This window comes from Triticum aestivum, chromosome 6A (genome assembly GCF_018294505.1).
Source record: "Triticum aestivum cultivar Chinese Spring chromosome 6A, IWGSC CS RefSeq v2.1, whole genome shotgun sequence".
Lineage (NCBI taxonomy): Eukaryota > Viridiplantae > Streptophyta > Magnoliopsida > Poales > Poaceae > Triticum > Triticum aestivum.
The window spans coordinates 481,425,486-481,497,574 of NC_057809.1; the positions used below are offsets into that span (position 1 = coordinate 481,425,486).

Sequence of the window (72,089 nt, forward strand, 5' to 3'; positions counted from 1 at the left end):
GTCCCCGCCTCTGCACCGCCGTTCTCCATGGCCACTTCCGGCCAAGCTCAGAGGACCGCCGCTCCACCTCGTCGCCATGGCTGCGGCCTGTTTGTCGCCCATGGGCCCTGACGTCGGCGACCGGCGCCGTCCCATCCGCTCCTCCTCCTCCTTCATCCGCCTCGGCAAGCCGCCGCTGCGCCAAGTTCCCGCATCTCCGGCCGCTTCCCTGCAGTTCCTCCTCCACCTCACGTCCCCGTCGCCAAGTTCATGGTCACCAGAGCGCCAACTTGCCTCCTCCTCCGTGTTCTGCACATCCTGGACCTCCCCTACAAGCTCTCGCCGCCGCGTCGAGTCCCTGCTGCTGCCGCTGCTTTGCTTCTACACGAGGACGAGCCGTGCTTTTGCCTCCCGCTGAGTTCAGGTGGTCCCTGTTCAAGCCGCCTATGACCCGTGCTCCTCCGTGGCTTCGTATTGGACTGTCAAGACCGTCAAGAACACATGCGCCCGAACGACTACAAAGTTTTGCGCCAAGTACCTCTACCGCCTTCTTCGAAATCCTAAGAACACCAAGTACCTCGACACCCGACGCCTGAAACAACTACCGACGTCGAAGACCCATGTACAAAAACCGTCAAGTTTGACTACCGTCGACCCCAAGTGACTCGGATTCGTCAAGTCCGTCTATGAAAACGTGTACCATTACCGACTCCAAAGAACCGTGTAACGGAACCATCAAGTTCGACTACAACTCGTGTACGACCACGCGGATTCGCCAAGTACCACGACATCCGGAGCCCCTTGGAAAACGTTAAGTTCGACTACTGTAGCGCCGAAGACCTTGGATGTTGAACGAGTACCGAACGAAACGCCAAGTACCACTATCGCCGAGTACGACTACTTCCACGATGATACGGGAACAACTACCGTCGACCCTCAAAGCCTCCATGGACGTCAAGTCTCTCGTCATGATTCCGAACATCTACGGAAAATTGTGCTTCTAAGAACATGAACGACTACCGCTGCCAAGATCACGAGTACCTCTATCGTCGCCATGTACCCCTACTTCCACTACGAACGTCTCGAGAACGACTACTTCCTCTACTTGGCACCGAACAAGAACCGTCCCGTTTGCACACTTCGAAGGTATAACCCCGAGACGACCGTCCGAGAACGTTTGCATGTGTTGTATGAGATGCACCCGTTGTCTGCACCGTGTTCGAGTTTTCCCTTGCTCGGTCCTCCTCTTTTGCCGCTAACCCATGGGGACCCGGTATCTGGGAGCACCCCACCATCTTTTGCATGCATCCGCATACTTCTCCTTTGTATCGGTACCTCAATTGAGTTACCGGAACCGGAACGTTGCCGTGGCACCGTTACCGTTATCGTTGTCGTGACACCCCTTTTCGTTTCCGCCACGATGACAAAATGCTTCATAGTGCTCTCGTCAACTTTAATAAAAATTGCATAAACTTGTTCATGTCATCTGCATCATGACAACAACAATTAAAATGTTTAAATTGTTGTTGCAATATATTACTAATGCATATGGGGATTTACCGGATTCGTTATTTGTTATACCCGGGCCCATTTAAATTGTTTCGATGGTGTAGTTTTGTTATGCCTCACCTCTTGCCATGTTAACCAACATTTAATGTTGTTGAGTACCTAACCAAGATCGAACTAAATAATTGATGCGGTGTTCCGTCAATATGCAACTCGTTGCATATTGAGCTCCACTTAATTTGTAGGATTGTTTGTGCACTTTGCCATGCCATGCTTCTTTAAACCGGACATGCATCATACTGGTTGTGCATCATGTCATGGTCATGTGTTGGTTGTTTACTATGTTGTTTGCTCCTTTCCGGTGTTGCTTCTTCGGGTTGGTTCCGATAACGTTGCGTTTGTGAGGATTCGTTCGTCTAGGTCCGTTTGTCTTCTTCATGGAATCGTTCTTCTTCCTTGCGGGATTTCAGGCAAGATGACCATACCCTCGAAATCACTTCTATATTTGCTTGCTAGTTGCTCGCTCTTTTGCTATGCCTATGCTGCGATACCTACCACTTGCTTATCATGCCTCCCATATTGTTGAACCAAGCCTCTAACCCATCTTGTCCTAGCAAACCGTTGTTTGGCTATGTTACCGCTTTGCTCAGCCCCTCTTATAGCGTTGTTAGTTGCAGGTGAAGATTGAAGTTTGTTCCTTGTTGGAACATGGAGATGTTGTTCCTTGTTGGAACATGTTTACTTGTTGGGATATCACAATATCTCTTATTTAATTAATGCATCTATATACTTGGTAAAGGGTGGAAGGCTCGGCCTTATGCCTGGTGTTTTGTTCCACTCTAGCCGCCCTAGTTTCCGTCATATCAGTGTTATGTTCCCGAATTTTGCGTTCCTTAAGCGGTTGGGTTATAATGGGAACCCCTTGACAGTTCGCCTTGAATAAAACTCCTCCAGCAAGGCCCAACATTGGTTTTACCATTCGCCACCTAGCCTTTTCTTTCCCTTGGGTTCTCCAGACTCAATGGTCATCTTATTTTAACCCCCCCGGGCCAATGCTCCTCTGAGTGTTGGTCAAACTGAGCGATGTCCGAGGCTACCAGGGGAAACTCTGGGCTAGCTTACCCGACGTCTTGCTCATCCGGTGTGCCCTGAGAACGAGATATGTGCAGCTCCTATCGGGATTTGTCGGCACATCTGGGTGGCTTTGCTGGTCTTGTTTTACCATTGTTGAAATGTCTTGTAACCGGGATTCCGAGTCTGATCGGGTCTTCCCGCTAGAAGGAATATCCTTCGTTGACCGTGAGAGCTTGTGATGGGCTAAGTTGGGACACCACTGCAGGGATTTGAACTTTCGAAAGCCGTGCCCGCGGTTATGGGCAGATGGGAATTTGTTAATGTCTGGTTGTAGAAAACCTAAAGTTGACCTTAATTAAAATACATCAACCGCGTGTGTAACCGTGATGGTCTCTTCTCGGCGGGGTCCGGGAAGTGAACACGGTGTTGGAGTTATGCTTGACGTAGGTTGTTCTAGGATCACTTCTTGATCATAGTTTCTCGATCGTGCTTTGCCTTCTCTTCTCGCTCTCATTTGCGTATGTTAGCCACCATATATGCTAGTCGCTTGCTGCAGCTCCACCTCATACCTTTACCTTACCCATAAGCTTAAATAGTCTTGATTGCGAGGGTGCGAGATTGCTGAGTCCCCGTGGCTGACAGATACTTCCAAAACCAGCTTGCAGGTGCCGATGAGACCATGCAGATGACGCAACCAAGCTCAGGAGGAGCTCGATGAAGATCTTGTCCTTTGTGTTGTTTCGTTATAGTTGATCAGTAGTGGAGCCCAGTTGGGGTCGATCGGGGATCTGTGTAGCATTGGGGTAGTCTTCTTTTATTTTGGTTCCGTAGTCGGACCTTGATTGTATCTGGTTGATGTAATGTTTTATTCATGTAATTGTGTGAAGTGGCGATTGTAAGCCAACTACGTATCTCTTTCCCTTATGTATTACATGGGTTGTGTGAAGATTACCTCACTTGCGACATTGCTTTTAATGCGGTTATGCCTCTAAGTCGTGCTTCGACACGTGGGAGATATAGCCGCATCGAGGGCGTTACAATATCGAATACTCTGACACAATCGGAGGCTCTGCCACCGAAATAACACCTTCAACCGACGTGATAATGGCCGTCATCGCCCCGTGGACAGAACCATTCCTGGCCTACCTAACTAGACAAGAATTACCTGAGGACCAAAATGAGGCTCGCCGCATAGTGCGGCGATCTAAAGCCTACAAGGTCCATGAGGGAGAGCTTTATAAGAAAAGCACAACCGGAGTCCTTCAAAGGTGCATCTCCGAAGAGGAAGGGCGGAAGCTTTTGGCAGAAATCCATGCCGGACTCGGCGGCCAGCACGCAGCAGCCTGGGCCCTTGTAAGTAAGGCCTTCTGTACATGTTTTTATTGGCCGACGGCCCGGGCAGATGCACAACATCTGGTTCAACATTGTGTTGGTTGCCAGCTTTTGCAAACCAAAGCCACATGCCACCTACCGCCCTCCAAACAATCCCCATTACTTGGACCTTCGCGGTCTAGGGGCTCGATATGGTCGGACCCCTCAAAGGGGGAACCCATAAGAGAAAATACTTACTGGTCATGGTGGACAAATTCACCAAATGGATAGAAGCCAAACCTGTCAAAACGGCTGAATCCGTACCGGTAATAGACTTCATATCCGGGGTTGTACACCGTTATGGCGTCCCCCACAGCATCCTCACTGACAACGGCACGAACTTTACAGCCGACGAGGTGAAACTTTGGTGCAACAACATGGGCATCTGATACGTCTCCGTCATATCTATAATTTTTTATTGTTCCATGCCAATATTCTACAACCTTCATATACTTTTGGCAACTTTTTATACTATTTTTGGGACTAACATATTGATCCAGTGCCCAGTGCCAGTTCCTGTTTGTTGCATGTTTTTTGTTTTGAAGAAATCCCATACCAAACGGAGTCCAAACGGAATAAAAACTGACGGAGATTTATTTTGGAATATTTATGAATTTTGGGAAGTGGAATCATCGCGAGACGGTGCCCGAGGGGGGCACGAGGTAGGGGGCGCGCCCCTGACCCTCATGGCCACCCCGTAAGGTGGTTGATGCCCTTCTTTCGCCGCAAGAAAGCTAATTTCCGGATAGAGATCGTGTCAAAATTCCAGCCCAATCGGAGTTACGGATCTCCGGGAATATAAGAAACGGTGAAAGGGAAGAATCTGAGAACGCAGAAACAGAGAGAGACAGAGAGACAGATCCAATCTCGGAGGGGCTCTCGCCCCTCCCGTGCCATGGAGGCCATGGACTCGAGGGGAAACCCTTCTCCCATCTAGGGAGGAGGTCAAGGAAGAAGAAGAAGGAGGGGGGGCTCTCTCCCCCTCGCTTCCGATGGCACCGGAGTGCCACCGGGGGCCATCATCATCATTGCGATCTACACCAACACCACCGCCATCTTCACCAACATCTCCATCACCTTCCCCCCTCTATCTACAGCGGTCCACTCTCCCGCAACCCGCTGTACCCTCTACTTGAACATGGTGCTTTATGCTTCATATTATTATCCAATGATGTGTTGTCATCCTATGATGTCTGAGTAGATTTTAGTTGTCCTATCGATGGTTGATGAATTGCTATGATTGATTTAATTTGCTTGTAGTTATGTTGCTGTCCTTTGGTGCCCATCATATGAAAGCGCGCGTGGATCACACCATAGGGTTAGTTGTATGTTGATAGGACTATGTATTGGAGGGCAAGAGTGACAGAAGCTTCAACCTAGCATAGAAATTGATGCATACGGGATTGAAGGGGGACCAATATATCTTAATGCTATGGTTGGGTTTTACCTTAATGAACATTAGTAGTTGCGGATGCTTGCTAATAGTTCCAATCATAAGTGCATAGAATTCCATGTAAGGGATGACATGCTAGCAGTGGCCTCTCCCACATAATACTTGCTATCGGTCTAGTAAAGTTGTCAATTGCTTAAGGGACAATTTCGCAACTCCTACCACCACTTTTCCACACTCGCTATATTTACTTTAGTTGCTTCTTTACCTTAACAACCCCTAGTTTTATTTTCGTAATATTTATTATCTTGCAAACCTATCCAACAACACCTGCAAAGTACTTCTAGTTTCATACTTGTTCTAGGTAAAGCGAACGTCAAGCGTGCGTAGAGTTGTATCAGTGGTCGATAGAACTGGAGGGAATATTTGTTCTACCTTTAGCTCCTGGTTGGGTTCGACACTCTTACTTATCGAAAACTGTTGCGATCCCCTAAACTTGTGGGTTATCAAGACCTTTTTCTGGTGCCGTTGCTGGGGAGCAATAGCGTGGGGTGAATATTCTCGTGTGTGCTTGTTTGCTTTATCACTAAGTAATTTTTATTTGTTGTTCTTAGTTGTTTTCTATCTTTAGTTATGGGTAGGAAACACAAAATACCAAAAAAATTAGTTGTACCTACTGAACCAATGGTTGAAGAACCAATCAAAATCTATCACACTTCTGAAGCTTATTACTTGGATCATCTTCGGTCCCTATGTGCTCGTGCTAAAACCCCAACTAGCTTAGTTGAGGGCAAATCTTTAGATGAGCATGCTTGTTATGTGCGACACCGTATATCTGAAAAAGGGAAATTATTATGGAGTCAAATTCAACGTTTGCAATGCTATGCTTGGAATTTATGTGAATTATATGATTTTACTTGTTGTTCTGAAAACCCTAAGAAACACCTTCCCTACCAATGTGAGTTTATTGATAATGGAATCTTATCTTCTTATGCTAAAGGTGTTTATAGTTACTATGATGTTCAACAAATTAAAGAATTTGTTGCTTTCGAGGGTGCTTATGAAATTGCTTCTTTGATTGAAAAGTATGGTGCTACTTTTCACAAATCTGAAAATTTTGCTATACTTAAATATTGCTATGATAATTATTCTTCTAATACCTATGTTAAAAAATATATTGAGGAATACTCCGCTGTCCAAGAAGAGACTAATATTTTGCAGGAGTCTATGGAAGAAGAAATTGATGACACTGTGAGCTCATTGGATGAAAAAGATGAGGAGGAGAGCGAAGAACAAAAGGAGGAAGAGCGGATTGATCACCCGTGCCCACCTTCTAATGATAGTAACTCTTCAACTCATACATTGTTTAATTCCTCTTCGTGCTTACCGAAGGATGATTGCTATGATGACTGTTATGATCCCATTAATTCTCTTGAAATATCCCTTTTTGATGATGCTTGCTATGCTTGTGGCCAAGATGCCAATATGAATTATGCTTATGGAGATGAACTTGCTATAGTTCCTTATGTTAAACATGAAATTGTTGCTATTGCACCCACGCATGATAGTCCTATTATCTTTTTGAATTCTCCCGATTATACTATATCGGAGAAGTTTGCACTTATTAAGGATTATATTGATGGGTTGCCTTTTACCGTTGCACATGATGATTTCGATAAATATAATATGCATGTGCTTGCTGCTCCTACTTGCAATTATTATGAGAGAGGAACTATATCTCCACCTCTCTATGTTTCCAACATGATAAAATTGCAAGAAATTGTTTATACTATGCATTGGCCTTTACTAGGTCTGCATGAATTGTTCTTTTATGACATGCCGATGCATAGGAAGAGAGTTAGACTTCTCCATTGCTTGATATATGTTTCTTTGTGCTCAATACTAAATTACAAATCATTGTTAATTAAAATTGGCTTTGATATACCTTGGGATCCGGGTGGATTCACTACTTGAGCACTATATGCCTAGTTTAATGGCTTTAAAGAAAGCGCTGCCAGGGAGACAACCCGGAAGTTTTAGAGAGTCATTTATTTCTGTTGAGTGCTTTCATATAGTTTAAAAACAACAAAAATAAATAGGGGAACCCAAAACTTTTCAAAAAGGAAAGTGAAAGTGAGAAAGACAAGCACTGTTGAAGTGGGAGAGCTCCTTGAACTTTGTTCATGCTCACGGCAACTTTGTGAATCTTGATTACAGAAACTTTTCAAAAAAAAATTATCCCCTTGTACAATTCCATTGTATTATAAAAATAATGTGCCAAGGTTTGCCTTTAGGATGTTTACATTTGCTTGATGGTTTGTACGGTGCAGGACAGAAACTTTGGCTGTAGTGCGCGCTTTTACATTTTTAGCTGGAACGTCGAATGGTTCTGATTCTTTTTGCACTGTCTTCATATACAAATTTTTTATTTTTCCTAATTTTGGTAGAATTTTTCAAGTATCAGAAGTATGGTGAATGTTCAGATTTCTACAGACTGTTCTGTTTTAGACAGATTCTGTTTTTGATGCATAGTTTGCTTGTTTTGATGAAACTATCAACTTATATCAGTGGATTAAGCCATGGAAAATTTATATTACAGTAGACACAATGCAAAAACAAAATATGAATTGGTTTGAAACAGTACTTAGAGTAGTGATTTGCTTTATTATACTAACGGATCTTACCGAGTTTTTCTGTTGAAGTTTTGTGTGGATGAAGTGTTCGATGATTGAGAAGGTCTCGATGTGAGAAGAAGGAAGAGAGGCAAGAGCTCAAGCTTGGGGATACCCGAGGCACCCCAAGTAAATATTCAAGGAGACTCAGGCGTCTAAGCTTGGGGATGCTGGGAAGGCATCCCCTCTTTCTTCAACAAATATCGGTATGTTTTCAGATTCGTTTCGTTCATGCGATATGTGCAAGTCTTGGAGCGTCTTTTGCATTTAGGTTTTTATTTTTCTTTTTATGCACCATGCTGGTATGAGATAGTCCTTGATTGATTTATAGAATGCTCTTTGCACTTCACTTATATCTTTTGAGTATGGCTTTATAGAATGCTTCATGTGCTTCACTTATATCATTTGAAGTTTGGATTGCCTGTTTCTCTTTACATAGAAAACCGCCATTTGTAGAATGCTCTTTTGGAATCATGGAAACACTAGCACCCAAATCACATAAAGCATAGCATTCATGATCTTTAATTTTAAATTTAATAGTTGTTTCCCACTCATCATAAAGTTTTCTAGGGATAGAAACTTCCAATTCAAGTTTTTCTTCATAAGATTGCATCAAGGCATCAACGATATGTTTAGTAAATGATTTATTTTGACTATAAGCGTGAGGAGAATTTAGCACGGATTGCAACAAAGAAATACAATCAATCAAAGAGCAATTTTCATAGTTAAATTCCTTGAAATCCATAATAGTGGGTTTAGCAACATCTAGGGTTTTAATTTCTTCAATCCCACTTTTATCAATTTTAGCATCAAGATCAACAAATTCCGAATTCTTGGAACGCCTTCTAGGTAAAGGTGGATCATATTCAGTCCCATCATTATCAAGATTCATATTGCAAAACAAAGATTTAATAGGGGATACATCAATAAAGTTTAGATCTTCATCTTTATTTTCATAGGAACTAGAAGAACACGCTCTTATAAAGGCATCTTTCTTAGCACGCATCCTAGCGGTTCTTTCTTTGCACTCATCAATGGAAATTATCATGGCTTTGAGAGACTCATTGATATCATGCTTAGGTGAAATAGATCTAAGTTTCAAAGAATCAACATCAAGAGAAATTATATCAACGTTCCTAGCCAAGTCATCAATCTTAAGCAATTTTTCTTCAATCAAAGCATTAAAATTCTTTTGTGAAGTAATAAATTCTTTAATATTAGATTCAAAATTAGAGGGCATATTATTATAATTTCCATAAGAATTGTATTAGGAATTACCATAATTATTAGAGGAATTACTAGGATAAGGCCTAGGGTTGAAATTTCCTCTATACGCGTTGTTACCAAAATTGTTCCTACCAACAAAATTCACATCCATAGATTCATTATTATTCTCAATCAAAGTAGACAAGGGCATATCATTAGGATCAGAAAAAAAACACTCTTATTAGCAAATAATTTCATAAGTTCATCCATCTTTCCACTCAAAACATTAATTTCTTCTATCGCATGCACCTTTTTATTAGTAGATCTTTCAGTATGCCATTGAGAATAATTAACCATAATATTATCTAGGAGTTTAATAGCTTCTCCTAAAGTGATTTCCATAAAAGTGCCTCCCGCGGCCGAATCTAAAAGATTTCTAGAAGCAAAATTCAATCCGACATAAAATTTTTGTATAATCATCCACAAATTTAAACCATGAGTAGGGCAATTACGTATCATTAATTTCATTATCTCCCAAGCTTGTGCAACATGTTCATGATCAAGTTGCTTAAAATTCATAATATCATTTCTAAGAGAGATGATCTTAGCGGGAGGAAAATACTTAGAGATAAAAGCATCTTTGCACTTGTTCCATGAATCAATACTATTTTTAGGCAAAGACGAAAACCAAGCTTTAACACGATCTCTAAGCGAAAAAGGAAATAACTTAATTTAACAATATCATTATCCACATCTTTCTTCTTTTGCATGTCACACAAATCAACTAAGCTATTTAGATGGGTAGCGGCATCTTCACTAGGAAGGCCGGAAAACGGATCTTTCATGACAAGATTCAGCAAAGCAGTATTAATTTCGCAAGATTCAACATCGGTAAGAGGAGCAATCGGAATGCTAATAAGCACATTATTGTTGGTATTGGTGAAGTCACACAATTTAGTATTATCTTGAGCCATCGTGACAAGCATGCAAACTAACACACAAGCAAACAAAAAGCAAGTGGGCAAAAAGAGGCAAATAGAGAAAGAGAGGGAGGATAGAGAGAGAGGGAGAATAAAACGGCAAGGGTGAAGTGGGGGAGAGGAAAACAAGAGGCAAATGGCAAATAATGTAATGCGGAAGATAAGGGTATGTGATGGGTACTTGGTATGTTGACTTTTGCGTAGACCTCCCCGGCAACGGCGCCAGAAATCCTTCTTGCTACCTCTTGAGCACTGCGTTGGTTTTCCCTGAAGAGGAAGGGATGATGCAGCAAAGTAGCGTAAGTATTTCCCTCAGTTTTTGAGAACCAAGGTATCAATCCAGTAGGAGGCTACGCGCGAGTCCCTCGTACCTGCACAAAACAAATAAATCCTCGCAACCAACGCAAATAGGGGTTGTCAATCCCTATAAGGCCACTTACGAGAGTGAGATCTGATAGATATGATAAGATAATATTTTTGGTATTTTTATGATAAAGATGCAAAGTAAAATAAAGGCAAAGTAAATAGCAAAGGAAATAACTAAGTAGTAGGAGATTAATATGATGAAGATAGACCCGGGGGCCATAGGTTTCACTAGTGGCTTCTCTCGAGAGCATAAGTATTCTACGGTGGGTGAACAAATTACTGTTGAGAAATTGACAGAATTGAGCATAGTTATGAGAATATCTAGGTATGATCATGTATATAGGCATCACGTCCGAGACAAGTACACCGACTCCTGCCTGCATCTACTACTATTACTCGACTCATCGACCGCTATCCAGCATGCATCTAGAGTATTAAGTTAAAAATAGAGTAACACCTTAAGCAAGATGACATGATGTAGAGGGATAGACTCATGCAATATGAAGAAAACCCCATCTTGTTATCCTCGATGGCAACAATACAATACGTGCCTTGCTGCCCCTACTGTGATTGGGAAAGGACACCGCAAGATTGAACCCAAAGCTAAGCACTTCTCCCATTGCAAGAAAGATCAATCTAGTAGGCCAAACCAAACTAATAATTCGAAGAGACTTGCAAAGATAACCAATCATAAATAAAAGAATTCAGAGAAGATTCAAATATTATTCATAGATAGACTTGATCATAAACCCACAATTCATCGGTCTCAACAAACACACCGCAAAAAGAAGATTACATCGAATAGTTCTCCACAAGAGAGGGGGAGAACATTGTATTGAGATCCAAAAAGAGAGAAGAAGCCATCTAGCTACTAACTATGGACCTGTAGGTCTGAAGTAAACTACTCACACTTCATCGGAGGGGCTATGGTGTTGACGTAGAAGCCCTCCGTGATTGATGCCCCCTTCGGCGGAGCTTCGGAACAGGCCCCAAGATGGGATCTCGTGGATACAGAAAGTTGCGGCGGTGGAATCAGGTTTTTGTCTCCGTAGCTGATTGTTTGGGGTACGTAGGTATATATAGGAGGAAGGAGTACGTCGATGGAGCAACAGGGGGCCCATGAGGGTGGAGGGTGCACCTGGGGGGAGGGGGGGTAGGTGCGCCCCCTACCTCGTGGCCTCCTCTTTTCTTTCTTGACGTAGGGTCCAAGTCTCCCGGATCATAATCTTCCTAAAAATCACGTTCCTGAAGGTTTCATTCCGTTTGGACTCCGTTTGATATTCCTTTTCTTCGAAACCCTAAAACAGGCAAAAAACATCAATTCTGGGTTGGGCCTCCGGTTAATAGATTAGTCCCAAAAATAATATAAAAGTGGATAATAAAGCCCAATAATGTCCAAAACAGTAGATAATATAGCATGGAGCAATCAAAAATTATAGATACGTTGGAGACGTATCACTTGCCCCCTTAGCACTAAAGAGGAAACAAGGACGCTGCGCGCGCTGGCGCCCACCTGGTCTCGACCGTCATGGCTTATGTCATGAGAACCTCGCGAGGTTTGCCTGGCCTTGAACTCTCCGCCCCTCACGAGCCAGCCTAGTGAGGCCGCTCTTGAGGAGGCCTTGCGTCATCCGCCTCGCGAGGCTTGGCCCCTCGCGAGGGTCTTGATTCCTTGTTGATGAAGATGGGTCGTATAGGACTGCCAGCAAAGCCATGCCGTGGGCCGCGGGCAGGCAAGTCTGGGGACCCCCATTCCCAGAATGCCGACAGTAGCCCCCGGGCCCAAGGCGTGGTCGGGCTTGGCTTCAAGGCGAAGCCAAGGGTCAAGTGCGGAGCGCCGCGGGCCCCCATAGCCTACGGCCTCGGTCAACACGTGGCGGTTGATTGGACGTGGGTGTCTCCGCTTCCCCACGCTGCCTTGATACCCGCCTGGCTAAACGTCCACCGCGGTCTACATGGTTATTCTTCCATCGCTTGCACCATTCTCCTCCAATTCCTCTGCTTCCCCCCAGACTCTGCTCCTCTTTCCCATCTGATCTTAGCTCTGCTCGCCCCATCGCCATGGCGCCGATGCAAGCGGATAAGGGTAAGAAGCCTTTGTCTTCGCCTAGTGCGCCCCCGGCCGCCGAGCCCGCAGTAGGCCGATCGTGGGTGCTCAACGATGAGGCCATGGGCAAGGTGCGTCGCATTCTCGCATCCAGCTTCAACGTGTGGGGAGAGACGGTGGCTTGGCCTGCTTACCATGCTCGCATCGACCGGACGACCACTGAGGTCCCCTTCTTCATCGACGCCCTCTGGGCCGGCTTGGTCCCTCCTTTCTCCGCTTTCCTCAATGCAGTGTTTTCCCATTATCAGATCCACATGCTGCACCTTGATCCCCAATCAGTGACCCTTCTTGCCGTCTTCGCCTTCGTTTGCGAGGCCATGGTAGGCATTACTCCCTCCGTGGCTCTTCTTCGCCACTTCTTCTCACTGCACCTGATTGATCCTCGGCAGAGCTCCGGATGCCTGAGCTTTCAGGCCGTGGCGGTGACGGCCGGTGACGGGATTGACTTCAAGCTTCCACCATCCACGAGCGGGTTCCGGACACGGTGGGTGTTTGTTGATGCCAGAGTGCTCAGCCCCCTGCTCTCCTCTCCGTTTGGGCCCACCATTCCTAACTCCGGTTGGTGCCACTGGAGGCTCGCTGATCCGCGCCTTGTCCCCTTCTGGCTCAGACTGAGATGGCTCAAAGACCTTGGCGTGACTGCACCCATGGTGGTGAGGGAGTTCATCCGGCGCCGAATTTCTCCGCTTCAGCGCCACTCCCGACCGATGTGGGCCTTGCTCAGCAGCCAGGACCACATGAGACTTCAGGAGTCTAAGTTCCCCCATGAGGCGTGGCAAACGGTGCTTGATGTCTTGACGGGCGTCCAGTTGCCGGACGACTTGCTGAGGAAGAGTTGTGTTTTGTACCACTGCTCGAGCAAGATGACCTTCGCAGAGCGGATGCCCTCCTTCGACGAGTGGGGGCTGCACCCAGCTGGCCTCGTGGGGCCCCGCGAGAACCCCATCGTCGTGGTTCCTTTCCTCTACGCTAGCGCCGAGCTCGCCCCAAGTGTTGGCGCAGGGGGGGGCGTACACCGCTGGGGTCCGATAGTGAAGGTGCCGAGATGCCAATGCCGCCCAGGGCTTCTGAAGCGTCGACCTCAGGGTCCCATGACTCTTGCCCTGGGGCGGCGGTTGAAGTGGCGACGCAGCCCGTGTCTCCCGCGGCCGGGGCTCTTGAGGCCTCGGCAAGTCACTGCGAGGCAGAGCCAGCCAGCTCTCCTCAGCCTGGCGCTTCTAAGGCTGCCCCTCCGAGCACTTCCCCAGCCGCGCCTCGTGTCGGCCTCCATGTCCAGTGCTTCGGTCGGTTGTGCGTGGACTTCGCAGAACTCCGCAAGAGAAAGGGGTCCCCGAGCTGCGGCAGCGGCACCTTCGGGTCATTGAAATGGAGGAAGTATATCGCCGTGGACGAGTAAGTACCTTATCTTGGTGATCTTCTGTGTGCCGCTTTCCTTCCTAACGATTGGCCTCTCAGGACCCCTTCTGCCAAGGCCGCGAAGTCTCCTGAGAAGCAGCTCCCTCTCGCCCTGTTGCACCCACCAAGCTCGAGCGCTGCAGGCTCGTGCGCTGCCCATGGCGTGGGGTCAACCGTGGGAGTTGGTTCGTCATCAAGGCGCCTTGAGCTTGCACCTTCGTCGTCCTTTCTTCGCGGCCTCGCTCAGAGCGCAGCAGGCGTCCCAAGGGCTCCTCCGCTGGTCACGGTCGGTAGCTGGCTGGCTTCAATCCTGGGGTCTTCTTCAAGCAGCGGGCCCCGTTCAGTTCAGTCCCCTCGCGAGGGCAGGCTGGCGCCTGGGGCTGCGCCAGCCCCCAGCCCCCTGCTCCCTGCTGAGAGGGGGCGCACCGCATCAGGGGTCACCCACAGCCCCCGTAGCGGAGGGCGAGATGGGCCGTGCGCTCGAGTTCGAGCACGGGCGGAGCGTTGTTCGCCATGATCTCTTCCAGGAGGTGATGGGCACGATGAACCGACTCGGTGAAGAACTCGTGGGTGCCGATGTGCGCCTTGAGGCCGAGGGTCTTCGGTTGGCGGAGGAGTGGCACAAGCTGAAAGTGGCCATCAACCTCGAGCACCACCAACGTGAGCTGGATAACATGAAGGTGAGGCTTCCCTTGCAGCCTCTCGTGAGGCCTGCTCCCAAGCTCTGGATGAGGCTCGTGAAGCTGACCGCCGTCGCAAGGCCGCGGAGAAACGCGCGTGGGGGCTCCAAGCCTGGAGCGCTGTCTTGGATCAACAGGTGGAGGCGCGCAGGGCTGCCCTTGCGTTGTTGAGGGGGTCGCCCGCCAAGGAGGAAGAGATCCAGAAGCACGAGGACGTACTGGCGCTGGAAGCCGTGGAGCGTAGCCTTGAACTTGAACGACTGGAGATGAGGGAGCGCCAGGTTGCTCAGGCAGAGGACGACGTTGGTGCACGCGAGGCCAGGGCCCAGGATGAGGTCTACCGCCGGGTGGCCGAGGCTCACGCGGATCTTGAGGGCAAGCACAACCTGAAGCTGAAGCTCGTGGAAGCCGGGGCCGCTGGTTGGATTGCTGCCCTCAAGTCCAGGTTGGTCGAGGTGGAGCGGCGCGAGGAGGCCACCGCATCCGCCCTAGCCTCAGCGCAGGCTGAGCTGGCTTCCGCCCGCGCCGAGCTGCTCTTTCTTCGGCAATGGATCGCCGATGCTGAGTCCATCACGCGGCAGAACAAGGAAGAAGTGCTCGAGCGGCGGACATTGGAGTGCGTGCATGCCCCATGCTCGAGGACCTCAGGAATAGGGCCAACACCGCCCTGGGCCACATCTGCGACGAGAATGCTCATCATCCCCATGCAAACGACTACGCCAGCCACCTCTGCTTCTTTGGCGATGTGGTGACGCGCCTTCAGAACCGTTCCGAGAGGGCTCGCCAGCTTGTTGAAGAGAGGAGTCACAGTCTGCTTGGGCGCGAGTTCTCCCGCATCTTCAGCCACCTCCGGAACATCAATCCCAACTTCAATTTTGACGCCGCCATTGCTCCCGTACCGGAAGCCATCCGGGGCGACTTGGCGTGATGGGTTGAAGACAACGTTGATGCGTTGGTCAGGGCCTTCGCTTCTAATGACGACGGGGTAGTGGTTGCGGCGGACGAAGGCGACGTGGTTGATGACGGTGACGCCGGCGTCGGTGAAGGTGGAGGCCACGCCAATGATGGCGACAGTGACGCCAGCAGTGCGTCTAAAGATGACACGGGGGATGCGATGAGCGACATATCCGGCTGCTCCCTTGTTTCCTTGCTGTTTACCCTGTAAAAACTTGAGCGTGGCCCCGGAAGATTGTAAGAGAATTTTTGAGAGGGGGAGCCCCTCATGTAAACAAGTCGCAGCTTTGATCCTTCCGTGTCAAATTGAGTACGCGTCTTCGCGAGCTTACGTATGCTGGGGCAAGGTTGTTGTTGCGGTTTACCTTAGCCTGGACGAGCCCAGAACTGGCTCAAGAGATTGTAGGTTTCTGAGAAGCTCTGGAGGAATTCGTCGACACGCCCGAGAGGGCCGCATGATAAGCGAGCGCCAGCCACGTCTTGACACGTGCATGGCTCGTGTGCTTCATGCCCGAACCGGCTCACGAGGAGCCCGTGAGGGGGGAGCGATTGGCGTGAACTCCGAAATAAGGCAAGAACTAGACTGCGAGAAAAATCTCGAATGAGAAAAGGCATCCCCCACGCACATCAAATGAAAATTTAACTTCAACTTAAATCCAAATCCAGAAGGCAGGGTTACAGAAAAGAGATCCAAATCAAACGACCGCATCTATCGCCTAGTCTAGTCTTCGACGTCTTCTCACCAGCGCGGAGCTAAGTGCTGCCACTGGGCGTGGGAGGGAGCCCCCGAGGCCCGAGGGCAGCTCTCCTGAGGCTCCGGGGCATGTATAACCCCACTCATTATTACGCGAGAGTGTCACGGGCGGCGATCTTCATACGCGTGAGCCTTACTTCATATTGCCTGATGGGGGTCCCGCCTTGCGCCACCCCTTACCACTGTTGGGACGACCGGAAACCAGGCCGGCCCAACGAGGGCAGAGGGGACGCCAGCGGCGCCCCCGGCGACCACGGGTCCTCTGCCGGGGGAAGGGTCGCGGACGCCACCCCGGTAGAGGGCCTACCTCCGGGCGTTGCCTTGCTCCGCGCGACGCGGGAATGGGCCTTGCTCCTGGCCCCTTCCACACAGCCCCCAGTGGGTCTCTCCTATCGGGGCGGGCATCGCCGTGCCAGAACCATCGTTCGGCGCCATGACCTGGTTCATCTGTGACTCATGGTTAGTATAAGATTGCCCCTGAGGGATTAATGGTACCCTGTATCTATCGTCGACGGCGCGGCCGACAGGGCTCTCTGGCGGCTCCTCGAAGGCTTCAGCTCCTAACGCCTCCTCCTCCCATCCTGGCCCGAGGAACGAGCCGGGGCCGTCCTCTGGCGTGTACTCATGATCCATCATGCGGGGCACGTAGGACTCCGAGGCCGCTGCCCCGAAGACCTCGCCGAAGTGCCCCACACTCCACATCGCTCGGCCTGTCACGCTGTCCTAAGGATGGTGGGGCAGTGCTCCGCTGGGGCCGTGCGCGATGACGCTCGTGTCCGCGCCCATCCGAGGTGGCTCGGATGCAAGGGGGCGCCCTCCACCATGGACCGTGCTGATGTCGACGAAGCCCTTGGGTGCACTTGGGGGTACGCGAGCGCGGCGAGGCCCGCCATGGGGTCCTGCCGCTGCCTGGGGCGTGAGCTGGTAGCAAAAAGGCGGCGCTCTCGTGGCCGCCGTGTCCAGGAGCTCGGTGACACATTCCAGCAGTGCATCCCGGCCGCTCTCCATCAATCGGCACCGCAGTAGCTCCCGTGTCACTGTGAGCACGGCCCGCATGTTCGCCTGCTCCCTCCTGGTGTGTGGCGCCATCGCTGCGGTGTGGCTTGCGGCCCTTGCAGCGGCTCGCGTCTGTCGGGGGGTAAGATCAGAGGGTGAGTGGTCGTGCCGCCCACGCCCCATGGTGTTTGGTGCGCGCGCCACTTGAGACGCAGGGTTGAGGTCTTCCTGGGCAGGCGGCGCCGCCCGGGCGGGCCAGGCTGCCCATCGGTCGTCGTCAGCCCTCGGGTCACCGGACATCAGAACCTTAGAGCGTCGGCGGATCGTCTAGTGGGGAAGAAGCTCCAGAGCACCCCTACCTGGCGCGCCAAATGTCGGATCTCAGGTTCTGGCAAAACCCTTAAGGTTAGAACACCGGGGTGCGCGCCCGAAGATCTCCCCCCTATCGATCCACGTCCTAACTTAGCCTAGATCTCACGAACTAACTCGACGAACTCGCAACACAAAGGACACAAGATTTATACTGGTTCGGGACACCGTTGTGGTGTAATACCCTACTCCAGTGTGGCGGTGGTGGATTGCCTCTTGGGCTGAAGACGAAGAGTACAAGGGGAAGAACAGCCTCCTGAGGTTGAGGTGTTCTTGTGCTTGGTGAACTTGTGGGGCTGAGGATGATCTTGATGATCCGTCCTTGCCTATGGTGGTGGCTAGTCCTATTTATAGAGGCCCTGGTCCTCTCCCAAAATATTGAGCGGGAAGGAAGCCAACAACGACCAATTTTGAAAGGGGACAACCAGTACAAGCTATCCTAACAAAAGGTGGTCTTCGCCTGCCAAAGGTTCTGGCGGTGACGCCGTCCTGGGCTCCATGGTGACCTCCGTCTTGCCGTCCTTCTGGTCTTGGTCTCATTGCACAAATATGGAAACCTTTGCTTGATGCCTCGGTACTCCACGCCTGCGCTTGCCCCCTTAGCACTAAAGAGGAAACAAGGACGCTGCGCGCGCTGGCGCCCGCCTGGTCTCGATCGTCATGGCTTACGTCACGAGAACCTCGCGAGGTTTGCTCGGCCTTGAACTCTTCGCCCCTCATGAGCCATCTTGGTGAGGCGAGGAGGCCTTGCGTCATCCGCCTTGCAAGGATTGGCCCCTCGCGAGGGTCTTGATTCCTTGTTGATGAAGATGGGCCGTACAGGCCTGCCAGCAAAGCCACGCCATGGGCCGCAGGCAGGCAAGTCTGGGGACCCCCGTTCCCAGAACACCGACAGCCGAAGGTTGTTCGGAGTCCCGGATGAGATCCCAAACATGACGAGGAACTCCAGAATAGTCCGGAGGTGAAGATTGATATATAGGATGAAGGGATTCAGATTCTGGAAGTGTTCCGGGAGGTACTGGGTTTCGTCGGAGAACCGAAAAGGGTTTCGGGGGGTGGGGTAGTGTTGGGGGCCTCATGGGCCAAGGGAGAGGGGCACACCAGCCCACAAGGGGCTGGGTGCCGCCCCAAAGCCTAGCCCACTCGGCCATGAGGGTGCGCCCCCCTTGCTTGGGAGGCAAGGCTCCTAGGGGGCGCCACCCAAACCCTAGGGCGCCTCCCCTTGGTGGCCGTCGCCCCACCTAGGGGGAAACCCTAGGGTGCCCCTTCCCCTCCCTTCCCATATATATAGAGGTGGAGAGGGAGGGCAGCCGCAGCCATTCATGCCACGGCGCTGCCCTTCCTCTCCCTCGTAGTTCCTCTCTCTCTCTCTCGGATTGCTTAGCGAAGCTCTGCTGAGATTGGTCCACCACCTCCGTCACCACGTTGTCATGCTGCCGGGAACTCGAGCTACTACCTCACCATCGCTCATTGGATTGAGGAGGCGAAGGCATCATCAAGCCATACGTGTGTTGAAGGCGGAGGTGCCGTCCGTTCGACACTTGATCGGGAGTTCGTGGACGGATCATGATTAGACCGCGAAGATGTTCGACTACATCAACCACATTTCTTAATGCTTCCTCTTAGCGATCTACAAGGGTATGTAGATCCAATCTTTCCTCTCGTAGATGTGCATCTCCTAGATTGATCTTGGTGAGCGTAGGAATTTTTTCCCATTCAACGTTCCCCAATAGTATGATGCTGATAACACATGCAAAAGCATAACTCTATAATCATATCACTACTTCTACTTTTATATGATCTCACATGGGCAGAGCCAATAAAGTACGCATCCCCACTCAGGTTACTGCATACACTCGTGCAACCACCACGTGTCCCCACTCGGGTTACCGCAATGATAAGTGTTTCCTCGTGGACAGGACATAAAGGTCTGGGGTTCTCCACCACTCTCTATTGCAATGATCAGGGACGAAGGGGGTTAGGCCCTGTCATTACCTACCTCCTCAACCATCTGTCATAACAATATTAATTACCTCATGTCCACAAGGTGCCCATGTTGTGTGGGTGCCCTTCACAACACCATGAGAAAATCAACGCAATACATATAACGAGAATGATCGTATCGCTTATCATTAAGTGCTAATCATGCAAGGGTTAAGCCAAATTCTCAAGAACTAATGCAGCAACTCAAACAAAATAGAGGGAAGAGGGAAATTACAAGCCAGCGTGGAGCCAATGTCGGAGAGGAGCATGGCACCGATGATGGAGATGGCGATGGTGGCGGCACCAGTAATGGAGACGACACCGGCATGTGCCTCCCCTTCCTCCTCTTAGCTTGGCCCTTCTTCTCTCTGTGGAGATGGTCTTGGCGCAATAGTGGAGATGGATGATGGCAGCTTGTTGATGGATGATGGAGAGAGATGGACGCGCCTAGGGTTGGAGGTGCATATATAGAGGTCTCTCGGTTTATTCCTGCATTGATGTGATCATCCAAGGGCTCAAGATGAACCTTATCCTCTCCTAAACACTTTCTTATTATCTAAGGACCACGTGGGAACAAGTAGGGACGAAATTGGTGAAAAATCACGTCTAAAAGGGCAACTTTCGGAGCTGTTTGAACTTGGTACGACCGCGTGTGATCATACGAGACGACGTATTGCGTTCTTTACGCCTTGGATATTTTGGTCATCATTTCTTCATACGGACTATGATTTGGACGTTCTTGGGCTAGTTGGATTCGGGAGAGCGACACCGACGCGCTGGTGGTGTTAGATTTTGATTTGGAGCACTTTGGGAAATCAAATTTTCCACTCTTCGAAATGCATAAGTCTGGTACTAGAAGTCCTCCTTACTGAACCCATCCTTGGTCCTTTCATCGTGCTTGGTCCTAAGTTGCTCCAAAACACATGTAGACACAACAAAACAAAGAAAACTAATCAAAGCTAAATAAAACCAGGATATTCAATGCTCATAGTGAAAATTGTAAAAAGTGGTAATCATGCATAATGGACAACTATTTGGTTCAATATGACAAGATATATGTAGAGAACATGCAAGAAATAAGCTCTAAACATGCGTAAAATATAGAGCCATCACTTCCCCTTTGGCACCCCTGCCTTACCGAATTTGGCCCCCGTCAACCCTCGTGTGGCCTCCATACACGAGCTGCGGGAAGACTAGGAGGCCTACGAGAACCTCGAGGCAGAGCGCGCTGACGAAGGGTACATGGCAGAGTTCCACCACCTGTACCAAGAGCGCGTCAAGGAGGAACCCTGATAGTACGAGCACAACAAGTTGTGGACGATGATGGTCATCGATCTTTGCTCCAGCAACGACAACGGCTCGGGTCTGCCGGGGATAGAGTGAACAATGGTGGTGAGGATGGAGCGGGCGAGTGGCAACGACCTCGTCAACGATGAGGAATGGGAGGGGAACATGGCCAAGTCACCGATGGCGACTAGTTTGTTTAGTTCTAGTGCAACCTTAGTTTAGATTTTGTTTAAAGTTATGTGAATATTGTTTACAATAGTGGTTGAATCAAGTTCGGACTGAGTTTGACAGACTAGTTTGAATGAAATTTGTAGCGAATTTGTGTTCAATTTTTTTAAGGATTTAAGTTTAAGGGATCGGCTAGAAACCGCTAATTTTGAGAGAAGAAGATTTGAGTACTTAAAGGATACGAGTCCGTATACCTCTCTAAACTATAAGTGATCGGCCAGAGATACTCTTATCTCTTCCTACCTAAAAAGGACCTACCGTCCTCGTCCATCTCAACATTTTTCAAACCCTCTCCCCGCGTCTTTCTCCCCCGCCCCCACGCAGTGCTCCCCTATCTCTGACACTTGGTCTTCCTATTTGAAAACCGCTCGGCCTCCCACACTTAACCGCATACGCCCATGTAATAGCCAGACTAAAAACAGTTCGACCGCACCAATAGTCCTTGTCCTAGACCCCATGAATGATCCTATGCTCCATTATTGCATGGTGGCTGTTGCACGGGACCTCAGCCTCCGCCACAATCCACCCATCCCGACCACGGCGCCTCACGATCTTGCCCTGAACGCTCGTCCACTGCGTCACATGTACACCACGGTCCTACCCATCGATCTATTGGATCGGCATCTCTCCTACCTATGAATCTTCTCCACCACGATCCTCCCATCCCGTCCATGATGCCACACAATCTTTCCCTCAACCCATGTCTGCCGTGCTGCCCGTATATCACGATCCTCCCGATTGATCGATTAGATCAGCACCCAATGACAGGCGAGGCAAACCACGTCACTCACGTTGCAGGCAGATCGAGGTGTATTGAGCCCTAACAAGTGACGCCCAGAAGCAGAGCTACGCATCGTTGGTTGAAAAATCAAAACTGAATCTGGTAATCTAACTAGAGTTTGGAAGGGCTTGATTAGTGGGCTGATCCCATTCAACATGTAGCTCCCCCAACTATTCGACATATGCACTGATCAGGATTGTACTGTAGACAGGTTCAATGCAGTTGATGCACCTTCTTGTTTCGGACTGGATAATGGTGAGAGATGTGTGAACATATCTCTGGTATTCGTCTCACGACTGATAATGATGTGGTTTATTGGGGTCCAAATAAAAATGATAAGTTCTCGACAAAATCTATGTACAAATGGCTAGAGAAGCCTTTGAGTGGTTGCAGTTATAAATGGATTAGGAAGGCTAAACTTCCTCTCAAAATCCAAATTTTCATGTGGCAGTTGGCCCAGAATGTTGTCCTTACTCGTCAAGTTCTAAAAAGTAGGAAATGACATGGTAATCCATCATGCTCTTTTCGCAACGAACCCGAGACTGCCACACACCTATTTTTCATTTGTCCGGTGGCACAAGTGATCTGGCGATTGGTTAGGTTTGTGTAAAGGACTGAGTTATGCCCTAATAACTATTGGCAATATTATATTTGGAGCTGCAAGTTTCTCCCTGGTGGACTTAAGTTTCTTATGGTTGGCTTAGCCGCCGTGACCTGGGCCATATGGCTAGCCCACAACAGAGCTACCTTTGAGAAAAAGATGACTAAGATGCCTTTTGAAATTGTTTTCTCTGCATGTTCCTTTCTTTTATATGGGGCAGGTCTGCAACATGAGGGAGATGCAAAGGTGCTACGCTCTGGCACCGAGATGATCAGGTCGAGTACCATGAACTTGATGAGGCTTTGTGCTGTTTCAGGCAACCAATTAAGGGAGCATAGGCTTGTCCTCATGCGGGTGTTCCTGGAGCTGTCTTAGGGCACCCAGGAAGTTGATCTTCCTGGCTTTGTTCTTTTGTTATTGTTGTTGTTGTTGTTGTTTGCCTGCCGTAGTACTTGTTGTTAATTTTCTCCCTGTTATGCTGGTGATAGGCCCCTTCTCTGTGGGCATGTATCAAGACTTGTTTATTTTGGTGTTGTTAGGTTCTCATCCCATAGCATGCGTTTCGATGGATAGCGAATGTAGTGGGTTTCCTGGCGCACTCACTACATCTCTTTCCCCTCCTCCTGAATGTTCCTAAAACCGATGTATTTCCATTCAATGCAATGGAAAGAGGTTAGCTTGGTTAAGAAAAATGATGCCCAGAAGGCCGTGACCAGCGTGGCCAGTAGCACGGGGTAAGGGCATCTCCAAGGCAGACCCGTAAACCTCCTGCAATCGTCCAAACTGCGCTATCCGAACCGCGAAAGCCATCCAACGCGGTCCTATATCAGTCCGCGGGGCTGTTCGGATGCGATTTCTCCCGCAAAATGGAGACAAGAGTGGGGGGAGGTTTGTGGGAGTCTGGACACACAAAACATACGAATCTAACACCCCATGCCCACCCAAAACCCTTCCCGGAACGCGGGACTCCATCCTCCCCATTTTCTTTCCTTCCATCTTTTCTCTCTTGCCGTCGCCGCCGCTCCACCACCCCGGCCACCACGCCATACCCCTGCCAGAAATCCGTGTCTCCGTCACCTCCGGCGATCCAGCAAGGCTCCCCTCCGCTTCTCCCCCGTCTCCGTTCAACCCCCTGTCCTCTAACCCACCAGATACCATCCTCTACCATGCCCGACTACTGTTCGATGAATCACCGGAGCTGAAAATAGTTGTCCCTTCTTGTATGTAGCAATGGATTCTGATTTGGAGTACATATACGAGCAATATGTTGAGTCCTTCGATGGCTCGTCAGATGAGGAGGAGTACTCCGATGAGATGGCAATGATGCAGGCGGTCCTTAATGACGCGGAGCGTGCGGAGGAGCATGTTCTCAATTTCAAGGGCTCGATCAAGGGTCATCGAGTTCTCAGCCGCAATAGGGCACGCAACATTTGACACTAATGGCCGACTACTTTGCCCCTGATGCACTATTCTCTGACCATTTTCATCGACATTTTTGGACACGCAAGAATGTCTTCGATTGTTTGTACCATGGTGCCCGGTCCTACGATGACTACTTCATCCTGAAGAAGGACACCGTGGTAACGATTAGCTTCTCTGGTCACCAGAAGTGCACGGCCGCACCCCTGGTCACTAGTACCTATGGATGTCTGAGAGCACATGCGGAGATGCCATGGTCAGGTTTGCAACTGCCATGCTCGAGGTGTCCGGATCTCAGTACCTGAGAGAACCAATTGTGCTAGACACCGAGAGGCTCCTGGTAATCTCAGAAGCAAGAGAGTGGCTAGGTTTGCTTGGATCTCTTGACTGCATGCATCGGAAATGGAAGAATTGCCCGAAGGCTTTACAAGGGCAATATCAGGGTCATGTCGAAAAACCCACCATCATGTTGAAGCAGTTGCATCACATGATCTTTGCATTTTGCATGCTTTCTTTGGCATGCCTAGGTCTCACAATGACATCAATGTGTTGCAACAATTGCCGTTGTTTGCGACACTGATTGGAGGAAAAGCTCCTCCTTTCCACTATACTATCAATGGACATGAATACAACATGGGCTACTATCTGGTTGACGGTATCTATCCTCCATGGGCTATCTTTGTCAGCACCATCTCAAACCCAATTGGCCAGAAAAAGGCTCACTTTGCCTAAACACAAGAAGCAGCTAGAAAGGATGGCGAGAGGGCATTTGGAGTTCTTCAGGCCAATTTTGCAGTTGCTCGTGGACCTGCAAAATAATGGGATCCGGAGACCTTGTGGGAGGTGATGGCATGTTGTGTAATCATGCACAACATGATCGTCGAGGATGAGGGTGACGATGCTGCCGCATCTCTGAAATTTGATAACATGGGTGATCCTATCCAACTTACGGACCAGAATCCGGCCACATTTTAGGTGTTTCTTCAAATGCATCAACAAATTCGGCATCGACCAACTCACGATCAGCTCAAGAAAGATCTGATTGAACATCAGCGGGCGGTGAAAGGGGACAACAATGTTGGGATGTATATTTGAACTCTTCAAAATTTAAATTAGTGATGCATGCGACTATTTGAACTTCTATGCCTTTTGCATGGGGCTACTTGAGTATGCGGACTGGAAAAATAATCCGGAAGGCCGAATGTATGCAGCTACATTTGGATGTCGATCTCCCGCATCCGTGTCCGTGGACTGGTCCCCTTGTTTTGGACGGATGCTGGAGATTTTTTGTGCGTTGTTGTTGGAGATGCCCTAATTGCGACAACTTCCACACCATGTATGACTACATGTTAGAAGAATATTTTATTCTGAAAGCATGTCATACCCAGCAGAGCTAATGTGAGAGCAATGTCAACTTTTATTTAGTGCCTATGTGAGAGTAACAATACAGAGGCAGGGTCATTTAGCCAAGTGTTGGGAGTAGAACCCTTAGCTAAACTTGTTAATTCATGTGTGACTTTGTTTGAGAGACATGTGTGACTTTGTGGGCCTCACGGTATACAAGCATAGTTGTCCCCGGCACTAAAACGGCCGCTCTTCTGTGCAACTCACAGTCAGCTAACATCATATATATGTATATATATATATATACCTTGCTTGAGACCCTTTTTTTGTTAACCTACAGTTTTGCGAAGAGTCAACTCAACATTTTTTGGTTAACCTACTGTTTTGCAAAGAGTGAAATTAACTAATTTTTTGTAAACCTATAGGTTTGCTATGTTCATGCCAAACAGGGTAGATCAATTGCATCATGTAATGCCTGGATAATTAAGCTACAGTCAACCTCTGCTAATGGTGCCATGTCACCATGGTTACTGTTGTTAAACTCATGTTGATTCGAAACCAGTTTAAATTCAAATTCAAAATCAAGTCAAATAGTAAAGGTTTGCAAATATTAAAACTAAAATGTCCAGGTTGTGCCAGATATTGCATAGGTATTTATGGTGGAGAAACCAAACTTTGATAAAATGTTAAAAGGCTCTGAAATAATTAAAACATTAGTTAAAATAATTAAATAAATGCCTTTTGCAATTAATAAAATATTAAACTAAATTATTTATTTGCCCAAACTTATGTGCCAGTAGCATAATTATTAACACTAAATTAGGGACTACATTTATAATTAGGGACTCCTTTTTTCACCATACTTTCACTTTCCATGGCTAGCCGTATCCACGGGTGCCTTCCATACAACCACTTCCCAAGGAATTTATTATTTGACAACACAACATAAATTAATTTTTCATTTCGCGGCTGGGCATCCATAATACCTTTGGCGTACTCTTGTGCGATGACAAGTGAAAAACACTCATCATGAGAATAACATATCTAGCATGGAAATATATCAGCCACCCCTACCGTTTCATGAGCAGTACGAGCACACAAAAGAGAAGTTTATTTTGAAAATTAGAGATTGATACGTCTCCAACGTACCTATAATTTTTGATTGCTCCATGCTATATTATCTACTATTTTGGGCAATATTGAGCTTTATTTTCCACTTTTATATTATTTTTGGGACTAACCTATTAACCGGAGGCCCAACCCAGATTTGTTGTTTTATGCCTATTTCAGTGTTTCGAAGAAAAGGAATATCAAACGGAGTCGAAACGGAACGAAATCAACTGGAGAAGTTATTTTTGGAATGAAAGCCACCGGATAGACTTGGACTCCACATCAGGAGATACGGGAGGTGCTCACGAGGGTGGGGCGCCCCCCTAGGGCATGCCCCTTGCCTCGTGGGGCCCCCGTGGCTCCTCCGACGTACATCCTGCACCCATATATATCGTCGTACCCTAAAACTTCCAGAACGAATAATAGATCGGGAGTTCCGCCGTTAGAAGCCTCCGTAGCCACCGAAAGCCAATCTAGACCCGTTCCGGCACCCTGCCGGAGGGGGAATCCCTCTCCGGTGGCCATCTTCATCATCCCGGTGCTCTCCATGACGAGGAGGGAGTAGTTCTCCCTCGGGGCTGAGGGTATGTACCACTAGCTATGTGTTTGATCTCTCTTTCTCTCTCTCTCGTGTTCTTGATTTGGCACGATCTTGATGTATAGCGAGCTTTGCTATTATAGTTGGATCTTATGTTTCTCCTCCCCCTCTTCTCTCTTGTAATGAATTGAGTTTCCCCTTCGAAGTAATCTTATCGGATTGAGTCTTTAAAGATTTGAGAACACTTGATATATGTCTTGCCGTGCGTATCTGTGGTGACAATGGGATATCACGTGATTAACTTGATGTATGTTTTTGTGATCAAATTGCGGGTTCCGCCCATGAACCTATGCATAGGGGTTGGCACACGTTTTCGTCGTGATTCTCCGGTAGGAACTTTGGGGCACTCTTTGAGGTCCTTTGTGTTGGTTGAATAGATGAATATGAGATTGTGTGATGCATATTGTACAATCATACCCATGGATACTTGAGGTGACATTGGAGTATCTAGGTGACATTAAGGTTTTGGTTGATTTGTGTCTTAAGGTGTTATTCTACTACGAACTCTAGGGCTGTTTGTGACACCTATAGGAATAGCCCAATGGATCGATTGGAAAGAATAACTTTGAGGTGGTTTTGTACTCTACCATAATCTCTTCGTTTGTTCCACTAGTAGTGACTTTGGAGTGATTCTTTGTTGCATGTTGATGGATGGTTATATGATCCAATTATGTTATCATTGTTGAGAGGACTTACACTAGCGAAAGTATGAACCCTAGGCCTTGTTTCAACGCATTGCAATACCGTTTACGCTCACTTTTATCATTAGTTACCTTGCTGTTTTTATATTTTCAGATTACAAAAACCTTTATCTACTATCCATATACCACTTGTATCACCATCTCTTCACCGAACTAGTGCACCTATACAATTTACCATTGTATTGGGTGTGTTGGGGACACAAGAGACTCTTTGTTATTTGGTTGCAGGGTTGCTTGAGAGAGACCATCTTCATCCTACACCTCCTACGGATTGATAAACCTTAGGTCATCCACTTGAGGAAAATTTGCTACCGTCCTACAAACCTCTACACTTGGAGGCCCACGTCTACAAGATGAAGGTTGTGTAGTAGACATCAAGCTCTTTTCTGGCGCCGTTGCCGGGGAGGTTAGCGCTTGAAGGTATATCTTTAGATATTGCAATCGAGTATTTTAGTTTCTTGTTTTATCACTAGTTTAGTTTATAAAAGAGAACTATAAAAAAATATGGAATTGAGTTTGTCTCATACGCTTCACCTTTTTAATATCTTTCATGAGTATGATGGAAAGGATAGTTGTGCTCAAGTGCTAGAAGAAGAAACCTATAAAATGTTTGGCACTAAATATTTGAATGATGAGCATGATTGCAATATTGTTAGTACAAATTCTTTGAATATCCATGATGCTAATGATGATTGCACTAGTTATGATGAAAATGCCTCCTATCAACATGTCAATTTTTGTGGAGTAGACTGGGTTTGCAAGTACACACCAAATAGGGAAGATAGATATTGCAAGAGGCATAAGTACTTAGAAACTAAAGTGTTGCAAGAAGAGCTAGATGAATGTGCTGAAAATTTAAGATATCTTACCCATACTTGCGAACTTTGCAATGAACATGGTCACTTAAATATCAAATGAAATTGTTTCATGACCGTATCGTGTCTAAAAATTGTGATGACTTGATTTCCCTTGCACATCATAATGAACTTAGTTTGCTCTTGGGTTATGAAGAAATGAAACGTATAACTGAGGGTATTCCAAAATTTAATCTCGATAAACTTCTTGGTTTTGAACTACAGAAGATTTATATGTATTGTGCGGTGAATTGCATTGAAAATCCTTATATTGCCAATTACATAAAGAAAAGAAAACAAATAGGAGATGAAGAGAATACTAATGAAAGGGAAGAGACCTCCCAATATCCTCCTATTATTTCTTATGATGAATCATGTAACGAGGAGGAGCCTCCTATTCAACCAATCTCATTAATAAGGAGCTCCAAAAAGAGGATTGAACCCACACATGATGTGGTGAAGAAGAAGAAAAAAAAAAGGAAGAGAGGTAAAAAGATGTCTCTCCCAAATAATGCTGACCCTATTACTATTGTGCCTCATGAAAATATAATTGTGGAAGATAATGATACTTCTTATGATCTTGAAAATCTTTTTGACACTTGCTTGGAAGAATATAATAATTGCTATACTATCGGTGCTATCTATACTATTAATGATGAGAGTGATTATGCTTATGATATGAAAAGGCCCAAGCTTGGGGAAGCTATGTTTGATGAGGATGACATATTTGAGAATATATTTGCTGCAATTAATGTTTGTCCCAAGCTTGGGGAAGCTATGATTAATGAAGATGATATTTTTAGTCTCCCAAGTTTTGATATGCAAGTTTATAATGATGATAGCATGCCCCCTACTTATGATGATTATTGTGATGATACTTATGCTATAAAAATTAGTGATTATATTTATAAAACTTGTCATAGTTATGATTACCCCTTCTCTTAACATTACTCTTTTAATGTGGAAACAATTTATAGTATTCAAGTTTCCTGTGATACTCCCACTATTCCGAATGAGAAGAATTTTGCTTATGTGGAGAGTAGTAAATTTTCTATGCTTGTAGATCATGAAAAGAATGCTTTAGGTGCTGGTTATATTGTTGAATTCATTCATGATGCTACTGAAAATTATTATGAGGGAGGAACATATGCTTGTAGGAATTGCAATAATATCAAGTTTCCTCTCTATGTGCTTAAAATTTTGAAGTTATGCTTGTTTTACCTTCCTATGCAAGTTGATTCTTGTTCCCACAAGTTGTTTGCTCACAAAATCCCTATGAATAGGAAGTATTTTAGACTTAAATGTGCTAGTCATATTCTTCATGATGCTCTATTTATGTTTCAATTCTTATCCTTTATGTGAGCATCATTGAAATCATCATGCCTAGCTAGGGGCGTTAAACGATAGCGCTTGTTGGGAGGCAAACCAATTTTATTTTTGTTCCTTGCTTTTTGTTCCTGTTTAGTAATAAAAAATTCATCTATCCTCTGTTTAGATGTGGTTTTATGCTTTTAATTAGTGTTTGTGACAAGTAGAACCTTTGGGAAGACTTGGGGAAAGTCTTGTTGATCATGCTGTCAAAGACAGAAACTTTAGCGCTCACGAGAATTGCTGCAATTTTTATCTGGAGAGTGCTATTTAGTTAATTATTTTTGAAGATGATTAATAGATAAATTACTCAGGTCCAGCAATTTATTTGAGAATTTTATGAGTTCCAGAAGTATGCGTTTGATCCAGATTACTACAGACTGTTCTGTTTTTGACAGATTCTTTTTTCATGTGTTGTTTACTTATTTTGATGAATCTATGGCTAGTAAAATAGTTTATAAACCATAGAGAAGTTGGAATACAGTAAGTTTAACACCAATATAAATAAAAAATAAGTTCATTACAGTACCTAAGTGGTGATTTATTTTCTTATACTAACGGAGCTTACGAGTTTTCTGTTAAGTTTTGTGTTGTGAAGTTTTCAAGTTTTGGGTAAGGATTCGATGGACTATGGAATAAGGAGTGGCAAGAGCCTAAGCTTGGGGATTCCCAAGGCACCCCAAGGTAATATTCAAGGACAACCAAGAGCCTAAGCTTGGGGATGCCCCGGAAGGCATTCCCTCTTTCGTCTTCATTCATCGGTAACTTTACTTGGAGCTATATTTTTATTCGCCACATGATATGTGTTTTGCTTGGAGCGTCAACTTATTTTATTTGGAATTGCTTGCTGTTATTTAGAACAATGTTTTGCATCTTTTATTTCAGTAAAAGTGGCATTGATAGCCTTTACTATGCCTGTTTTAGAAGTCCACATGTTTCTGTTTGAAAACAGAAAGTTTACCGCTGTTGCAATAATTCAATAGAAAAGTGAGAATGTGATAAAATGTTGAAACATTTTGAATATTAAGCTATGATAAATTTACTACAGTGGGAATTTTCTTTCATAATTTTTGGAGCTAGGGAAGTATGGATGTTGCAGCATTCTTTACAGACTATCCTGTTTAGGCAGATTGTTGTTATGTTTGCTTTGTTTGCATATGTTTGCTTCTTTAATGATTCTATTTGAGGATAGGACTATTAAATATGCAGAGGCATTTAGTATGCAATGTTGAATAATAATTTTAGTTATTTGCTACAGTAGAGTATGATAAGGTTTTTGCAATGGTTTATACTAACTTATCTCACGAGTCCTTGTTGAGTTTTGTGTGGATGAAGCTTTTGAGATTTAGGGAGACCGTGATATGAGAGGAATTAAGAAGACACAAAAGCTCGAGATTGGGGATGCCCAAGGCACCCCAAGATAATATTTCAAGAAGTCTCAAGCGTCTAAGCTTGGGGATGCCCCGGTTGGCATCCCACCTATCTTCTTCAACAACTATCGGTTAGTTTCGGTTGATCCTAAGCTTTTGCTTCTTCACATGATGTTTGCCATTCTTAGAATGTCATTTTATTTTGCTTTGTTTGCTGTTTTAATAGAATACCAAGATATGAAATTATTAAATGTTAGAGAGTCTTCACATAGTTGCATAATTATTCGACTACTCATTGATCTTCACTTATATCTTTCGGAGTAGTTTGTCATTTGCTCTAGTGCTTCACTTATATATTTTAGAGAATGGTGGTAGTTTTATTTTGAAGAAATAGATGAACTCTCATGCTTCACTTATATTATTTTGAGAGTTTTAAATAGCATGGTAATTTGCTTAAAATCCTAATATGCTAGGTATTCAAGAATAATAAAATTCTCTTATGAGTGTGTTGAATACTATGAGAAGTTTGATACTTGATAATTGTTTTGAGATATGGAGATGGTGATATTAGAGTCATGCTAGTTGAGTAGTTGTGAATTTGAGATATACTTGTGTTGAAGTTTGTGATTCCCGTAGCATGCATGTATGGTGAACCGTTATGTGATGAAGTCGGAGAATGATTTATTTATTGATTGCCTTCCTTATGAGTGGCGGTCGGGAACGAGCGATGGTCTTTTCCTACCAACCTATCCCCCTAGGAGCATGCGCGTAGTACTTTGTTTTGATAACTTGTAGATTTTTGCAATAAGTATATGAGTTCTTTATGACTAATGTTGAGTCCATGAATTATACGCACTCTCATCCTTCCACCATTGCTAGCCTCTCCAATACCGCGCACCTTTCGTCGGTATCATACACCTACCATATCCTTCCTCAAAACAGCCACCATACCTACCTATTATGGCATTTCCATAGCCATTCCGAGATATATTGCCATGCAACTTTCCACCATTCCGTTCATCATGACACATTCGTCATTGTCATATTGCTTAGCTTGATCATGTAGTTGACATAGTATTTGTGGCAAAGCCACTGTTCATGATTCTTTCATACTTGTCACTCTTGATTCATTGCATATCCTGGTACACCACCGGAGGCATCCATATAGAGTCATACTTTGTTCTAGTATCGAGCTGTAATCATTGAGTTGTAAATAAATAGAAGTGTGATGATCATCATTCAATAGAGCATTGTCCCAAAAAAAAGAGAGAAAGGCCAAAAAAAGGGAGGCCAAAAAATAAAATAAAGGCCAAATAAAAAAAGGCCAAATAAAAATAAAAAATAAAAAAATAAAAGGGACAATGCTACTATCCTTTTCCACACTTGTGCTTCAAAGTAGCACCATGATCTTCATAGTAGAGAGTCTCTCATGTTGTCGCTTTCATATACTAGTGGGAATCTTTCAATATAGAACTTGGCTTGTATATTCCAATGATGGGCTTCCTCAAAATGTCCTAGGTCTTCATGAGCAAGCGAGTTGGATGCACACCCACTAGTTTCTTTTGTTGAGTTTTCATACACTTATAGCTCTAGTGCATCCGTTGCATGGCAATCCCTACTCACTCACATTGATATCTATTAATGGGCATCTCCATAGCCTGTTGATACGCCTAGTTGATGTGAGACTATCTTCTCCTTTTTGTCTTCTCCACAACCACCATTCTATTCCACCTATAGTGCTATGTCCATGGCTCACGCTCATATATTGCGTGAAGATTGAAAAAGTTTGAGAACATCGAAAGTATGAAACAATTGCTTGGCTTGTCATCGGGGTTGTGCATGATTTAAATATTTTGTGTGGTGAAGATGGAGCATAGTCAGAGTTTATTATTTTGTTGGGATAACTTTCTTTGGCCATGTTATTTTGAGAAGACATGATTGCTTAGTCAGTATGCTTGAAGTATTATTATTTTTATGTCAATATGAACTTTTGTCTTGAATCTTTCGGATCTGAATATTCATATCACAAGTAAGAAGAATTACATTGAAATTATGCCAACTAGCATTCCACATCAAAAATTATCTTTTTATCATTTACCTACTCGAGGACAAGCAGGAATTAAGCTTGGGGATGCTTGATACGTCTCCAACGTATCTATAATTTTTTATTGCTCCATGCTATATTATCTACTGTTTTGGGCCATATTGGGCTTTATTTTCCACTTTTATATTATTTTTGGGACTAACCTATTAACCGAAGGCCCAACCCAGATTTGTTGTTTTATGCCTATTTCAGTGTTTCGAAGAAAAGGAATATCAAACGGAGTCGAAACGGAACGAAATCAACTGGAGAAGTTATTTTTGGAACGAAAGCCACCAGATAGACTTGGACTCCACGTCAAGAGATACAGGAGGTGCTCAGGAGGGTGGGGGTGCCCCCCCTAGGGCACGCCCCCCTGCCTCGTGGGGCCCCCGTGGCTCCTCCGACGTACTTCCTGCACCCATATATATCGTCGTACCCTAAAACTTCCAGAACGAATAATAGATCGGTAGTTCCGCCGTCAGAAGCCTCCGTAGCCACCGAAGGCCAATCTAGACCTGTTTCGGCACCCTGCCGGAGGGGGAATCCCTCTCCGGTGGCCATCTTCATCATCCCAGTGCTCTCCATGACGAGGAGGGAGTAGTTCTCCCTCGGGGCTGAGGGTATGTACCAGTAGCTATGTGTTTGATCTCTCTCTCTCTCTCTCTCTCTCTCTCGTGTTCTTGATTTGGCACGATCTTGATGTATCGCGAGCTTTGCTATTATAGTTGGATCTTATGTTTATCCTCCCCCTCTTCTCTCTTGTAATGAATTGAGTTTCCCCTTCGAAGTAATCTTATTGGATTGAGTCTTTAAAGATTTGAGAACACTTGATATATGTCTTGCCGTGCGTATCTGTGGTGACAATGGGATATCACGTGATTAACTTGATGTATGTTTTTGTGATCAACTTGCGGGTTCCGCCCATGAACCTATGCATAGGCGTTGGCACACGTTTTCGTCGTGATTCTCCGGTAGGAACTTTGGGGCATCTTTGAGGTCCTTTGTGTTGGTTGAATAGATGAATATGAGATTATGTGATGCATATCGTATAATCATACCCATGGATACTTGAGGTGACATTGGAGTATCTAGGTGACATTAGGGTTTTGGTTGATTTGTGTCTTAAGGTGTTATTCTAGTATGAACTCTAGGGCTGTTTGTGACACCTATAGGAATAGCCCAACAGATTGATTGGAAAGAATAACTTTGAGGTGGTTTCGTACCCTACCATAATCTCGTCGTTTGTTCTCCGCTATTAGTGACTTTGGAGTGATTCTTTGTTTCATGTTGAGGGATGGTTATGTGATCCAGTTATGTTATCATTGTTGAGAGGACTTACACTAGCGAAAGTATGAACCCCTAGGCCTTGTTTCAATGCATTGCAATACCATTTTGTGCTCACTTTTATTATTAGTTACCTTGCTGTTTTTGTATTTTTAGATTACAAAAACCTTTATCTACTATCCATATACCACTTGTATCATCATCTCTTCGCTGAACTAGTGAACCTATACAATTTACCATTGTATTGGGTGTGTTGGGGACACAAGAGACTCTTTGTTACTTGGTTGCAGGGTTGCTTGAGAGAGACCATCTTCATCCTACGCCTCCTACGGATTGATAAACCTTAGGTCATTCACTTGAGGGAAATTTTCTACTGTCCTACAAACCTCTGCACTTGGAGGCCCAACAAGGTCTACAAGAAGAAGGTTGTGTAGTAGACATCAGAGATGACACATACAAATTTGCTTAGAACGGCAAAAGAATACCGCGTATAGCTAGGTATAGTGGACTCATATGGCAAAGCTGGTTTAAAGGATTTTGGATGCACAAGTAGTGATCATACTTAGTGCAAAATGAAGGCTAGCAAAAGATTGAGAAGCGACCAACCAAGAAACGAAAAATCTCATAAGCGAGCATTAAGCATAACTAACACCGAATAATGGACCACAAGTAGGATGTAATTTAATTGAATAACTATTGACTTTCGTGCTTGCATAGGGAATCACAAACCTTAACACCAATATTCTTACTAAAGCATAATTACCCATCAACATGACTCACATATTATATCAACATATCTCAAAACTATTACAAGAAATCAAGTTTATTTTGTACAATGATCTTCATAAAAGTTTTTATTATATCTTCCTTGGATATCTATCAGTTTGGGACTAGTTTCATATGTTTCTTTTGATATATAGCTCAAACAAATATAAGTGAAGAACATGAGCATACAAAAATTTCTTCTCTCAAGTTAATATAAGTGAAGCAAGAGAGAATTTCTTCAAAAAATTACTAACTCTCAAATAAATCTAAGTGAAGCATAAGAGCATTTATTCAAAAATACTAAAGCACACCGTGCTAAAAAAGATATAAGTGAAGCACTAGAGCAATTCCATATCTCATAAAGATTTAAGTGAAGCATAGAGAGCAATTATAACAAGTCATGGCATAAATTTGACTCTCTCAAAAAGGTGTGTCCAGCAAGGATTCATGACTAAAAACACAAAGCAAAGCAAGCAAAGACTCATATCATACAAGACGCTCCAAGCAATACTCATAATATGCGACGAATAAAAATATAGTTTCAAGTAAAATACCGATGGTTGTTAGAAGAAAGAGGGGATGCCACTCGGGGGCATCCTCAAGCTTAGTTGCTTGATACTTCTTGAATATTATCTTGGGATGACACGGGCATCCCCAATCTTAGCTTTTTGCTAATCCTTATTCCTTCATCCATCGTAAAGTCACCCAAATTTGAAAACTCCAATCACACAAAACTTAACAAAACCTTCGTGAGATCCGTTAGTGTAAGAAAGCAAATCACTACTATAAGTATTGTGCAAACCCATTCATATTTTATTATTGCATTATATCTACTGTATTACAATTTTTCTATGGCAAAAACTCTTCAAAGAAAACAATAGAATCATCAAAACAAACACACAACGCAAAGAAAACAGAATTTGTCAAAAACAGAATAGTCTGTAGCAATATGGAGAATTCGAGTACTTCTGTAACTCTAAAAATTCTGAAAAATTAGGACGACGTGATAAATTTGTATATTAATCTTCTGTAAAAAAACTCAGGACTTTATCGCACATCTGTAAATGTAAACAATTCTGCGACTAGGTGCAAAACTTTGTGTTTTTTAGCAAGATCAAATTAACTATCACCCAACATAATCCTAAAGGCTCTACTTGGCACAAACACTAATTAAAACACAAAAAATACAATCATAACAGTAGCATAATTGTGCAAACACTCAAGAACAGAAAGAAGAAGACAAAAATAAATTTTATTCATTGGGTTGTCTCCCAACAAGCGCTATTGTTTTATGCCCCTAGCTAGGCATAATGCAAAGGATCTAAGTATTGTCATCTTTGGTATCCAACTCTTCAATCAAGCACTTGGAATTTTTCAAGGATTAGCATAAAAATTTTCAATGACAATACTCTTAGGAACATGTTTAAGGAATTCATTCTTGCACAAAGGATCTCTTATAACTTCAACAAAATCCGGGTGAATACTAATAATCTTGAGATCTTCTTTACTGCTATTACTAGAAGTTGCACCGTTGTTCTTAGTAACTTGAGTAATCTTGCCAACTTTTATGGGAGTTTTTTCAATGGTTTTAGCGGAAGCAAAAGCCGTACTTAGATTACTAAAGATTTCTTCCAGTTTATCAATCTGAGATGGGCTTTCTTCAATTCTTTCATGAATTACGGTACTCTTTTCTTTTAACAACTTAAAAATTTCTCCCGCTTTTGACCAAATTTTAGTAGAAAAATTATGCATGTTTTATCCAAGTTTTCAATATGTTCTTTGGTAAGCATTTTCTTTTCAGTAGCATCTACTCTTTCCCTAACATGCTTAAGAGTCAAAGTTGTTTCATTAACCATAAGCGGTGGTGAACCCACTAAATTTCACATAGCATTATAAGCATCAAGAGAGGGACACATCAAGAAATTTCCACCGGTAATCGTATCAAGGACGAATCTATATCAAGTGGTGATGCCCACATAAAAACAACAAAGAAGAACAACGGTAGATTGCTTACGGATAGATCTATTATGAGCATTGCAAATCCTATACCAAGCATCCTTTAAATTCTCCCCTCTCCTTTGTTTAAAGTTAAGAACCTCGTTCTAAGGAGTGCATGCAATAGCAGAAGAACTATCCATATCGACAAGAAGTAGCGAACAAGATTGCACTCAAAAACAGATCTGACGAGAAAACGACGCACAAAAAAGACGGTGAATAAAACAGGAAATTTTTGTGAAGTGGGGGTGAGGAAAACGAGAGGCAAATGGAAAACAAGATTACCTAGGCAAGCAAACCGGTTCAAATTCAAATTCAAATTCTAGTTAAATAGTAAAGGTTTTCAAATATTAAAACTAAAATGTCCGGATTGTGCCAGATATTGCATAGGTAATTACTAGCAAAAATGCCCGTGCATTGCAACGGGAAAAGAAAAATATCGCATGTCCGGCTTCTGTGATGTCTAAAGACCCCTCTTCTCTCTCACACACATACATGCACATGGATGTGCCTTCTATTTTGACATGACACCCGAACCCAAGTCGGCCGTTCACCACCTGATCATCCACACCACCTGATCATCCATGTATCCTGACATGGTCGAGACGAGCTCATCCACGATACTGCCCGAACCACACCCATGCAAGGGAATGTTCATATAAAACATATAAAAAACTAATCTCATCGAGCTACAAGTGAGGACCGCCCATGGCAATCTTAAAATAAACATTTGGAATTTCAAAATTTGTTAAGGTTGCAAAATTTTGTTTGAATTTTTGATATTTATTCATGATTTTAAAAATGTATTCAAATATTTGAAGGAAAATCATCCACACTTGTTTCCAAGAATTGTTGAAAATATTTAAGAAAAATAAACAGACCTGTCGCTAAACTACTTTAACTGGGGCGCTGCAATTTGAGTAGTCGGCAGCTAGCTCATGTGGTTGGCGTCGCTGCTACCTAGCTTGAGTTCGCGAGATCGAACCCATCGCGTGCGGTTTTGTTTTTCGTGCCATTTTTACGTGCTCGTTTCCTGGTTATGGGCCGGCCCGATTACGCGAGCCTGAAAGCTCGACTGTTAGCTTGACTGAATGTTGCAAGGTCCTGGATGTACCTAACTGAATGTGCAATGGCACTGTACATGAAGCAGAGTAACAGACAATGTTGCTGATGCACTACATTTGTAGCTCATATTCTAGTTTCTCCTGGAACATGTATGAATCATGGTGGCACTTTGCTTTAAGGTCTTGTGCTAGCTATGTGGCTGTGAGAGCTGGGTGTAGTTCCTAGCGTCCTCGCCTTGTTTGTTTTGGTTGTTGCACCTACTCTAGCTTCTAATACATTCATATGCATCTCTTCTAATTTCAATAGTATTATACATATAATCCTATATTTCAATTGTACCCAAATTTTTGTGTGACTGCAGAAACCACAAGATAAATAAAATGCTGACGAAAAGATGACAGATGGAAATCTGTACCTCACCAGTTCAACATATACCTCTCCAAATGGTCAGGCCCAAGTCACAACGAATATATCAGGCTCTAGCAGCCTTCTCCATCCTCCTCCTCTCTATGAATTACCTGTATGAGCGGGTAGTTAGGAACTTACGATTATCATAAAGATTTATTGTCTCAGTGGAAAAACTATGATAAACTTTTTCTAGCTTCTTCAGCAAGGCAGGAGATCTGTCGTAGGATCTCATGGGATAGCTTGGTTTCTTGTGACACATGAACGCACCTGTTCATATATGTCTCACAGCCTATAAAGTTACTTAGCAATGTAATACATTTTTTCAAGTAAAATAACACAGCAGAAGAAATAGAAAACTTTTAATCTCTGAAACCTAGCTACCCTTATCTACCCAGTTGATCTTAACTTCCAAACTATATCAACGATATCTTGGATTTGAGAAAATAAAAGCATATTTGAAGTTATTATTGTTGACACTACTACTCAAATATCCAAACAATCGTTTAATCAGATTCAGCAGACCTTCATACAAATATGAGTGTAGAATGAAAACATTAAACCAACGAATCTAGGTTCCATTGTCACCAACATACACAAATACAAATGGAGTTAGTGAAGGCAGATGTTAACTTTGGCTTGAAAGGGAAGTGATATCATCATAGACGGGATCAATTTTGGTGGAATGACCTTCATCTTCAGGGAAAGAATGGATAAATATAAAGAGAGAGCATGCATGAGATTTATAGCAGAACAAAACAAAGCATGACATATCCCCGCCCAGCCTCCTTCATTTCTTCAGCACTTTGTTATCACATCCCAGATCGATTTGGCTCGGTTCTAGAGGACCTTGTCTTAATTGAAGATTAATTTAAAGCCAACCTGCACCAAGTTTCCTCCATTGGTGACATAGTGGGCTAAAACTGGGGGAGGCCAAAGAAGTGCTGCCTTCATAGGCTTCGCTGATCAATCCGCTCTTCTCAATTAATCTTGCTATGAATACTTATTAGTACAAGGGAATTTTTACCCACCCGAACTCTATTGTTGAACTCAGCATGGCTAAGGTCCCACAGTCCAGCGTGCGCTATCACGCCAATAGGGGGCGGCTCTCCAGCACCATCATCCCCGCCATTCACTATCCTCAGCTTTGTCAAGAAGATTGCCTGCAATGCACGATTCGAACCATGTCCAAGAAGTTTGGACAATGAACAGGTTGTATGTGATACTGAACAAGAATAATTGTATGGCAGAAAACATTGCTGAATCTTTGAACCTGTCCTTGCAAGGCAAAGTGAAAGAAATGTATGAGGTGACCCACCCAAAGATTACTAATTATCGCTAATTACAAATGGGCGAACAGAGCAGGTTTCAAACGGTACTGGATCATTCTTGCAGGCAGGGGAATAAGGATGTTGGGTTGATGCTATTCAAGAAGGAAAAGGCGGAGGTCATCACGAACCTTTAGGAGATGGGCGTTCTCGTGGGACAAGCTCGCAACCACGCCGCGCTGCTCCTGCGCCCACTGAGGCAGAGGGGGAGGATGAACACGTCAACGAGCAGAAAGAAATCAAAATCGAAGCGGGCCGAATTGGCGGAAGGAGGCGGGCGGGCGCAGATCTCATGGCCCGGTGGATCACCTTGTCCTGCGCGCTGGCTTTGGCCTCGTCCTCCGTCGCTACTGCCTCGTCGTGCTCGTCGTCCTCGGGGGTGTCCGGGCTGGCGACGCCCTCGCTCCTATCGTCATCTGGCGCGGGCTTCTCGGCCGGCGGCGCCACTCGGGCCTTCCTCGACCAGCGCCGGCCCCAAGATGGGATCTCCGGCTGCTGCTGCTGCTGCTGGCGGTGGCGGCTGTTGCTGGGGTAACTTGGGGCAGGGGTAGGCACTCCGGCAGCGCGCGGCGAGGGAGGGGCAGCAGCGTGCGGTGACGGGAGGCGGGCTGGCGGCGCGCCGGCGGGGTGGGGACAGAGGTGGCGGCGCGCTGGAGTGGAGATGGGATTGACAGGAAGGGTCGTGCTGGTCTGGATCTAGCCGCTGCGGGAGCGCCATGGCTTCCCTTCTCAATCTAGGTGGAAGAGAAGGGAAGGAGGAGGAGGCAAGGGGAGGTCGCCGGTGCGGAGATGATGGAGGCCGGAGGCGGACGGGGAGAGCGCGTGCCGGCAAGGGGCGGCGGATGACGCGGGCTGGCGGCGAGGTGGCGGCGTCGCCAGATGCAGCCGGGGTCGAGGGGTGGAACAAAGGAGTGCGGACTGAATTTCAAACAAAAATAGGGTTTTTTCACAAAAACACGAAGCGTTTTCCAGATTCACTTAAGAAGGGACTGCGGGTTTAATTTCCAAAAACTGCAGGGACTTTTTTGCAAAACAACCACGACGGACGGGCAGAAGCACTCCGTGCTTTATTAGGTAAAAAAAAATAATATATATATATATCTCTACTCCTAATGTCTCAGTTGGTAGGTCGCGTTCCGGGTTTTATTTTCGTCCCACCATTTTCGTCCCACCATTTTCGTCTGATTTTTTTTCGTTGGTTTTTTTTCGCCGGTTTTTTCGTCCCCTCCCACCCCCTGCCCACCCCACCGGTCTCCCTCCCTCCCTCGAACCCTAGCTTCCCCTCGTCTCCCTGCCTCCAGCCGCACTCGCCGCCGGACCCCAATCCCCGATCTGACCCCCCCCCCTCATGCCCTCTCCATCCTCCTCCTCAAGACGTCACCATCGCCTCCGTTCGCCTTCTCCCGCGCCGGCGCCGTCGAGGCCGAGTCGTTCCACTTCCCGCTCTGGCAGGTCTGCGCGGCCGCGTGCGGGGCGTTCGTCTTCTCCCGCGCCGATGTCGTCGAGGCCGAGGCGTTCGACTTCCCGGCCTGCTATGGCTGGGTAATTCTTGTCTTGCTATAACTCTTCACGTGCAGAGAAGGGAAGAAGAAGGGGAAAGGGGATAGTCGCCGACACCGCCTAAGCGAAGCGGGTGCTGCTCGCCTGCAACGGCGGCGGCGACGCCGTCTCGCGGGGGGTCGCCGTTGGCTTCGCCAGGCACGGCTGCAGGTACTCCCTCTCACTTTTCCCCTTCTTCTTCCTGTCGTTGGGTTCTGAATCTAAGCGCGCGCGCACACACACAGGCTGGTCCTGGTGGGCGACGAGGGCGCCCTGGCCGCGACGGCGGAGGAGGCGCGGCCCAAGGGGCGGCGGCCATCGTGGTGCTTGGGCTGGACTTGGCGGCCTGCGACGAGGCAGCCGTCGGCGCCGCGGTGGACGCGGCGTGGCGCTGCTTCGGGGACGGCGGGCTCCATGCCCTTGTCAACTGCTGCTCCTTCGAGGGTATGCACATACTAATGACAGACACTGATACACATGCCCAATTTTCCATCTGACAGAATTTTTTCACACATGCCCAAGCCCGACTAATCACCAACCTAAATGATTGTCAGTTCTTCTCTGAATATTTCAGTCAGCTTATCATCCAGTAATTTCGTCCATGCATCTGTATTTGGCTACTGTATGAGCAGGGGAAGTGCAAGATTGCCTCAGCGTGACTGAAGATGAGTACAACAAGACCATGAAAGTCAATGTAATCACACCTTGGCTCCTGATAAAGGCGATAGCGAAGCGGTCCCGGGATGCGCAGTCGGGCGGCTCCGTGGTTTGCTTGACCCAGATCATCGGCGCTGAGAAAGGATTGTATCCGGGGGCTGCGGCATACGGCACAAGTTTAGGCGCCGTTCACCAGCTCGTCAGAGTAAGCCTGCTTTCCTGTTACCAAAAAAGCCTGAATGATTGCTCACGGAAATCCTGAATGCATACATGACCATGATGTTCTTCGTTTTTTCAGCTGTCGGCGATGGAGCTCGGCAAGCACAAGATCAGGGTGAACGCCGTCTGCCGCGGCCTCCACCTGGGGGACAAGTTCCCTCTCTCTGTTGGGGAGGAGAAGGCCGAGAAGGCGACCGGGGAGGTGATGCCGCTGCGGCGGTGGCTGGACCCGGACAAGGACCTCGCTTCCACGGTGTTGTACCTGGTCGGCGACGACTCCCGCTTCATGACAGGCACCACCATCTATGTCGACGGTGCACAGTCCATTGTGCGCCCTCGCATGCGTTCCTTCCTGTAGGTAGGTTAGTCATGCTGATCCTGGGGCTGGTTGGCCATGCTTGGATTTCACATTCCATCAGGATGACTCCCTGATATCTTGTTGTTGTTGTTGTTGAATAGCAATAGCGGTTTGTGCAAAGGGATCAACTGCCATAATTAAGCAGTCTCTATGAATGCAATAATTAACAGGGTTTAATATGGTAGAGTAAAGATCAAAATTGACAAAGAGTATCCAGAATCAACATGAGTGGCACAGCAGGCCCTTCTTCAGATTAAAAGACAAACGCAGAACCTTGCTGCACACAGGCATCAAAGGAGTGAAATGGATTGAGTAGTCGACATGTGAGCTACCATGTTTCTATACATCTGTAATTAGTTCTTAGTATTTTTCCTTCATTTTTGTAGTTATGCCACCTGATTACGTTCCTGCCCTGTAACCTGTTGTTTCCCTCTTAATGAATGAAAAGCAGCACCTGCTGCAGTTCGTCAAAAAATAATCGTACCATCGTCACGGACGCGGGGCTAAACAGGACTGTGGGTGTCTGTGCTTTTCAGGTGGACCAAGCCGTATCAATGGCGTTCGGAGAGAACGGAGCAACCAACTACATCCGCATCCAGGTAAATAATTTATCTTGTACTGTAATTTTCTTCACGGCTGCTGAATTATTATTACCACTGTGAAATGTGAGTCAACCAAAGCTTACTGTCCCAATTGTTCCTGTCCTCAGGGTAACGGCATTACCGCCGGAGCGACGACGGAGGCGGCCATGGCGGAGCGGGGGGTGGAGTCGGTCCTGTTCCGGGGGAAGAAGCTGATGCCGCAGACCAACGACGAGCGGCTGGACGGCGTGGTGGAGCAGCTGGTGCGGGATCCTCCGTGATTCGGCCATTGCCATTCTCCACGGATCTGGCCGTGGCCACAACCGACGCTGTCGGTTCCATGGAGGAGCTCACCCCGGCCTTCTCCTCGTTTTCCTCCATGGTCGGGTCTCCTGGTGGAGGTGCCGATGCTGCCGGTTCCACAACGCAAGAGCCCGTGGCAACGCGGCAAACTGAAGTTGTTCGCCGGCGTCGCACAGGGCGTCTTTGGCGTCGCAGGAAACCCTACCTTGGGGTTGGCATAGGGCATCTCTGGCGTCGTATGAAACCCCACCGCGGGGCTGGTGCAGGGAGTGGCCGACCATCCCACCCTGCTGAAGCCGCAGGGCGTCTCTGCCAAGTCCATGGTTGGCGAGTCCAAGGCCGTCTCTATCCAGGCCTCCGTGGTTGAGGCGAACTGCACTAACATCGATGTCTGCCCTGAACTGTTGTAAGTTTACTGACCGCGTGCTTCTGATTTCTAATGTATTCTTGCTGTTTGCATTTCTCTCATTCGTACCCTCGTATTACAGTGCATCTAAAAGCTCTTGTGACGATGGAAAGTCTACCTCCAAGGGACCAAAAAAGAAAATCGGTCCTAAAAGATCGTAAGTTGATCACTAGATCCATATACACGTCTGATATCGTGCTGTGTCCATCTGTTCATCGTTTCATGATCTGGTCCATGGTTTCTGTATTTGCAGTTCGCTTGACACATCTACTCACGATGACAGTGAAGTATATCAAGCTGGTGCTAAAAGAAGGTTTGTGTTTATCCTCTCTAATATATTTTTACTGTTGTTGTACTTGGTTGGTCGCTAATGCTTTTTTGATACAACATAAGCAGGACTCTTAACCCCTCTATTCCTCATAAGGAGAGCTTGGAGTCTGAAGATTTTTCTGCAAAGTAGGTTTCCCTTTGGCTCTAATTCATGATATTTGGTAACTTGTTGTTGTTGTAGTTATATTGATAACCTGGTGATTTCAGATACCAACAAAAATTTATTTGCCTATATTACGGTTGCAGAAGTCCTTGTGGATATCCTATACAGTATAAATATGAACCACCACTTGGTGGATCGCTGCTGTTTAGAGCTCTGCTCTGTTAATGCTACTTTGAGTCTAGATGGCATTAACTACAGAGAAGGGATCTAGCTAGGTTTGCAATGGCATGTGTACTAACGAATCATTTTAGTCTCAGGTTTTCCCTGCAAAACTGAAGTTCATGTCTCATGTTTGGATTAATCACGGTGTAGTCTGATGGTAATTTGTCTACTTAGTGCAGTTTATGTATTCTTCCACAACTTCATTTAATGCTTTCAGAGTTAAAGTTTTGGGGATAGTTTGGATGTTATACCCAAGGCATTATAATTGCTCTATATTATTCTTAATTTCATATATCATCACCTTAGACTACTCGAACTGTCGGCCATGCTTTGTGATCATGTGCGACGAGCATATTGTTCGGTGCTGCTATTTTCCATTCGCTGCTGGGTTGCTTCTACTCTCCACCAATCTGTCAAGTAGCAAAGAGTAGGTTTGACCTCAATTTCGATGCAGACATGGATTGGGATGTGATGCATGTACTTGCTAATTAAGGGATTTGGATCTTGCCCTCAATTAGAGTTCCCAATCTCAACGAAGTGGGGTTTACGAATTTTATTATTTTTTAGCTTGAATGGACTGTAGCTTCGCTTAATTGACTGACAGTTGTATTTGACTGCATAACTGGATTAATTGATTTCATGGCAGATGCCGGTTTTGACCTTGGTTGATCATGCTTTGTTCCTTGTTTGGCCTGCAACATATTTTCTATGCATTCGCAGAAATGGTAACTGAATAATTACTTCATACTACAGAATATCTTGCTTAATACCTGAGTCCCCGGCCCTTGTTGCTACAGGTTTATCTTGGACATGATTCTCAAAGAAGATACAGATGTGCATGCTTCATATCTTCTACACGCTTATGCAAAGCAGGATTTTATTCATATTTTGATGAGCTTAATTTCTTATGCTAATGTTTGCTTCCGCCTGAAGGATACATATGGTATGTTTTGTGAGCGGTGGGTATGGATGAGGTGAGTGCGTCTGTTAGTGCATCATTTTTGTTGGATACTTTAATCTGTTAAGGTTGGTATATATTGAGTGTTGATGATGACATGTTTATTTTGATTGGCGTGGTTGCCTCAAAGTAATGCCCTGCTACTCCTTGGGGGGCGTGAGTGAAGATTTATGCCTTAAGCATAGGAATGAGGGAGTAGGTATCCAACAGAATAGGCGATGATGCTAGGAGAAAAAGAAGACTTTGATCTGGTTCTTCAAAGAGGTACATCAAGGAACAAGTACATGGTGCTACTCGATGGTCAGCCAGATTCTGACTATTATTTTGGGATGCCAAAGAGATAGCACATGATGTTCGACCGCTGGGGAATTGAAGTATAGTGCTTACCAATATACTGGCATGTATTTTTTTCTAAAGGATATAGTGGTTTCCTTTAGTTGAAATACATAAAATTTTCACCCCCAATGATTCAACAAGAGTTGTTCATTAAAAGTGTGTGGTCTCTTTCTTCATCAAGAATTGAAATATCTGTGCTATTATAACTCCATGGAGAGCAATAATATAATTTTCACAAGGGGTGACCTTTATTGGCTAATTGTATAGTTTATGATCTTATGGAGTTTAGGTTTGTAAATCCATGTATTTTTTAGATGAAGAAACAAAGGAGATGACTATATCAAGGATCACATATGGTTAAATGTAGAAACAATGAACACGGTGGCATATCAGTTGCAACATGGTGAAAATTTTAGGATAGAAGGATAAACGAATTGCCCGGCCTGTTCAAGAGTTAATAAAAAAATGAACAGAGTGGCACAAGAATACTTTGCGGTAATGCATGCTATTCGATTGTATGTTACAACGTGGCAATGACTCAGGATATATCGGATCTGCCTTTATGACAGTGGTGGATCAGCACGAACACAAGGGGTGGGGATCAGGGCAGAGAGTAGGCGGTTGGCTGGGGACTCCTTGGTGGTCCGTGGGGGATATACAATTGAAGGTGGGAGGGCGCCATGGCGAGGTGAGGTGGGCATCATCTGATTTTAAAGAAGAGGGCTCTAGCGAGAAATGTCCCGCTACAGCAGGAAACCGAGCGGGAAGGGATGGGTTCAACAGAAAAAGGGAATGGTGCGTCGTGGGTTGAGTTTTTTGTGTTAGGACCGTGTATTGGAGATAAAATGACGGATAGTCCGGAGAAGCACATTTCTCCTCCACAGATGGTCTGGATTTGAAGAAGTACATATTGTCCAGATGGTTGAATATTGGGGTGCATGCAGGGTGCCTGTTTGATGTTCGAACATGCCCAAATAGACGAGGAAGAAATGAACTTCGACCTTTGAGACGGCCTTAATCATCTGTTCGATTCATTTATATAAATCGCATTATATGTATGCATTGTCAAATTGCCTTTTATTAACAGTTTACAATGTAAGTGAAGTGGACTTAAATTATTACTTGATTATACCTGTGCTATCTTTTTTTATATGCATTATGTTTACATAATTCCAGCAAAATATTTCAAGAGTCCGTGGCAACGCACGGGCATTATACTAGTAGGTATAGGTATAGGTATAGGTATAGGTAATAGGTAATTATGGTGGAGAAACCAAACTTTGATAAAATGTTTAAAGGCTCCGAAATAATTAAAACATTAGTTAAAACAATTAAATAAATGCTTTTTGGAATTAATAAAATATTAAACTAAATTATTTAGTTGCCCAAACTTATGTGGCAGTAGCATAATTTTTAACACTAAATTAGGGACAACTTTTATAATTTATAAAACTAAAATAAAAGGAAACTAAAAATAAAACAGAAAAGAAAAATAAACAAAAAATAAAACGGGAAAAACCCCACGGCCCACTGGCCCAGCCGCCCCCACTCCCTTCCATAACCCCTCACCCGAAACCCTATCCCATCGGTCGCCCACTCCACCCCCCCCCATCGCTCGTTCCCCCCTCCCCTGAACCAGATTGGGATCGACCTGATCCCGCCACCCGTCGCGGCCCGGTAACGCCCCGCCATTTACCGGACCTCCCAGTCGGACTGCCCGTCCCCGACTCTCCCTTGCCGGCTCCCCAGGCCTCGCCGACCCCCCTTCACGACAGCGCGGGTGAGCACCCCCCCCTCTGCCCCTTCCGCTTCCCCTCCGTCTGGTCACCACACGTCCCCCGCCGCGCTCCACCCGCTCCAGGGCTCGGCCCGCCCGCCTCACCTTCCTCCGACGGCCCACCCGCGACCCCCGTTCCCCAAGCCGCTCGCCCGCGCGTGGCCTTCTTGCCGTCTGCAGCTGCCCCGCATTGCCACCTCCTGCTCTACTGCCGTGCCCGCCGCCGCCACGCTGGCCGCCTCCACCGCCCCCGTAGTTGTCGTCCCCGGGCACGCACGCCCCTGGTCCCATCACCTCGCTCCAGTCCCACCCCCGCCGGCTCCCATGGCCGACGTCAAGGGCGCCGGCAGCCGCGCCGCTGGTCTCGCCTAAGGCCAGCACCCGGGATCGCCCCATCGGCCGCTCGAGGTTGCGCTAGTCGCCCTCACCTGGTTTGGCCTCTAGACCACTGACCAGAGGGCCCATCGCCCTAAAAAAATGAAAAACGAATTTAAAAATATAATAAAAAGAAAATAATTAATTAACTTAATTAACTCTGTTTAGTTAACCTAATCACTTAATTCAACTAATTAATCATGTTTAGTTAAACTGTGCCAATGACAAACGGGACCCACCCGTTAGGTTGGCTAGTCAGCGGTCTGAGTTGACCGCTGACATCATGCTGACATCATGATGACGTAATAATTGTTTTTTGAATTAAATTAATCTTCTAATTTCAGAAAATGATTTATAACTTTGAAAATCAATATAAAATAATCTATAACTCGGATGAAAATGAGATGAATCCAAAATTGCAGTCCGTTCGTATGCCACACGTCCCTAGCATAGAGAACATGCAACCACCCCCTCTAGTTAGTTGTCCGAAAATGCCGAACACCAGGAATACTTCCCCGGATGTTTCCCCCCTTCGCCAGTAGCACCTGGTACCGTGTTAGGGCCTACCTAGCACCGCTTTTTGTCATGTCATGCATCATCATGCATCTGTTTGCATTGTATTCATTGTTTATTCCCCCTCTTCCCTCCGTTAGACTTCGAGCCTAAAGCCACTGCTGCCCTGATCGACCACGGTGTTGATGACCCCTCCTTCTCGACCGAGCTTCTAGGCAAGCAAACCCCCCTTGATCATCGCAATATTGCCTACTCTTTCCCTTTACTGCTTGCAATAGAGTAGTGTTTTTGTTTCATCGGTTTGATCATATCCGCTTCATAGCCTGTCTTTCCTACTACTATTGTTCCCTTTACCTGCAATCCTAAATGCTTAGTATAGGTTGCTAGTACTACATCGGTGGCCATACACCCTTGTCCGTCTGCCATGCTATACTACCGGGTCATGATCACTTCGGGAGGTGATCACGGGTATATACTATATACTATTACATACTTATGTTACTATTCAGATGTGGGGGTTGAAGGGGCAGGTGGTTCCACCTAGGAGAGAGGTGGGAATGGTCCCCGGTCGGCGTGCATGGGTACTTCAAATAACACGCTTAACAAGATTGGGTATTTGATATGAGTTGGTATTGACCTATACGCTAACCGCCACATGGGACAAGATATGGTCAACCGACATCGTATTATCAACCGAAGCTTTCCAAACGTCAGTGACTGAGCGGCGCACGCTCGGGTGGTCCGTGTAAAGCAACCACCTTGTAGTGTGGGTTGCCAGGGCTGATCCCGGCCGCCCTCGCAACATGCAGGAGTGCAACGGGCGATGGGCCCAAGACCCATGCGCACTTATGATGTAGACCGGTGTGATGACCTCTTTGTTGGGCCTAGGTAGGCTGCGACGTGTTGATCTTCCGAGGCCGGGCATGACCCAGGAAAGTGTGTCCGGCCAGAGTGATCGAGCATGTCGGGTAATGTGGTGCACCCCTGTAGGGAAGATTAATCTATTTGAATAGTCGTGTCCATGGTAACATGACACTTGGAGTTGTATTCTGACCTCATGACAACTAGAACCGAATACTTAATAAAGCACACCCTTTCAAGTGCTAGATATAACCCGGTGATCGCTCTCTCGTAGGGTGTTGAGGAGAGGATCATCGGGTAGGTTTATACTATACAGTGTTACTTGATGCTATACTTGCTACTCTCTTCTACTGCTTCAATATGGAGGCTGCCAGAAGTGTAGTCTTCGATAGGACTAGCTTATCCCCCTATTATTCTGGCATTCTGCAGTTTAATCCACAGATACTACCCCTTTCATTGATACCGATGCATATGTAGTATAGATATGATGTCAATCTTGCAAGTACTTTGGATGAGTACTCGCGGTAGCTTTGCTTCCCCCTTTTCCCCTTCGATACCTGGTTGCTGCGATCAGATGTTGGAGCCTAGGAGCCAGACGCCACCGTCGATGATGACCCCTACTACACCATGGGTGCCTACTACTACATTCAGGCTGCCGATGACCAAGAGTAGTTTAAAAGAATCCCAGGCAGGAGGCCATGCGCCTCTCGATCTGTATCCATGTTTGTGCTAGTCATCTTATGGCACCTTCTTTAACTTATGTATGTACTCAGATATTGTTGCTTCTGTTGACTCGTTTCTGTTCGAGCATTTGTATTCGAGCCCTCGAGGCCCCTGTCTTGTAATATGAAGCTTGTATGACTTCTATTTGTGTTTAGAGTTGTGTTGTGATATCTTCCCGTGAGTCCCTGATCTTGATTAGTGTATGATTAGTGTATGATTGAATCGGGGGCATCACTGATCGACACTATATGATTTCATGTAACAATTGCTATAAATAGATAGTTAAAGTATATAAGTAAAATATTTTTCTGAATCAATTAGCGTGCTATATAAATTTTCTCATAGAAATATAACTATTAATTACAACATGGAAATAAAATCATGCTTTATTATTGCCACTATGGCATATTCCCAATAGTCAGCAGGGTGACGATGATGATAAGTGATATGTCCATTTTGCATCATGCTTTTATATTGATATTTATTGCAATATGGGCTGTTATTACACATTATGGTACAAAATTTATGCCTTTTCTCTCTTATTTTACAAAGTTTACATGAAGAGGGAGAATGCCGGCAGCTGGAATTCTGGGCCGGAAAGGAGCAAATCTGAGAGACCTATTCTACACAACTCCAACAGTCCTGAAAAATTTACGGAGAATTATTTTGGAATATATAAAAAATATTGGGTGAAGAAAATACCAGAGGGGACCCACCAGGAGGCCACAAACCTGGGGGCGCACCCCTAGGGCTTGTGGGCCCCCTGCCAGGTCCTCGATGCCCATCTTTTGCTATATGGAGGCTTTTGACTTGGAAAAACGACACGGGAGCTTTCAGGACAAAGCGCCGCCGTCTCGAGGTGGAACCTGGGCGGAAGTAATCTAGGGCTCTAGCAGAGCTGTTCTGTCAGGGAAACTTGCCTCCTGGAGGGGGAAATCGAAGCCATCATCATCACCAACAATCCTCTCGTCGAGAGGGGGTCAATCTCCATCAACATCTTCACCAGCACCATCTCCTGTCAAACGCTAGTTCATCTCTTGTATCCAATCTTTGTGTCAAAACCTTAGATTGGTACCTGTGGGTTGCTAGTAGTGTTGATTACTCCTTGTAGTTGATGCTAGTTAGTTATTCGGTGGAAGATCATATGTTCAGATCCTTAATGATATTTAATACCCCTCTGGTAATGAACATGAATATGCTTTGTGAGTATTTACGTTTGTTCCTGAGGACATGTGATGTCTACTACACAACCTTCTTATTGTAGACGTTGTTGGGTCTCCAAGTGTAGAGGTTTGTAGGACAGTAGAAAATTTCCCTCAAGTGGATGACCTAACTAAGGTTTATCAATCCGTGGGAGGCGTAGGATGAAGATGGTCTATCTCAAACAACCCTACAACCAAATAACAAAGAGTCTCTTGTGTCCCCAACACACCCAATACAATGGTAAATTGTATTGGTGCACTAGTTCGGTGAAGAGATGGTGATACAAGTGCAATATGGATGGTAGATATAGGTTTTTGTAATCTGAAAATATAAAAACAGCAAGGTAACTAATGATAAAAGTGAGCACAAACGGTATTGCAATGCTAGGAAACAAGGCCTAGGGTTCATACTTTCACTAGTGCAAGTTCTCTCAACAATAATAACATAATTGGATCATATAACAATCCCTCAACATGTAACAAAGAGTCACTAATAGCGGAGAACAAACGAAGAGATTATTGTAGGGTACGAAACCACCTCAAAGTTATTCTTTCTGAATGATCTATTCAAGAGTCCGTAGTAAAATAACATGAAGCTATTCTTTCCGTTCAATCTATCCTAGAGTTAGTACTAGAATAACACCTTAAGACACAAATCAACCAAAACTCTAATGTCACCTAGATGCTCCAATGTCACCTCAAGTATCCATTGGTATGATTATACAATATGCATCACACAATCTCAGATTCATCTATTCAACCAACACAAAGAACTTCAAAGAGTGCCCAAAGTTTCCACCGAAGAGTCAAGACGAAAACGTGTGCCAACCCCTTTGCATAAGTTTACGAGGTCACGGAACTCACAAGTTGATCACCAAAACATACATCAAGTGGATCACGTGATATCCCATTGTCACCACAGATAAGCACATGCAAGACATACATCAAGTGTTCTCAAATCATTAAAGACTCAATCCGATAAGATAACTTCAAAGGGAAAACTCAATCCATTACAAGAGAGTAGGGGGGGAGACACATCATAAGATCCAACTATAATAGCAAAGCTCGTGATACATCAAGATCGTGTCGAATCAAGAACACGAGAGAGAGAGAGAGATCAAACACATAACTACTGGTACATACCCTCAGCCCCGAGGGTGAACTTCTCCCTCCTCTTCATGGAGAGTGCCAGGATAATGAAGATGTCCACCGGAGAGGGACTCCCCCACTGGCAGGGTGCCGGAACGGGTCTAGATTGGTTTTCGGTGGCTACAACGGCTTGCGGCGGCGGAACTCCCGATCTAGGTTTCTTTCTGGAAGTTTGGATATATAGAAGAGGTGTTGGAGTCGGGTACAAGGCAGGGGGGTCCCCGAGGCGGCCACGAGGTAGGAGGCGCGCCTAGGGGGGTAGGGCGTGCCCCCCCACCCTCGTGGTGGCCTCAGGACTCTTCTGGCCCATCTCCGGTACTCCGTGGGCTTCTTCTAGTCCAAAAATGATCTCCGTGAAATTTCAGATCAATTGGACTCCGTTTGGTTTTCCTTTTTTGCGATACTGAAAAACAAGAAAAAAAAACAGAAACTGGCACTAGGCTCCAGGTTAATAGGTTAGTCCCAAAAATCATATAAAATAGCATATAAATGCATATAAAACATCCAAGGTTGATAATATGATAGCATGGAACAATAAAAAATTATAGATACATTGGAGACATATCAACATGGGAGAAGTCTTGTTATAAGTAATCATGTGAATTTGGTATTCGTTTGATATTTTGATGAGATGTATGTTGTCTCTCCTCTAGTGGTGTTATGTGAGCGTCGACTACATGACATGTCACCATGATTTGGGCCTAGGGGAAGGCATTGGGAAGTAATATGTAGATGATGGGTTCCTAGAGTGACAGAAGCTTAGACCCTAGTTTATGTGTTGCTTCGTAAGGGGATGATTTGGATCCACATGTTTCATGCTATGGTTAGATTTAACTTGATTCTTCTTTCGTAGTTGCGGATGCTTGCGAGAGGGGTTAATCATAAGTGGGAGTCTTGTCCAAGTGGCAGAACCCAAGCACCGTTCCACCCACATATCAAATCATCAAAGTAACAAATGTGAATCATACAAGCATGATGAAAACTATCTTGACAGTAATTCCCATGTGTCCTCGGGAGCACTTTGCTTTATATAAGAGTTTGTCCAGGCTTGTCCTTTGCTACAAAAAGGATTGGGCCACCTTGCTGCACCATAGTTACACTTGTTGCTTGTTACTCGTTACGAATTATCTTATCACACAACTATCTGTTACCGATAATTTCAGTGCTTGCAGAGAATACCTTGCTGAAAACCGCTTGTCATTTCCTTCTGCTCCTCGTTGGGTTCAACACTCTTACTTATCGAAAGGACTGCGATAGATCCCCTATTCTTGTGGGTCATCAAGACTCTTTTCTGGCACCGTTGCCGGGGAGTGAAGCACCTTTGGTAAGTGGAATTTGGTAAGGAAACATTTATATTACGTGCTGAAATTTACTGTCACTTGTCACTATGGAAAATAATACTTTGAGGGGCTTGTTCGGGTTATCTTCACCTTGACCGGAAGAGAAAAGAGTTTCCCCTCAACCTACTACTCCTACTGAAAAATAGTTATTATGAAATTCCTTCGGGTATGATAGAGAAACTGCTAGCTAATCCTTATGCAGGAGATGGAACATTACATCCTGATATGCATCTAATCTATGTGGATGAAGTTTGTCGATTATTTAAGCTTGCAGGTTTACCCGAGGATGAAGTCAAGAATAAGATCTTCCCTTTATCTTTGAAGGATAAGGCATTGACATGGTATAGGTTATGCGACGATATTGGGACTTGGAACTACAACCAATTGAAATTGGAATTTCATCAGAAGTTTTGTCCTATACATCTAGTTCATCGTGATCAGAATTATATTTATAATTTTTCGTCTTGTGAAGGAGAAAGTATCGTTCAAGATTGGGGGAGGTTTAATTCAATGTTATATTCATGCCCCAATCATCATCTCTCAAGAGAAATTATTATTCAGAACTTTTATGCTCGGCTTTCTCGCAATGATCAATCTCGATACTTCTTGTACTGGTTCTTTTATGAAGAAGACTACTGAATTCAAATGGGATTTATTGGAAAGAATTAAATGCAACTCTAAAGATTGGGAACTCGACAAAGGTAAGGAGTCAGGTAAGTTTGATTGTGTTAAATCTTTTATGGATACCGATGCTTTTCGTGAATTTAGCACTAAATATGGACTTGACTCTGAAATAGTAGCTTCTTTTTGTGAATCATTTGCTACTCATGTTGATCTCCCTAAAGAGAAATGGTTTAAATATAATCCTCCCATTGAAGTAAAATTAGTAGAACCTATTAAAGTTGAAGAAGAAACTATTACTTATAATATTGATCCCGTTATTCCTACTGCTTACATTGAGAAACCACCTTTCCCTGTTAGGATAAAGGAACATGCTAAAGCTTCAGTTGTGGTTCGTAAGAGTTATACTATAACACCTACACCCCCTGAACAAATTATAGTTGAACCTAGTGTTGCTTTGCTTAAGGATCTCTTGTTCTATAATATTGATGGGCATGTCATTTATTTCTGTGATGAAGATGCTAGAATTTCCAAACCTGATGATAAAGATAAACATAGACATGTTGTTGGCATGCCTGTTGTTTCTGTTAAAATAGGAGATCGTTGTTATAATGGCTTATGTGATGTGGGTGCTACTGTGACTGCAATTCCCTTTACTTAATATCAAGAAATTATGAATGATATTGCACCTGCTGAAATAGAGGATATTGATGTTACTATTAAGCAAGCCAATAGGGATACTATATCACCAATTGGGATTTTTAAAGATGTTGAAGTCTTGTGTGGGAAAATAAAATACCCTATTGAATTTCTTGATCTTGGTTCCCCACAAGATGATTTTCGTCCCATTATATTTGATAGACCTTTCTTGAACACTGTTAATGCTAAGATAGATTGCGAGAAACAAACTATTAGTGTAAGTTTTGGGGATGTGTCTCATGAGTTTATTTTCTCCAAATTTCGTAGACAACCCCATGATAAAGAATTGCCTAGTAAGAATGAAATTATTGGTCTTGCTTCTATTATTGCGCCTCCTACTGATCCTTTAGAACAATATTTGCTAGACCATGAAAATGATATGTTTATGAATGAAAAAAGGAAGTAATTAAGATTTTCTTTAAACAAATGCATGTCTTGAAACACAATTTGCCAGTTGAGACTCTTGGATACGATCCTCTACCACCCAAGAGTGATCCCGTGTTTGATTTTAAACAATTACCTGATACTTTGAACTATGCTTATCTTGATGAGAAGAAGATATATCTTGTTATTATTAGTGCTAGCCTTTCAGAGCATGAAGAAAAGAAATTGTTGAAAAATCTGAAGAAGCACCGTGCCGCTATTGATATCCTCTTGATGATCCTAAGGTCATTAGTCCCACTCTATGTCAGCACAAAATTAATATGGAGCCTGATGCTAAACCGGTCGTTGATCATCAACGATAGTTAAATCCCAAGATGAAGGAACTGGTAAGAAATGAAATATTAAAGCTTTTGGAAGCAGGTATAATTTATCCTATTGCTGATAGTAGATGGGTAAGTCATGTTCATTGTGTCCCTAAGAAGGGAGGTATTACGGTTGTTCCCAATGATAAGAATGATTTGATTCCACAAAGAATTGTCACAAGTTATAGAATGGTTATTGATTTTAGAAAGTTGAACAAAGCTACTAGGAAAGATAATAACCCTCTATGAGTTATTGATCAAATGCTAGAAAGACTATCCAAACATACACATTTTTGCTTCCTAGATGGTTATTCTGGTTTTTCTCAAATACCTGTGTCACAAGAGGATCAAGAAAAAACTACTTTTACTTGCCCTTTTGTTATGCTTATAGACATATGCCTTTTGGTTTATGCAATGCACCTGCTACCTTTCAAAGATGTATGACTGCTATATTCTCTAACTTTTGTGAAAAGATTGTTGAGGTTTTCATGGATGATTTCTCCGTTTATGGAACTTCTTTTGATGATTTCTTAAGCAACCTTGATCGAGTTTTGCAGAGATGTGAAGAAACTAATCTTGTCTTGAATTGGGAGAAGTGACACTTTATGGTTAATGAAGGTATTGTATTGGGGCATAAAATTTTGGAGAGAGGTATTGAAGTTGATAAAGTTAAAGTAGATGCTATTTAAAAGATGTTATGTCCTAAAGATATCAAAGGCATAAGAAGTTTCCTTGGTCATGTTGGTTCCTATAAGAGATTTATTACAGACTTCTCTAAAATTTCTAAGTCTCTTACTAATCCTTTTCGAACAGATGTTCCATTTGTTTTTGATGATGATTGTGTAGAAGCCTTTGAAATACCTAAGAAAGCCTTTATTTCTGCACCTATTGTTCAACCACCTAATTGGAAACTACCCTTTGAAATTATGTGTGATGCTAGTGATTATGCTGTTGGTGTTGTTCTAGGATAAAGAGTTGATAAGAAATTAAATGTTATCCATTATGCTAGTAAAACACTAGACATTGCTCAAAGAAATTATGCTACTACTGAAAAGGAATTTTTAGCAGTTGTGTTTGCTTGTGATAAGTTCAGATATTATATTGTTGATTCCAAAGTAATTGTTCACACCGATCATGTTGCTATTAAATACCTTATGGAAAATAAGGATGCTAAATCTAGACTTATTAGATGGGTCCTCTTGCTACAAGAATTTGATTTGCATATTATTGATAGAAAGGGCACTGAGAACCCCGTAGCAGACAATTTGTCTAGGATAGAAAATATTCTTGATGACCCACTACCTCTTGACGATAGCATTCCCAATGAACAATTAGCTGCCATAAATGCTTCTCACAGTGCTCCATGGTATGCTGATTATGCTAATTACATTATTGCTAAATTTTTACCACCTACTTTCACATACCAGCAAAAGAAAACGTTTTTCTATGATTTAAGACATTACTTTTGGGATGACTGTCGGTGTCAAAACTGGCGGATCTCGGGTAGGGGGTCCCGAACTATGCGTCTAAGGTCGATGGTAACAGGAGACAAGGGACACGATGTTTACCCAGGTTTGGGCCCTCTCTATGGAGGTAATACCCTACGTCCTGCTTGATTGATATTGATGAATATGAGTATTAGAAGAGTTGATCTACCTCGAGATCGTAGTGGATAAACCCTAGAGGTCTAGCTTGTATGGCTATGATAATAAGTATCCTATCCGAACTAAGTCCTCCGGTTTATATAGACACCGAGAGGATCTAGGGTTACACAAGGTCAGTTACAAAGAAGGGAATCTACACATCCAGTCACCAAGCATGCCTTCCACGCCAAGGAGAGTCCCATACGGACATGGGTGTAGTCTTCGGTCTTCGTATCTTCATAGCCCATCAGTCCGGCCCATGGCTAGCAGGCCGGACACCCGAGGACCCGTTACTCCAGGACTCCCTCAGTAGCCCCGAACCAGGCTTCAATGACAATGTGTTCGGTGCGCAGACTGTCTTCGGCATATCAAGGAGGGTTCCTCCACCAACATCTTCCAAGTAATGTGTTCGGCTTTCAATTTAATGCCGCACCCCTCGGCTTCTCTGTATTTATGACTTCATCCTCCACATTTCGGGCGAATGTGGGTGGTCAAGGTATTTTTTGCAAAAAACACCCTAGCCCTGCAAGAAAGAATGTCTATTTAAAGGGATTGGATCTCAGATCTTTTCGGCATCACGCGGAGAAAATCGTCAGATACTGCCAGGCGAAACCATTCCAACATGGCCAACATTCCCAGCTTCTCTTCCTGTTCCAACCTAGAGAGAGGCGAGTGGAAGAGGTGCTCTGTGCTCCACAGCCAACTGGTGATGCTGCAAACGCAGGGATTTCTCCCTCCAACAGATCTGGTCCCTGTTCGAGCAGGACTGGCCTCCTTCAACGACAAAACCCAGGCGTAGGATTTCCCCAATCCGTCTGCGGGAGAACGAGTGTGCTTCGTCCCCTATCTGCTGAGGGGCGTGGGATTTCCAATTCACCCATTCCTCCAAGGGCTTCTGGAGTACTACGGCCTCTAGCTGCATAATTTAACCCCAGCCTCCGTTCTGCACATCGCGGGTTGATACGTCTCCAACGTATCTATAACTTTTGATTGCTCCATGCTATATTATCTACTGTTTTGGACATTATTGTGCTTTATTATCCACTTTTATATTATTTTTGGGACTAACCTATTAACCGGAGGCCCAACCCAGAATTGTTGTTCTTTGCCTATTTTAGGGTTACGAAGAAAAGGAATATCAAACGGAGTCCAAATGGAATGAAAACTTCGGGAATGTGATTTTCTCATCGAACATGATCCAGGAGACTTGGACCCTACGTCAAGAAACAAAGGAGGAGGCCACAAGGTAGGGGGGCGCGCCTACCCCCCCAGGCGCGCCCTCCACCCTCGTGGGCCCCCTGTTGCTCCACCGACATACTCCTTCCTCCTATATATACCTACGTACCGCCAAACGATCAGATACGGAGCCAAAACCCTAATTCCACCGTCGTAACTTTCTGTATCCACGAGATCCCATCTTGGGGCCTGTTTCGGAGCTCCACCGGAGGGGGCATTTATCACGGAGGGCTTCTACATCAACACCATAGCCTCTCCGATGAAGTGTGAGTAGTTTACCTCAGACCTTTGGGTCCATAATTATTAGCTAGATGGCTTCTTCTCTCTTTTTGGATATCAATACAATGTTCTTCCCCTCTCTTGTGGAGATCTATTTGATGTAATTTTCTTTTTGCGGTGTGTTTGTTGAGCCCGATGAATTGTGGGTTTATGATCAAGATTATCTATGAACAATATTTGAATCTTCTCTGAATTCTTTTATGTCTGATTGGTTATCTTTGCAAGTCTCTTCGAATTATCAGTTTGGTTTGGCCTACTAGATTGATCTTTCTTGCAATGGGAGAAGTGCTTAGCTTTGGGTTCAATCTTGTGGTGTCCTTTCCCAGTGACAGTAGGGGCAGCAAGGCACGTATTGTATTGTTGCCATCAAGGATAACAAGATGGTTTTTTTATCATATTGCATGAATTTATCCCTCTACATCATGTCATCTTGCTTAAGGCGTTACTCTGTTTCCATGAACTTAATACTCTAGATTCATGCTGGATAGTGGTCGATGAGTGGAGTAATAGTAGTAGATGCAGGCAGGAGTCGTTCTACTTGTCTCCGACGTGATGCCTATATACATGATCATACCTAGATATTCTCATAACTATGCTCAATTCTGTCAATTGCTCAACAGTAATTCGTTCACCCACCGTAAAATACTTATGCTCTTGAGAGAAGCCACTAGTGAAACCTATGGCCCCTGGGTCTATCTTCATCATATTAATCTTCCAATACTTAGTTATTTCCTTTGCTTTTTTACTTTGCTTTTTATTTTACTTTGCATCTTTATCACAAAAATAGAAAAAATATTATCTTATCATATCTATCAGATCTCACTCTCGTAAGTGACCGTGAAGGGATTGACAACCCCATATCGCGTTGGTTGCGAGGAGTTATTTTCTTTGTGCAGATACGAGGGACTCGCGCATAGCCTCCTACTGGATTGATACCTTGGTTCTCAAAAACTGAGGGAAATACTTACGCTACTTTGCTGCATCATCCTTTCCTCTTCAAGAAAATCCAACGCAGTGCTCAAGAGGTAGCAAGAAGAATTTCTGGCGCCGTTATCGGGGAGTCTACGCAAAAATCAACATACCAAGTACCCATCAGAACCATTATCTCCCGCATTACATTATTTTCCATTTGCCTCTCGTTTTCCTCTCCCCCACTTCACCCTTGCCGTTTTATTCGTCCTCTCTCTCTCTATCCTCCCTCTCTTTCTCTATTTGCCTCTTTTTGCCTGCTTGCTTTTTGTTTGCTTGTGTGTTGGATTGCTTGCTTGTCACGATGGCTCAAGATAACACTAAATTGTGTGAATTTACCAATACCAACAACAATGATTTTATTAGCACTCCAATTGCTCCTCTTACCGATGCTGAATCTTGTGAAATTAATGCTGCCTTGCTGAATCTTGTCATGAAAGATCTGTTTTCCGGCCTTCTTAGTGAAGATGCCGCTACCCATCTAAATAGCTTCGTTGATTTGTGTGATATGCAAAAGAAGAAAGATGTGGATAATGATATTGTTAGATTGAAGCTATTTCCTTTTTCGCTTAGAGATCGTGCTAAAGCTTGGTTTTCATCTGTACCTAAAAATAGTATTGATTCTTGGAACAAGTGCAAAGATGCTTTTATATCTAAGTATTTTCCTCCTGCTAAGATCATCTCCCTTAGAAACGATATTATGAATTTTAAACAAATTGATCATGAACATGTTGCACACGCTTGGGAGATGATGAAATTAATGATACGTAATTGCCCTACTCATGGTTTGAATTTGTGGATGATTATACAAAAAATTTTATGCCGGATTGAATTTTGCTTCTAGAAATCTTTTAGATTCGGCCGCAGGAGGCACTTTTATGGAAATCACTTTAGGAGAAGCTATTAAACTCCTAGATAATATTATGTTTAATTATTCTCAATGGCATACTGAAAGATCTACTAATAAAAAGGTGCATGTGATAGAAGAAATTAATGTTTTGAGTGGAAAGATGGATGAACTTATGAAATTATTTGCTAGTAAGAGTGTTTCTTCTGATCCTAATGATATGCCCTTGTCTACTTTGATTAAGAATAATAATGAATCTATGGATGTGAATTTTGTTGATAGGAACAATTTTGGTAACAACGCGTATAGAGGAAATTTTAATCCTAGGCCATATCCTAGTAATCCCTCTAATAATTATGGTAATTCCTACAACAATTCTTATGGAAATTATAATAATATGCCCTCTGATTTTGAATCTAATATTAAAGAATTTATTACTTCGCAAAAGAATTTTAATGCTTTGATTGAAGAAAAATTGCTTAAGATCGATGAGTTGGCTAGGAACGTTGATAGAATTTCTCTTGATGTTGATTCTTTGAAACTTAGATCTATTCCACCTAAGCATGATATCAATGAGTCTCTCAAAGCCATGAGAATTTCCATTGATGAGTGCAAAGAAAGAACTGCTAGGATGCGTGCTAAGAAAGGTGCCTTTATAAGAGCGTGTTCTTCTAGTTCCTATGAAAATAAAGATGAAGATCTAAAATTTATTGATGTGTCCCCTATTAAATCTTTGTTTTGCAATATGAATCTTGATAATTATGGGACTGAATATGATCCACCTTTACCTAGAAGGCGTTCGAAAAATTCGGAGTTTTTAGATCTTGATGCTAAATTTGATAAAAGTGGGATTGAAGAAATTAAAACCCTAGATGTTGCTAAACCCACTATTTGGATTTCAAGGAATTTAATTATGAAAATTGCTCTTTGATTGATTGTATTTCCTTGTTGCAATCAGTGCTAAATTCTCCTCATGCTTATAGTCAAAATAAAGTGTTTACTAAACATATCGTTGATGCCTTGATGCAATCTTATGAAGAAAAACTTGAGTTGGAAGTTTCTATCCATATAAAACTTTATGATGAGTGGGAACCAACTATTAAAATTAAGATTAAAGATCATGAGTTCTATGCTTTGTGTGATTTGGGTGCTAGTGTTTCCACGATTCCAAAGACTTTGTGTGATTTGTTAGGTTTCCGTGATTTTGATGATTGCTCTTTAAACTTGCACCTTGCGGATTCCACTATCAAGAAACCTATGGGAAGAATTAATGATGTTCTTATTGTCGCAAATAGGAATTATGTGCCCGTAGATTTTATTGTTCTTGACATAGATTGCAATCCTTCATGTCCTATTATTCTTGGTAGACCTTTCCTTAGAACGATTGGTGCAATTATTGATATGAAGGAAGGAAATATTAGATTCCAATTTCCGTTAAGGAAAGGCATGGAACACTTTCCTAGAAAGAAAATTAAATTACCTTATGAATCTATCATGAGAGCCACTTATGGATTGCCTACCAAAGATGGCAATACCTAGATCTACCCTTGCTTTTTATTCCTAGCTAGGGGCGTTAAACGATAGCGCTTGTTGGAAGGCAACCCAATTTTATTTTTATTCCTTGCCTTTTGATCTTGTTTAGTAATAAATAATTTACCTAGCCTCTGTTTTGGTTGTGTTTTATGTGTTTAATTAGTGTTTGTGCCAAGTAGAACCGTTGGGAAGACTTGGGGAAACTCTTGATATCTTGCTGTAAAAATGTAACGCCCTCGATGCGGCTATATCTCCCATGTGTCGAAGCACGACTTAGAGGCATAACCGCATTGAAAGCAATGTCGAAAATGAGGTAATCTTCACACAACCCATGTAATAAATAAGGGAAAGAGATACATAGTTGGCTTACACTCGCCACGTCACACAAATAGCATAAATATCATTACATTCATCCAGTTACACTCAAGGTCCGACTACGAAACCAAAATAAAGATAAACCCCAAATGCAACAATGTCCCCGGTCGCCCCAACTGGGCACCACTACTGATCATCTGGAAAGGAAACGTAGTATCGTCTCGAGTCCTCATCGAACTCCCACTTGAGCTCAGTTGAATCACCTGGAGCGGTATCATCGGTCCCTGCATCTGGTTTTGGAAGTAATCTGTGAGTCACGGGGACTCAGCAATCTCACACCCTCGCGATCAAGACTATTTAAGCTTATAGGAAGGGTAAAAGTATGAGATGGAGCTGCAGCAAGCGACTAGCATATTTGGTGGCTAACATACGCAAAAGAGAGCGAGAAGAGAAGGCAAAGGCACAGTCGATGAACTATGATCAAGAAGTGATCCTAGAACAACCTACGATCAATCATAACACGAGACTGTGTTCTCTTCCCGGACTCCGCCGAAAAGAGACCATCACGGCCACACACTTTGTTGATTCATTTTAATTAAGTTAAGCTTTAGGTTTTCTACAACCGGACATTAACAAATTCCCATCTGCCCATAACTGCGGGCACGGCTTTTGAAAGTTCAAATCCCTACAGGGGAGTCCCAACTTAGCCCATCACAAGCTCTCACGGTCAACGAAGGATATTCCTTCTCCCAAGACAATCCGATCAGACTCGGAATCCCGGTTGAAAGACATCTCGACAATGGTAAAACTAAACCAGCAAAGCCGCCCGAATGTGCCGACAAATCCCGATAGGAGCTGCACATATCTCGTTCTCAGGGCACACTCAGATAGGTCAAGCTACGAGTAAAAACCAACCCTCGAGTTACCCCAAGGTGGCCCCGTAGGCTGCCCATTTCGGACCAACACTCAGAGGAGCACTGGCCTGGGGGGGAGGTTAAATAAAGATGACCCTCGGGCTCCGGAAACCCAAGGGAAAAAGAGGCTAGGTGGCAAATGGTAAAACCAAGGTTGGGCATTGCTGGAGGAGTTTTATTAAAGGCGAACTGTCAAGGGGTTCCCATTGTAACCCAACCGTGTAAGGAACGCAAAATCAAGGAACATAACACCGGTATGACGGAAACTAGGGCGTCAAGAGTGAAACAAAACACCAGGCATAAGGCCAATCCTTCCACCCTTTACCAAGTATATAGGTGCATTAAAGAAGGCAAGATATAATAATGATATCCCAACAATAAACATGTTCCAACAAGGAACAAACTCCAATCTTCACCTGCAACTAACAACGCTATAAGAGGGGCTGAGCGAAGTGGTAACATAGCCAAACAACGGTTTGCTAGGATAAGGTGGGTTAGAGGTTTGACATGACAATATGGGAGGCATGATAAGCAAGTGGTAGGTATCGTAGCATAGGCATAGCAATAGAGCGAGCATCTAGCAAGCAAAGATAGAAGTGATTTCAAGGGTATGGTCATCTTGCCAACAAAGTTCTCCGAGTTGACGTTAGCTTAATCCTCGTAAACATACTCAACCGGCTCCTCGATCACGTACTCGTCTCCCGGCTCTACCCAAGCAAGAACAACAAGCAAAGGGAGACACAATCAACCACGTGCAATGCACAAGCGACATGATGCAAGACATGACATGATATGCGGGATGCGATATGCGATGCATATGCATGATTTGGAAAGCAATGATTGAACCTGGCCTCAAATTGGAAAACCAAGAGTGCCACTGGAAAGAGGAGTTGATTTCGGTCGAAATCGATATAAAGATTACCGGAATCGGATGCACGGTTTGGAAATGACAAGCAAAACAAATATGGCACCAGTCTGCGATTAACAGCACGAGGCCGTCTAAATGCATCAAGAACAACAAGCTACAGTATTCTAACATAGCAACAAAATACATGGCAGGGATCCACTCAAGATGCTTGACAAAATATGAACACTGAGCTACGGCTAATTCACTCAATAGCAAGCTCAAACAAGCATGGAAAAAGTGCAAAAGATATCAGGTTTCAGACTTAGTGAAATTATCAACAAGTCGGGAAAATAACATCAGGAAGCAATGTTTAAAGCACAATAACAACATGCTACAGGAACATATCATGGCAAAGCAATACATGGCATGAAGCTACTCAAAGCATACAACGAAAGTCCCTTACTGACCGTAAGCCAAAAGGGATCAGAAAATACAATGGCAACCATGTGAACATAGCAATTATCATTAACAGATTTAGACTTAGTGAAAAACTGGAACATGGCAAAACAGATATCAAGTAGGCATGTTTATGAGCTCGATGCACTCACCACAAGGCATTGCATGATAAACTAAGCATACACCCAGCAAGTAGACATGACATAGAAGCTAGACATGGCAAGAACAATAACATAGCATGCATGGATCAACTATAACAAGCTCGGCAAAAATGCTTAACATGTAAACATTCTGCCAGGAACATTTTATAGCAAAAGTAGAGCTCGATTGACTCAAGCTAGGGTGCTCCATAATTGCAAACAAAGACATGGATGGATAGAGAACTACAATATCTACAAAACATCCTTACTGATCATGCTCAAAAGAGGCATGGATCACTCTTTATCATCATGAACACATGGCATAAAAATAATGATAGGGCAAAGACTTAGAATATTTCTAAGTTCCTGAAATCAGCAACAATAAGTAAGCTACTTTGCATGCTTGTGCTAGTCACCACAGAGATCACAAAAATACATGGCATACACCCCTGTAAAGATGGCATGGCATACTTCAAAACACATGTAGGGCTCAAGTTCATAGGAGGCACACATCAAACATGGCAAAAATGACAAAAGTGTATTTGCTGATAAGAAATTGAAACTAACATTGCATAGCCCTCTTCCAACAGCACTTAGGGCATCAAGATGAGCTCAAATGAAAATGATACAATGAGATGAAATGAAGTACTCGTCGAGACGAACATTTTGATATGCTACACGCACGAATCGGAGCCACGGTGATGAAGTTATGATGCTGCGAAGAATGCACAAAATTACTAGAAGAGGGGGAAAAAGTCAACCCGATCTTGGATTTACTGTAGATCTGGATCGAGATCTCGCCAGAGCACGGACTTCGAGGATGGCCGGAAATGGAGCCGCGGTGGCCGGAGTTGCAGCGAGGAGCGCGTGGAGGCGGCGGCGTCTGGCGGCGGTCGTCGGTGCGCGTCCACGGCGGCGCGGGGCGAAGATCCGGGCGGCGGGGTGGGCACCGGCGACCAGCGACGAGGCGGCGACGCGGTGTTAGCGCAGCGGGCGGCGAGGCGAAGACGGCGGCACGGCGAGGCAGGCAGGCGGCGCCGGGTCGTCGGGGGCTCCCAGGCGACGGGGAGAGGCGATGGGCTCCAGGGGCTCGCGGCAGGCCGAGTGGGCCGGCGTGGCTGCGGGTGGCGGCGCGCCACGTGGAGGCCCCTGGTTGGCTACGGGCGTTAGCGGGGAGGTGTATGGCGCGGGCCGGACACGTCTAGTGCACGGAGGAGCGGATTTGCTAGGGTTAGGGGTGGAAGATCCGAAAATTTCGGGGAGGAGCTATATTTATAGGTAGGAGGAGCTAGGAGGCTACAAATTGAGCACGGTTTTCAGCCACGCGATCGTGATCGAACGGCCTAGGTGATGGAGAGGGTTTAAGTGAGTTTTGGGCCACTTTGGAGAGGTGTTGGGTTGCAACACACACGAGGCCTTTTCGGTTCCTCGGTTAACCGTTGGAGTATCAAACGAAGTCCAAATGGCACGAAACTTGACAGGCGGTCTACCGGTAGTAAACCAAGGCCGCATGACAAGTCTCGGTCCAAACCGAAAACGTTTAACACCCGCACACGAAAAAGAGGTTGAAGGGACACCGGAGGACATAGGAGCGCCGGAATGCAAAACGGACAACGGGAAAAATGCTCGGATGCATGAGACGAACATGTATGCAAATGCGATGCACATGATGACATGATATGAGATGCAAGACAAAGACAAAAGCACATGAAGAGAAAAACCCGACAACAAGGAAATAACATAACTTAGTGCCGAAAAAGGCAAGAGTTGGAATACAAATATGGCATGTTACATACGGGGTGTTACAAAAAACAAAACTTTAGCGCTCACGAGAACTGCTGCCACTTTTATTTGGAAAGTGATATTTAGTTAATTCTTTTTGCAGATGATTAATAGATAAATTCCTCACTTCCAGAAATTTATTTTAGAATTTTTGGGGTTCCATATCTTGCGCTAGCTACAGATTACTACAGACTGTTCTGTTTGACAGAGTCTGTTTTTTCTTGTGTTGTTTGCTTATTTTGATGAATCTATGGCTAGTAAAATAGTTTATAAACCATAGAAAAGTTGGAATAAATTAGGTTTAACACCAGTATAAATAAATAATGAGTTCATTACAGTACATTGAAGTGGTCTTTTGTTTTCTTTCGCTAACGGAGCTCACGAGATTTTCTACTTTAAGTTTTGTGTTGTGAAGTTTTCAAGTTTTGGGTAAAGATTTGATGGAATATGGAACAAGGAGTGGCAAGAGCCTGAGCTTGGGTATGCCCATGGCACCCCCAATATAATTTAAGGACACCTAAAAGCCAAATCTTGGGGATGCCCCGGAAGGCATCCCCCCTTTTGTCTACTTCTATCGGTAACTTTACTTGGAGCTATATTTTTATTTACCACATGATATTTGTTTTGCTTGGAGCGTATTGTATGATTTGAGTCTTTATTTGTTAGTTTACCACAATCATCCTTGTTGTACACACATTTTGAGAGAGCCATACATGATTTGGAATTTGTTAGAATATCCTATGTGCTTCACTTATATCTTTTGAGTTATATAGTTTTGCTCTAGTGCTTCACTTATATCTTTTAGAGCACGGTGGTGGATTTGTTTTATAGAAACTATTGATCTCTCATGCTTCAATTAGATTATTTTGAGAGTCTTAAATAGCATGGTAATTTTCTTAAATAATCCAATATACTTGGTATTCAAGAATAGTAAAAAACTTTCTTATGAGTGTGTTGAATGCTATGAGAAGTTTGATGCTTGATAATTGTTTTGAGATATGAAGATGGTGATATTAAAGTTGTGCTAGTTGAGTAGTTGTGAATTTGAGAAATACTTGTGTTAAAGTTTGCGATTCCCGTAGCATGCACGTATGGTGAACCATTATGTGATGAAGTCGGAGCATGATTTATTTTTTTGATTTTCTTCCTTATGAGTGGCAGTCAGGGACGAGCGATGGTCTTTTCCTACCAATCTATCCCCCTAGGAGCATGCGCGTAATACTTTGCTTTGATAACTTATAGATTTTTGCAATAAGTATATGAGTTCTTTATGACTAATGTTGAGTCCATGGACTATATGCACTTTTCTTCCTTCCACAATTGCTAGCCTCTCTAGTACCGCGCACCTTTCGCCGGTATCATAAACCCACCATATACCTTCCTCAAAACAGCCACCATACCTACCTATTATGGCATTTCCATAGCCATTCTGAGATATATTGCCATGAAACTTTCCACCGTTCCTTTTATTATGACACACTCCATCATTGTCATATTGCTTAGCATGTTCATGTAGTTGACATCGTATTTGTGGCAAAGCCACCATTCATAATTCTTTCATACATGTCACTCTTGATTCATTGCATATCCCGGTACACCACCGGAGGCATTCATATAGAGTCATATTTGGTTCTAAGTATCGAGTTGTAATTGTTGAGTTGTAAGAAAATAAAAGTGTGATGATCATCATTATTAGAGCATTGTCCCAGTGAGGAAAGGATGATGGAGACTGATTCCCCCACAAGTCGGGATGAGACTCTGGACAAAAAATAAAAAAGAAGAAGAAAGAAAAGAGGCCATAAAAAGAGAAAAGGCCCAAATAAAAAAATGAGAGAAAAAGAGAGAAGGGACAATGTTACTATCCTTTTACCACACTTGTGCTTCAAAGTAGCACCATGATATTCATGATAGAGAGTCTCTCATTTCGTCACTTTCATATACTAGTGGGAATTTTTCATTATAGAACTTGGCGTGTATATTCCAATGATGGGCTTCCTCAAAATGCCCAAGGTCTTCATGAGCAAGAAAGTTGGATGCACACCCACTTAGTTTCTTTTGTTAAGCTTTCATATACTCATAGCTCTAGTGCATCTGTTCCATGGCAATCCCTACTCACTCACATTGATATCTATTAATGGGCATATCCATAGCCCGTTGATACGCCTAGTTGATGTGAGACTATCTTCTACCTTTTTGTCTTCTCCACAACCACCATTCTATTCCACTTATAGTGCTATATCCATGGCTCACGCTCATGTATTGCGTGAAGATTGAAAAAGTGTGAGAATGCCAAAAGTATGAAACAATTGCTTGGCTTGTCATCGGGGTTGTGCATGATTTAAATACTTTGTGTGATGAAGATAGAGCATAGCGAGACTATACAATTTTGTAGGCATAACTTTCTTTGGCCATGTTATTTTGAGAAGACATGATTGCTTTGTTAGTATGCTTGAAGTATTATTATTTTTATGTCAATATTAAACTTTTATCTTGACATCTTTCATATCTGAATATTCATACCACAATTAAGAAGAATTACATTAAAATTATGCCAAGTAGCACTCCGCATCAAAAATTCTGTTTTTATCATTTACCAACTCGAGGACGAGCACAAACTAAGCTTGGGGATGCTTGATACGTCTCCAACGTATCTATAATTTTTGATTGCTGCATGTTATATTATCTACTGTTTTGGACATTATTGGGCTTTATTATCCACTTTTATATTATTTTTGGGACTAACCTATTAACCGAAGGCCCAGTCCAGAATTGCTGTTTTTTGCCTATTTTAGGGTTTCGAAGAGAAGGAATATCAAACAGAGTCCAAACGGAATGAAACCTTCGGGAATGTGATTTTCTCATCGAACATGATCCAGAGACTTGGACCCTACGTCAAGAAACAAAGGAGGAGGCCACGAGGTAGGGGGCGTGCCCTCCACCCTCGTGGGCCCCCTGTTGCTCCACCGATGTACTCCTTCCTCCTATATATACCTACGTACCCCCAAACGATCAGATACGGAGCCAAAACCCTAATTCTACTACCGTAACTTTCTATATCCACGAGATCCCATCTTGGGGCCTGTTCCGGAGCTCCACCGGAGGGGGCATCTATCACGGAGGGCTTCTACATCAACACCATAGCCTCTCCAATGAAGTGTGAGTAGTTTACCTCAGACCTTTGGGTCCATAGTTATTAGCTAGATGGCTTCTTCTCTCTTTTTGGATCTCAATACAATGTTCTCCCCCTCTCTTGTGGAGATCTATTCGATGTAATCTTCTTTTTGCGGTGTATTTGTTGAGACTGATGAATTGTGGGTTTATGAGCAAGATTATCTATGAACAATATTTGAATCTTCTCTGAATTCTTTTTTGTACCATTGCTTATCTTTGCAAGTATCTTTGAACTATTAGTTTGGTTTGGCCTACTAGATTGATCTTTCTTGCAATGGGAGAAGTGCTTAGCTTTGGGTTCAATCTTGCGGTGTCCTTTCCCAGTGACAGTAGGGGCAGCAAGGCACGTATTGTATTGTTGCCATCGAGGATAACAAGATGGGATTTTTATCATATTGCATGAATTTATCCCTCTACATCATGTCATCTTGCTTAAGGCGTTACTCTGTTTTCATGAACTTAATACTCTAGATGCATGCTGGATAGCGGTCGTTGAGTGGAGTAATAGTAGTAGATGCAGGCAGGAGTCGGTCTACTTGTCTCGGACGTGATGCCTATATACATGATCATACCTAGATATTCTCATAACTATGCTCAATTCTGTCAATTGCTCAACAGTAATTCGTTCACCCACCGTAAAATACTTATGCTCTTGAGAGAAGCCACTAGTGAAACCTATGGCCCCCGGGTCTATCTTCATCATATTAATCTTCCAATACTTAGTTATTTCCTTTGCTTTTTTCCTTTGCTTTTTATTTTACTTTGCATCTTTATCACAAAAATAGAAAAAATATTATCTTATCATATCTATCAGATCTCACTCTCGTAAGTGACCATGAAGGGATTGAAAACCCCATATCGCGTTGGTTGTGAGGAGTTATTTTCTTTGTGCAGATACGAGGGACTCGCGCGTAGCCTCCTACTGGATTGATACCTTGGTTCTCAAAAACTGAGGGAAATACTTACGCTACTTTGCTGCATCATCCTTTCCTCTTCAAGGAAATCCAACGCAGTGCTCAAGAGGTAGCATGGGTTATGTCGCTTTATGCGAACTATTCCTAGGTTGCGAGGCCCATTTTGATTTGTGGAGAAGACTGTTCTGCCTTGTACCTCGCAATCAAGGTGGGTCAATTTTTGAAGTGGGAGGGGTAGAAGTGTGGCGTATCGCCGAGGCCAGATACCTGTCCGGCACGCTAAAGAAAGCTCCCGAAGAGTGGCCTTCCTAATGGTTCTACATCGACGATGTTGCTCTGCCTGACCCCGTCCGCATGGGCCTCCCCGAGTTTTCAAATGCTCTGCTGAAGAAACACCACAGCTGGCGTCCTCGGAGCCTCCAGAAAGAGGATAGTGCAGAGATCAGCCTACTGCTGGGCAAGATTAAGACGCTTGCCAAGTCCAGATTGTCAATAGCCGAGGTGATGGCAATTTTGATAAAGCGGGGGGTCCAACCACTTCAATAGAGAGGGCAGCCCATGTGGCATTATAACGGAGAAGACGATGCCTCACGCTACGGCCGAAAGGGCCCGAAGACTCATGCCGCCCTAGCCAAAATACTGGCCGAGCTGTATAAA

The 72,089-nt window shown here is 44.4% G+C and overlaps 1 protein-coding gene and 1 long non-coding RNA gene across 3 annotated transcripts; one reads left to right on the forward strand and one right to left on the reverse strand.

Moving 5' to 3' along the window:
- Positions 1 to 19,874: 19,874 nt before the first annotated feature.
- LOC123127994 (uncharacterized) lies at positions 19,875 to 41,299 on the reverse strand. 2 transcript variants are annotated; one of them, XR_006462881.1, is made up of 5 exons: positions 40,678 to 41,299; positions 40,500 to 40,562; positions 40,072 to 40,203; positions 37,969 to 39,153; positions 19,875 to 25,749 (listed from the first exon to the last, which is right to left on the reverse strand). It is a non-coding gene; the product is annotated as an uncharacterized lncRNA (long non-coding RNA). The 2 variants fall into 2 exon arrangements; XR_006462882.1 differs by lacking the exon at positions 19,875 to 25,749 and having other exon boundaries at positions 36,084 to 38,193; positions 39,051 to 39,153.
- Positions 41,300 to 41,716: 417 nt separating this feature from the next.
- On the forward strand, positions 41,717 to 46,639 carry LOC123129652 (dihydroanticapsin 7-dehydrogenase). Its single transcript, XM_044549729.1, has 10 exons — positions 41,717 to 41,820; positions 41,946 to 42,078; positions 42,153 to 42,351; positions 42,540 to 42,769; positions 42,863 to 43,141; positions 43,678 to 43,740; positions 43,851 to 44,431; positions 44,514 to 44,744; positions 44,828 to 45,811; positions 45,884 to 46,639. The coding sequence occupies exons 1-5, from the start codon at positions 41,717 to 41,719 to the stop codon at positions 43,139 to 43,141; spliced, it is 945 nt and encodes a 314-aa protein (XP_044405664.1). The 3' UTR covers positions 43,678 to 43,740; positions 43,851 to 44,431; positions 44,514 to 44,744; positions 44,828 to 45,811; positions 45,884 to 46,639.
- The last annotated feature ends 25,450 nt before the right edge of the window (positions 46,640 to 72,089 follow it).

What these genes read in the sequence shown, in the direction of transcription:
- LOC123129652 (XM_044549729.1), top strand. Translation starts at nt 41,717, where the DNA reads ATGCCCTCTCCATCCTCCTCCTCAAGACGTCACCATCGCCTCCGTTCG. An exon ending in TCCACTTCCCGCTCTGGCAG is followed by an intron (nt 41,821 to 41,945) that starts GTCTGCGCGGCC and finishes CTTCACGTGCAG; the next exon opens with AGAAGGGAAGAAGAAGGGGA. An exon ending in CCGTTCACCAGCTCGTCAGA is followed by an intron (nt 42,770 to 42,862) that starts GTAAGCCTGCTT and finishes TCGTTTTTTCAG; the next exon opens with CTGTCGGCGATGGAGCTCGG.